Source organism: Mustela lutreola, chromosome 10 (genome assembly GCF_030435805.1).
Source record: "Mustela lutreola isolate mMusLut2 chromosome 10, mMusLut2.pri, whole genome shotgun sequence".
NCBI lineage: Eukaryota > Metazoa > Chordata > Mammalia > Carnivora > Mustelidae > Mustela > Mustela lutreola.
The window spans coordinates 94,426,893-94,496,442 of NC_081299.1; the positions used below are offsets into that span (position 1 = coordinate 94,426,893).

At 53.0% G+C, this 69,550-nt stretch overlaps 3 protein-coding genes across 3 annotated transcripts in view; 2 read left to right on the plus strand and 1 right to left on the minus strand.

Annotated features, from left to right (window-relative positions):
* Positions 1 to 3,267, plus strand: part of PROK1 (prokineticin 1) — a 4,973-nt gene extending 1,706 nt beyond the window's left edge. Inside the window, exons 2-3 of the mRNA XM_059137536.1 lie at positions 543 to 668; positions 2,349 to 3,267. Coding sequence (XP_058993519.1) covers positions 543 to 668; positions 2,349 to 2,468 — 246 coding nt within the window. The 3' untranslated portion in view covers positions 2,469 to 3,267. The remainder of the gene's footprint in view (positions 1 to 542; positions 669 to 2,348) is intronic.
* Positions 3,268 to 22,603: 19,336 nt separating this feature from the next.
* LOC131810026 (chymosin-like) lies at positions 22,604 to 34,061 on the plus strand. Its single transcript, XM_059137587.1, has 9 exons — positions 22,604 to 22,762; positions 25,191 to 25,341; positions 26,202 to 26,319; positions 27,619 to 27,737; positions 29,782 to 29,981; positions 31,493 to 31,606; positions 32,305 to 32,449; positions 32,961 to 33,059; positions 33,795 to 34,061. The coding sequence occupies exons 1-9, from the start codon at positions 22,701 to 22,703 to the stop codon at positions 33,930 to 33,932; spliced, it is 1,146 nt and encodes a 381-aa protein (XP_058993570.1). The 5' UTR covers positions 22,604 to 22,700; the 3' UTR covers positions 33,933 to 34,061.
* Positions 34,062 to 56,343: 22,282 nt separating this feature from the next.
* On the minus strand, positions 56,344 to 57,879 carry KCNA10 (potassium voltage-gated channel subfamily A member 10). The gene has a single exon (XM_059136975.1). It carries the CDS (start codon positions 57,877 to 57,879, stop codon positions 56,344 to 56,346), a length of 1,536 nt encoding a protein of 511 aa, XP_058992958.1.
* Positions 57,880 to 69,550: the final 11,671 nt, after the last annotated feature.

Here is a 69,550-nt window from a genome sequence, read left to right on the forward strand (position 1 = left end):
TCTCTGGGGATTGAGGATGCCAGCAGAGAAGCACTGGGGAGACCCCTGTTCTCTGGGGTGCTGGCATCTCAGTGAGGCTGGACTTCTGGTGAAGACCAAGGGGAGGGCCGAGGTGGGGGCCAGGGGAAGGAAGACACCAACCCTGGGTGTAGGGTCAAGGTTAGATCGTTAGTCCAAGGACTGATCCCCTCGGGACTTGGACCATCAATGTCCCCAACCCCCCCTCTAGGAATTCAGATCAGTTCCATTTCCCCAGCATCCTTGGAGCGTTTACTAGAGCTGAAGAGCCGTGCTCCTGACTCTGGCTTGGTCCGAGGAGGAGCGTTGCCTCCCTACTGGATGGGCTCCGAGGAGCTTGGAGGGGTCCTTGGACGCAGTTGGATGCCTCGCTGAGCCCCGGCATCCTGTTGTGAGTGAAGCAGAAGCACGGATGTGCTGTCTGGGGTGCCAGGCAGCCGTGAGGGATTCGGATGTACCTTTCCCTTCTGGTTTCTCTTGGGTGGCACTAACGGGCTCCGAATGGCTGCTTTGTCTCCCTGCAGGCCTGTGAGAGGGATGTCCAGTGTGGGGCGGGCTCCTGCTGTGCAATCAGCCTGTGGCTGCGTGGGATTCGGATGTGCACCCCGCTGGGGCGGGAAGGAGAAGAGTGTCACCCCAGCAGCCATAAGGTACAGCACAGACGTGCTCAGGGCCCTGAGCCAGACAGCTGGGACTAGACCCTGATTTTCTGACTCTGACCTCAGAAGCAGCTCACCCGGGCTGGGCCCGGCTTCTTGCTTCTTGGGGGCAACCTGGGGTGGAGCGGGGGCTACTGACCACACAGTCTGTTATCTGCGGGCCAGAACCCCAGCTGCTCCTCAGCTGGGTGCTCTTGGGCAATTAGCATGACTTCTCTGGGCCTTAATCACCTCATGAATATGAGGGGAAGAGACTGGTTACCCCAGAAGTCTCTTTCAGATCTGATGAACTCAGATTCTCAAGGGGACCTGAATGTCTTCTGCCCCTAGGAACCATCCCTCAAGAACCTGAAATAAGACTCACAAAATGGCCTCCCGCCCAAGGGATGAGTCTGGTTAGGGCGCCGCAAGCCCCAGGCCCAGGGCATATGCTTTAAGGAGGCACTTGTACCCTTTTGGGCCCTACGTGCCTAGTTCCCCTCCCCTGGTAGGCTGCTCCCAGCCCCAGCGGCATAGAAGGGCCACTAGGCCTTTGCTTCTGAACAGCCGGGACAGGAGCAACCCCAGGTGTGCACGGGGACCCCGTGGGCCAGCCCCTGCCCTGGGTTCCCTGTGGTTCTGGAGTACCCCCTGCTGCTCAGGGGAGCATGTCTGCACCTAGGAGCCCTGGGTTCTTCTGGGCGTCCTCCTGTGGTCATGCTCCAGATCGGGACAGGTAGGGGCCTGGGGAGGCGGGCCCGAGTCAAGATGGGACAGTGGGACAGTCCTCGCTGCCTTGGGGTGTGTGATAGTTTGGCTGCAGATCTGCATTCCCGCAAGGGGACACCGGGGGCAGTAAAAGCTAAAGCTGAGTGCTTACTATGGGCCACTTTTCAGACTAAGAGCTTTTGCAGTTATATAGCTTAAACCTCTTTCTGCCATACATGGGAGGTGCTATTTTTTTTTAATTTAAAGATTTTTAAAAAATTTATTTGACAGAGAGAGATCACAAGTAGGCAGAGAGGCAGGCAGAGAGAGAGAGGAGGAAGCAGGCTCCCCGCCGAGCAGAGAGCCCGACGCAGGACTCGATCCCAGGACCCTGAGATCATGACCCGAGCCGAAGGCAGTGGCCCAACCTACTGAGCCACCCAGGCACCCGGGAGGTGCTATTTTTGACCCATTTTGCAGATAATCAGGTTGAGACCCACAGACTAAAGAACCTGCCAGTTGTCACGCAGCTGGGAAGGGGCAGACCTGGGAAATGAACCCGGGCAGTCTGACCCTACCTATGATCATTCCTGTTCACCCTCCTTGGAGGAAATATCAATAGTTTAGTCTCCGGGTGAGTCACAGGGCAGAGACAGGGTCTGTCCGGTCCACTGCTGCATCGTCAGCACCCCCTAGCGTTGAGTTAGGTTAGGCTGGTTACCTTGTCCCGGGGGCCGGGGGGGGGGGGGCGGTGGGGACAGATTGCCTGGGTCTGTCTATATTCCAGCTCCTCCACAAACCAGCTGCGTGAGCTTGGCAAGTCGCTCAGCCATCATGCCTCAATTTCCCCCCTCTGTGATAACTGTTACTGTTGTGCTGGTTGGAGGGGAGACACCGGCCAGGGCTGGGCCGGCCAGAAGCTCCTGCCAGAAGGCCCACCTCCCTCATGGTGAAGTTGTCCTCCTTCTTTTCCTCTTTCCCCAGGTCCCCTTCTTCAGGAAACGCCAGCACCACACCTGTCCCTGCCTGCCCAACCTGCTGTGCTCCAGGTGCCCGGATGGCAGGTACCGCTGCTCCACGGACCTGAAGAACATCAGCTTCTAGGAGCTCATCTGTTGTCGGGACACACACGGGGCCTCTGCCTGAGTCCCGCCTGGGCTCGCCTCAGAGGGTGTTTCATTTCTGCTACATGGCCCAGCCCATCGCTGCCCCGTCCCCCCGCCCCAGACGGTCCTCCTCGGTCCCTCTTCCCTACACACCTACGTGCGTGCAGCACACGGGGTCCCAGCTCTGGGCTGTGGTCTGAGAGGCGCCCCGACTGGTTCTCTTCCCCTTCTAGCTGCCTGAGGGCTTGTAAGTACCAGGAAGCGGAATTCTTTCCCTTGACCCCCGCCTCACTCACTGACGTGACTGGTCTTCCTCCCTGGGCCCGTCTCTTCCCCTTCCTGCATGTGCTCTTCTGCCCAAATCCCACATTCCCCAGACCCTGCCCACACTTGGCCCCGTCTACTGGGTGTATGTATTGGGTGTACTGCTCCGAGGGACAGGTCCTGGGCTGAGCCTTTCCATGAGGTCGGTGAGGGGCAACCGGGCAGTTGCTTGTCTTCCTTTGATTGACTAAGTCCTCAGTTTTAGGCCATGGGCCCCAGGTCAGCCCTTCAGGGTGGGGTGCGGAGGTGCAGCAGGCAGTGACCTCATGGCAGGTGGGGGGAGCCCACCCACTAGGCCAGAACTGCATTGCCTCCGAGGCCCCTCCCCGCACACTTTACTCGTTAACCAATGAAGCCCCCGGTTCCCACGACCTCCCTGTAGAATGCAAGTGAGGGCAGCTTAATCTAATCGGCCACGAAAGTTTAGGAAGCAGCTCCTTTCTGAGGTCCTGGGAGCAAGTCTGTGACCTTGAGGACACAGGGCTTCTGCCCAGCTGGGGGAGGGTGGGAGGGGGGAGGGGGGGCAGCAGGCAGGCACATTGACTTGGGAGGCAACTGTCCCCTAAGGACCAGGCTGCACAGGCCTCACACCCAGAGAAGTCAGCTTCTCTAGACATCAAGGGCTTTTCCAAGTTCAGAGCCATCTGTCTGGGAGCTGTGTCACGGGCCTCCACTGTCTGCTAAAACACCAGCCCCATCAAGCTCCTCCCATTTGGACTCTGCCCTGCATTCACCCAGGACAGCAGGGGACACCCAAAGCTGAGCTTGCTGACCTGACCCTGCAGAATAAAGGGATGAACAAGGGCGAGTGGCTTTGCTGTTCCCACTCCGCCTGTGTGGGGACTTGGGGGCTGTGAGTGGGAGGGCAGAACAGGGTCTTTTCCAGGTGGAGGAAGGATGTCGTCCCGTCTGCTCTGTTTTGGGCAGTTGTTTTGCAAAAGTGGATTCAGGGTTTCTTTGAATGGAGTGTGATAGGCCTTGGGCTCTGGGCCCAGCAGGTGCTGCTCAGGTGTGTTGGCGGGTTGGAGACAGGAAGGGAGCCCTGAACTGGCAGCCAAGTGGGGACTCCAATGGCAAGATCTGGATGGGTTGCAACTCCCATTTCTGCAACTCAGTCCTTTCTGCTTAGTGTCCAGGACCTGAGACCCCCAGACCACCATGTGTGGGGTGAGGAAGTTCCATATCAGGACGGCCGTGAGCCTATGTCCGAACCCAGGGGCTGGGAGCATTCCCTGTCAGGTTACTGTCCCCACAGCCCCTCCTCACCCCAATTCCTGGCCTAGAAAAATGCAAAATGTAAAATAAAAAGACATTGTATCCTGTGTTTCTCAGAAGCCTCCAAGCTCATCGTGGTTAAGGAGGCCTGGGGGCTCCTGCCTCCCCCGTTTGCCCTGGATCTGCTGGAGCTTTGCTCAGGGGGTACTCAGCACAGGCTTTACTGTAGGACCCACTTGAGTCAGACCTGAGCTCCACTCAGGGCTCCTTCTCTGTTTTTGTCTCCTCTGATGGACCTCCTTGCCTGCTCTGCTGGCTCTTGCCCCTTCTTGCAGCCCTTGGATCTCTCCCCCCCTGCACTCAGGCTCAGGTGCTGGACATAGAGCTATTGTCCATGTCTAGGATTCCAATCTGCCCACCCTTATCCTTTGGGTCTCCAGGTACCACTGATAGCTACCACAAGTCATTGCTGGTGTGTGGGGCCCTCCCCAGGCAGGCTGTGCCCTCTGCAGGCAGAGCCCTCCTGGATGAGACATGGCCATGTGCCTCAGCACAGCAGAGACACACGGTGATGGCTGGAGGCACAGGAGTGCCCCTGACGAGGCACACACTGACTCGCCACCTGCAGCCCCCATCTCCATCCCCATCTGGAGCTGGCCAGTCTGTAGACCCCTTTTAGTCTAACTGGAACAGTTCTCATATTTTATACAAGAATGCCAAGGAATGTATAACTGACCTCTGCCCCAGAGGTCTGAAGCCCTGAGAGCAGAGATGGGGAGGTTGGAGGGACAGGGAGGTAAGAAAAGTGTATTTGCGAGAAGTTTTTATACTCAGGAGTATATTCTTCATCAATATAATTATAAAAAGAATCTACTTATAGGAATAACATATATTAAGATAAGAATGTATTCCCAAAGAGCTCAATTAAATCGGGGTTAGATAAAATGGACATCCTTCCCGGATGCTGCCCTTTCAGAGACAGCCCTACCTCCCCTTGGACCTAACCCCTTCCTGTTCGACAGGTGGAGTCTGGTGCCATCTAGTGACCAGTCTGGGGATGGCATGGAGGAGTCAAAGATGTCCCCTTCTCAAAGCAGATGGGGACCATTCCCCAGATGTCCCCAAAGGCTAGATTCAACCAGAGGGTTAGAGGGACAGTGCTTCCACCCGTGGAAAGAAATCTGTCATCCTAAGAAGTACAGGAGAAATACTTAGTTGTGGAGTCTTTTGGGTCCGGTCCCACCTACACACCTCTTTCCTAGAAGCTGCTGTCATCTTCTGGTGAGACATCGTCCAGCTTCTCCAGGAGTGGGACGGTGGAGGTGGGTGAGCCAGGTGACGATGATGGGATGCCCCTCCCCCCACTTGTGTCCCCGAGTCCCCATATTCTTGGCTAGTCATCTGGATCAGGGCTACCATCACCCCCAGGATCCAAGTCGGAAGCTCAAGAGCAGCCTACATGTCTTCTCTCTTCTACTGTCTTTTCCCACAGCAGCCCTGGCCAGATTTAAGCAGTCATCCTGTCGAGCATGGCCTGTGGCAACTGCTTCTGACCTATTCTCTCTGCCTCCAGTTTTCCCCTTAAAAATCCACCCTGGCATGTCTACCAGCATCTTTCTAGGCAGCACATTTACCTGGTTTGTGGCCCCTGATGGCCCTTCTCAGCTCCAAAGGAGAAAACCCAGCCTGTAGCGGGGCACGGCAAGCCCCTGCCCATCCTCTCTCTGCCTCTCCCATGCTCCCCACCAGGCTTCTCGGCCTCAGGACTGCCTATGGTCCTTGGGAGATGCCATGTGTGTCTGTGCCGGGGCTGTTCCTCCATGGGGAATGTTCTGTGTCTCTTCTGTGGTCTGGTGATCTCAACGCCTCCTTTAAGAGCCCCTCAGATGTGTCCCCCTGCCCCATCCGCATCCATCCACATGGAAACACCTGAGATAGGCCTCAAGCACGAGTTGGCACCTGCTCTTAGAGAACATCCGTGCCCATGTCGGCCTTCACCCATGAGAGAAGGAAGGGCAATGTCTGCATCCTGCCTGTGTCCCCAGGTTGAATAATGGGGGCTGGGAGGAGCAGCTGCACAGCCAGAGGATGGAAGCCTCCCCAGGGAGCAGCCCCACCCCCAGCCTCTCTTCCCAGGAACTGGGATCCCCTCCCAGGCCCAGTACACAGCAGAGTGCATCCCTAGGGGCAAGCTGCCAAGGGACTGAGAACACCCAGGCCTGTGGTAAAGGTGGGGGATGGGGAGGGTAGCAGGAGGGGCTTCTGGACCCAGCTCCCTGCAAGTGCCTGCACCACCCTGTCGGCCTCAGATCCCTTCATTTACTGAGGCCAGAGTCTGCCAGAGTCTGCCCTCTGCCGGGGCTGGCTTCAGGGCCTGGGGTCATCACAGACCAAGCCCAGCAATAGCCATACCAAGCCCAAGAACCAGGTGTACTGAGTACTTGACAGAGGGTGTTGGTGGGCAGCCCCTCTTCAGACCCCAAGCTACGCAGGGTCGTGCCCTCCTGCTCTCTGCACTGTGGTCTGTCACTGCTGGCAGAAGGGAGGTGGGGGGAGGGGGCAGGGGTTCCTGGACTGGCCTGCCTAGCCCAGACCCCTCCCTCCAGTGTTTGGGGTAGAGACACGGGACTTGGTGGGATGCTGGCTTTCAGCACCTGGGTCACACCATGGATGGGGAGGGTGATGGGATACTTTGGCCGATCTGAAGGGAGGGCCCACAGAGGACTGAAAAGTTTCTGGTCATCTGAAGTTGAATCCAGTTAATTCATGTATTAACTAATTAGTTTATTACTCGTTTATGAGCTAAGGGGTCCCTTTCTTGCACAGTAAGCAGAGGACCTGCTGGAGACCATGGTTTTCTCCCGTGTCTGGTGCCTGGCATGGAGCTGTGCTCAGGACATTTATGGAATGAACAAACGAAAGAATGAAAGAGCAGTAGCATCCTAAGAGGAGACAGACTGGCAAGGGTCTCCGGGGCCTCTGGGATGCGGGGTTTGTAGCTGCCGCCCGTCACAGACCTTCTGCTTCCAGAGTCCCCACATCTCCGTGTTCACTTCCTGGCCCCCTTGCAGTTTCTCACTCACCAGAGGGAGGCCCTCTGAGATCCTGGCTATAGAGAGAGCCATACCCAAAGCCTACAGTAGTCCTGAGAGACCAGGATGGGTCCTGGGGGGCAGGTCGGGAGTGGGAAAGTACAGGATTGCTCTGTGAGAGAGAACATCTTAAATTATAAAAGTTCCATTTACTTTTGTTGGATGGACTTAGTCGTCTCGGAAACAAAGACAAAAAAGGACCCTCCCCTCGAAGAGAAGGGTAGGAGAAGGTAGGGCAGAAGCCGCTGGCACCAGGGAGGGGAGATGTCACCAGTAGGGGGCCGAGAAAGGGTAGGGCCTGAGGGAAGCTGGGTGTTGGAGGTGCTCCTCATGGAGGACTAAGGGCTAGACACAGGCAGAGCGGAGGGCAGAGGCCAGAGCTGAGCGTCTGCCTGGAGCTCTCCCAAAGGCCTAAAATTCTAGAGCATTCAGTGGAAGTCTGCCGCTAAGCCCTGCTCCCCCTGAATATTTGAGGACGAACTCGAGGTGGTGTATGGGAAAGGATTCCAACTGACCGGCACCAAGCAGGCACACGAGTGCTTTTTGGTCAGTGTTTCTCCTTGGCTTTTCTCCCATCTCACAGACTCTGGCTGTAAGGCTCCAGAGGGGCAAGGAGCAGAGGGAAGACCCAAGGAGGAAGCAGGAAGACCCCCTCAGCCAAAGAAAAGTTTGGGCTTTTGAAAGAGGCCCCCAGGAGTGGGGGCTTGCCTCGGAGCTGAGTCTGCACAGCAAACATACTGTTTTACTTTGACTGCGTGTTTACCCAGGTTGGCTGTGGTTGGGGGTGGGTTGAGGTGGGGCCAAGGCCTCAGACCCCCAAGGGCAACACTTGGCATTCTTACTTTTTCAGAGCTTTGACAGCTGTAAGCAAGGGGATTGAGGAATTGCTATTTGAAAATTTGGCCGGTGTCTGATCTGAGACCAGCCTAAGAGTCCACCTGGAGAATTCTCCTAGAGTGTACCAAAAACTCAGATCCCACCAGATGGGGAGGGAAGCATAAGGCAGTCCGGGGCCTGCTTTCCATCGGAACACTTTTCCAGGGGGTAGTCAGAAAGAAAAGCAAAGGGCCCTCTAGACACAAACAGCTTGCTTCCATCAACGGCACAACGAACAAAGGAGGTTGTGCCCTACCATGGAATGTCACTGAGTCCTAAACTGGAACAAAATGCTGCTCGTGCCACAGCAGGGGCGGACCTCGAGAATGCTGTGTGGAATGAAAGAAGCCAGGGATGCCCAGCAAAAGAAGCCAGGGGCACCTGCGCGGTGCCATCGGGTTCAGCCTGGGATCTCAGGGTCATGAGATGAAGCCCCGTGTCGGGCTCTGCGCTCAGTGCTTGGGGTTCCCCTCTTCTCCCCCACCCCCACCAACTCTTGCGCTATCTCTAAAATAAATAAATAAATCTTAAAAAAAAAAGAAAGAAAGAAAGAAAAAGAAACTTGAAAGAAAGAAGCCAGACCCAAAAGACCATGTTTCATATGATTCTCTTTATGCGAAATGCCCAAAGTAGGTAGATCTCCAGAGACAGACAGCAGCTCGGTCATTGCCTGGAGCCGAGTGTAGGAAAATAGAGAGTGACTGTTGGTGGGTACAAGGTTTCCTTTCCGGGTGGCAAGAATGTTCTAAAATTAGGTTGTACCTACCGATGGTTGCCTAACTCTGTGAATATCTGAGGAATATGAAATTAAATGTGTTAAATGGATGAATTCTCTTGGGTTGTGAACTATGTCACAATGAAGCTGTTTAAAAAAAAATCATTATTAAAATCTATAAAGTAAAAAAAAAAAAAAAGCTTTCCAGCTTCAGTCGGCAGGAGGTTGGTCTGGCCCATGTGTCCAGGCTGAAGAGAACGAGGCCAGGGCCTGTTTCAGCGCCGCTCACGGCTGCAGGAAATGGCCCACGTTTCGTGGAACCAGGCTTCAGCTTCTGAGGTTTGAGGCCTGTGGGCACCTGGGAGGTCCTCAGGGTCTCAAGCACAGGAGGACTGGAACATTCCAGGCTGGTGAGTGATTTGGCCTCCCTTAATGTTCATTTGACATTTATTTTGTGGGCGGGGGAGAAAGATGCCCTCAGTAAGGGTTTTGTCATGAGTGGTTTTTGGTACCAGACGGCTCCTCAAATGCTATTCTCAACTGTTTGCAATGTGGGTAACACGGCACCTGGGTGGCTCAGTGGGTTGAGCCTCTGCCTTTGGCTCAGGTCATGATCTCAGGGTCCTGGGAGTGAGCCCCACATGGGCTCCCTGCTGGGCGGGGAGCCTGCTCCCTCCCGCCCCCCTGCGGCTCACCTAACTTGTGATCTCTCTCTCTCTCTCTCTCTCTCTGTCAAATAAATAAATACGATTTAAAAAAAAAAACCCAGTTTGGATAATAAAGGAAATCCCTTATTAGCAGGACAAAAGCGCTATATGGTGCAAGGTGCAAGTTTGGGCTCTCAGTTCCTCCTCATGCCTGCATCTTAAAATGAATGGCAGTGACCACACCTGGAGCTTGCAGAGCCCAGAGTGACACTGGCCTAGAGCTGCCCTTCTGGCCTCCACATGCCTGCTGCAAAGAGGTTCCCTGGAGGCAGGATGTCTCCTGCAAAGGATTTTTTTTTTTGTTGTTGTTGTTTTTGTTTTACCACCATTGGGCACTGCCCACCTTGGCTGGAGCAGACAAGTCCCTGTGTAGCCACTGAGTTTACTGGTACCGAGTCCTTCTTGCAGGGATGTTTGTGCCTCTTTAAGAACAGTACCCTGGGGTGCCTGGGTGGCGGCTGCCTTTAGCTCAGGTCAGGATCTCAGGGTCCTGGGATGGAGCCCCGCATCATGCTCTCTGCTCAGCAGGGAGTCAGCTTCTCCCTCTCACTCTCCCTCTGTGCACCAAATAAATAAATAAAATCTTAAAAAAAAAAAAAAAAAAAAAAGAAGCTTACCCTGAACAGCTGACCCTGGGTGGGAATAAGGTGCAAATATGGCCCGTTCCCTGTTCCAGTCATGGTCGGGGCCATACCTAGCCCCGGAAGCCCAAAGCCGTAGAGTCACCCTGAAAACAACTTTTAGGTGGTGACTGCCTTAAAAATGAAATAACCCGGGGGTGGGTGGGTGGCTCAGTGGGTTAAAGCCTCTGCCTTTGGCTCAGGTCATGATCCCAGGGTCCTGGGATTGAGCCCCACATCAGAATCTCTGCTCAGCAGGGATCCTGTTTCCTCCTCTCTCTCTCTGCCTGCCTCTGCCTACTTGTGATCTCTCTGTCAAATAAATAAATAAAATCTTAAAAAAAAAAGAAAAAAAAAAAAAAGAAACAGCCCAAGTTACCCTGCAGCAAATGAGTATATTCAGGACCAGCAGAGGAATTGCAATTCAGGATAAGCCAACTTAGAAAAAGCTGAGGCAAGCCTGGAGGACACAGCGGGAGAGCCTCCTTTTATAGAAGAAAGGGGGGAAGTGGGGAGCGACGTGTGGCGGCTTCTCACTGGCTGCAGGCAGGGCCAGTGCTGTTGGCTGGCTGAGGACCTCTTCCTTCTTCCTGCTGGTACAGAAGAGCTTCCATGACGTTCCTGACACCTCTCCTTGCCTAGCTTCCCGACTTCATTTTGAATGAGCTTTCTTTTATTCATTTTCATGGTTTCTCCCTCAGCTCCCCTGAGGCCCCTTTTGACTGCCACAGAGGCTTTCCTCTAAGTTTATGAAGGGCCTCGTGGAGCCTGCAGCTGGCTACAGGCCTGAGAGCCCAGGACCTGGGCCTCAAGGAGATCACAGGGCCCAGGCCATGGGAGGGGCAGTTTATGGCCCTCTGTCCAGAACATTCTTTCTTATCTTCGCCTCTGCCCTATTGGAAGTCCCTACCCACGGGTTCTAGGGACATTTGTTTCATTTAAATATGGGTGTGCCTTGGAAGAAAAACCTGGGTGTTGCCCTCAGAAGGGATCAGAGCCACCCCCCCAGCCCCTCCCCCTGGCCTACTGAGGACAGGGGAACCTTTACTTGGGGGCCGAAGATTCGCGAAAGGATGAAGTGGGTCTACACAGAGAGAAAGGCTGACGAGTAAGAAGCCGTGGGCACAGCTCTGACAGAGACAGGCGGAGAGGATCCTGTGAAATCCTGTCACAAAACTAAGCTCCGAACACTAAGTAAACAAATATGTCGAATGACAGCTTGACATTTTCTCGTCATTTTGCATTTCACTCTGTTGGCGTTGCTTGGCAAATGTGCAGCAAATTATCCTAATTCTGCTTCCCAACAGGGGGTGCGGCATGATGGTGGATGGTGCCAACTGCGTGGGTCTAAGCCCTGGTCAAGTCACTTCCTGACTGGGGACTTTGGGCAAGTTGCCGAACTTCTCTGCCTCAGTGTCCCCATCTGTAAAATGGCACAAACGATTGTAGTACCCGCCTCTGACCCTTACCCTGCCGGGCAAGGGTGTGCAAAGTGCTTAGGACAGGCTGTGCATGAGGGAGCACATTAGGCATGCTTTATGCTTTTTTGTTTCTTTATGAACACATCTTGGAAAGTCCCTGCTGGGAGCCTTCTGCCCAGGGCCTGGTCCTCCAGGAACTGCCTTACCAAGCCCATGTTACCTGGAAGCATCTCCTAGACATGCTTCTGCTCCCCAGGGCTGGAGTGTGGTAGGAAGAAATTACAGTTTGTCCAGACCTGGTTCTGTTGATATTATGACGTTTAGAAGCACAGGTTTAGATAGGCAAAGCTCAATAACAACCTGTTTAGGAATATAGATACGCAAATCTTATCTAAGGGGCTTTTAATCCCTTGCTTAAACATATGAGTCACTATTTTAAAGTAATGTTTGCTCAATATGGGCCGTGATCTTAATACTGCGCTATGCATTTTTTTTTTTTTTCTAGAAAAAGCACAAGGAGAGTGGGCTCTGAATCCTATCCTGAATCTTCTCAAACTGGGTTAAATTAAACCAGCTGAAGCATGTATGACCCCTGAAACAGGTGTCACTTCTGGTGGCTGTCCCCCAGGAGCCAGTGGTCCTAGGAAATGTCATTTGCCCCATAAACCTGCAGCTCCCAATCTTCAGGGTTCATAGCCCACCAAAGGGAAATGTCAAAATGCTGAGTCCTGGAGACTTGGATTCGAGGGGCCTCTAACAAGCTCTTCTCCAGTGCGGGGGCTGCGGGTCCTCCCCAGGCCTCCGCCCCCAGGGAGACACTGTCCTACCTGGGCACCCTAACCTTTGGAGGAAATCAGTTAGGCCTATAGTGAAAATTCTAATTATCTTTGCAGGGGGGCAGAGAGGCTAGTTTCCATTAGGAAAACTCCATTCAGCTAGAACTGATCTTCATGTTAAAACAAGGACTAAGAAGACAGGAAGTGGGGAGGGAATTGGGTGTGCGTGTGTGACTATGCCTGGGTCTACAACCGTCCAGAATTAGGTTTCAAAGGGGGCATAATTGTCTCCGAGGACACCTCCATCCTCAGAGTGGTGAAGCAGGCAGAGGAGTACAGAGAGGGGTGACACTGGGGCCGAGAGAGGAGGCCCCTCTAAGGGGCTGTAATTTCCATTCGCTTCAAGGCCAGCAGCTGGGCCCACACCTGGATGCTGCAAAGCGCAGGTGAGGAGGCGCAGGTGCTGGATGGCCCAAGGCCCCAACCAGGAGGCAACCACGCATCCTGCATATGTCCTGCATGTGCTCCCCAGTCTTCAGCTGGGAGTCAGCTGGGAGCGGGAGCTACAGGGATTTGACCAGCTCAATGGGATACTCCATGTCTGGAGGGAGCGTTAGGGAGTCAGGCAACAGAAAAATGGGTCCAAGACCTCAGGTAGGGGTTCCCTGCTCTGGAGCCTGCTGGGGGCAGGTATCTCAGTAAGAAGCCCCCTTGGGTGGGCAGCCACACTTGGTCCCAGGTGAGGGGAAGGGATCACAGACTTCCTTTGCCAGGTGTGCATACCTGGTCATGTCAGCCTAGGAGGAGGGTCACTGAGAAGAGGCCCAGGGGCAGGCCCAGTGAGGTGGGGTCGGAGGGAAGACCTGGGAGTGATCTCACGGGGACTAAGCACTGGAGAGGATGGGGTGGCAGCTGGAGAAAGATGGGAGAGAAGGTTCTTGCTCCCTGCTGCAGCTTTGTTGGTTAAGATGGTCCCCCAGGGCCTAAACTGGCAAGGGACAGCTGTGAAATGACTAAGTGGTGTAGTATAAGGGGTCTGCTTTCAGGATAGCTATTTCCTCCCTCCCCTTAGGCTCCGTGGGTGCCTGGGATCATGGGAAAGCCAGCCAATGGCCACCACATCCGTGGACAGCATGCACCCTCCCAGGGCTCTGGCCTGGGGCAGCAGAGTCCTGTGGAGGCAGCCTCATCGCAAAGCTTGTGGGCCAAGAGGGGCTTTGCTGCCTGGCCCCAGAGATGTCCTGAGCCATTGGGGAGCTGGAGACAATCAGAAATGGGCCCCCCCGCATCTCCTGCCCTCCTTCCCAGACACTGCCCTCCCCATCTCCCACCTGTGTTCTCCCCTCCATGAGGTGCTCTGTCCCTCCCTGTCCTCTGTCTGGTGGTCCCATTCTTCCTGGTGGCACTGGAACCAAAGCTTCAGATTCTCCGCTCAGTTGTCTGAGGGGTCAGGCAGCTCCCAGGGTCCTCTGCCACATCTGATGCATGGAGAGAGTAATTCCTGCTGCTCCCAGAGTTGTCACGAAGAGATGTGAAATGCTGGAGAGGGGGCCTGGGAAGAGGGAGCTTTTGCAGCTCAAGAGACCCTGGAAAGGGAGAGTAAGCAAGGAGACCCCCTGGGACCTACCTTTCCTCATTTGAATCCTGACTCTGCCCACCACTTGCTAGCTGGATGACCTCAGGAAAGCAACTTCTCCAGCCTCAATCTTCTCCTGGGTGAAGCCGCATTCCCACTAGGACTTAATTCACAGGCTTGCTGCAGGGACTGGGTGAGATGGAGCCAGCCCGGGCCTGGCACATAGTGAAGGCACGGGAAGTGTGAACTTTGGCTACTATACCAGCCTGCCGATGGAGAGTGCTCTGTTTGCACCAAGTGGGTGCTGCCCTCTTCAGTAGAAGATGGTGTCTGCACCGATCAATCCCCACAGGGCGAGTGTGGAAACTGGATGGAGAGTGGAAAGAAACAGCTGTCCCCATGCCTGCCCCCACACCTGCCTCTGACCATCATGAAATGGGCTGGTGGGGAGTTGGAGGGGTCGGGGAGTGAAGCCAGCCCTGCCCAAGGGCAAGGAAGCAGCCCAGAGCCCCACCTTGTCCATGCCCCTCCATCACGCTGCCTCCCACTTCATGACTGCCGGCTTTAAAAAACAATTTTAAACACCACCCCAAACAGACCCACCCAAGACTTCGCAGTGCCCTGCAGCCAGCTTCAACCACCCCATGGAGCCCGTCTGTTTGGTTCAAGGTGAAGATTTTAACTCAGGCTATTTATAATTCCCGCGATGGAGCAGGTGTCAGTTTCAAAGCAGTCAGGCCAGATGTCGCCGTGGAAGTTGAGAGGGAGACAAGCATTATTATAAATTAATGTTGCCAGTGATTAACATTTGATATTTTTAACACGCATTCACCTCAGAGGAAAGAAATCCTCTTTAATTAATGTGGCCGGATGGTGTGCGCCTTCCCATCTGGAGCAGGGGTTGCAGAAAATCTCTGGGTGTAGCTTCAGGCAAAGATCTGATGGAAGAAAATTAGTGAACCCTGAAAATAAGTGAACCCTACAAAGATTAGTTTGTTGTCCTGCCTCGGTAGGCTGAGACTGTCAGGTTTGGGCATCCTGCTCTTCCTTGTCTCTGTCCATCTTCTCTGTGCTTCCTGCTCCAGCTCCCAGTCTCAACTAGAAAAACCATTGGAGGGCTTTATGGGAAGCTGCGAGTCCCAGGCTTCTCTTTTTGTCAGAGCTCTGCTTATAAAATACGCGACTTCCTATCGGAGCCCGCCGCTGAAGGGCTTGTCTGCACACTTGACTTATTTTGTCTGCATGGTATCAGAATAAAGGGTCACCTTTATTTGAAAGTCTGTACATTTCCCCCAGAGGTAGCATTTTCTGCATCTCTCGGAAAATGGAAAGTTCTGGCATCCCTGCATTGGGTTCCCACAGTGGCATGGATGAACTGGTGGTTAGGGTAGGCAGTCATTGGCAGGAATGCAGACATTCCCTGAACCCGCCACTCGTGGGGGCCTCTGCTACACCTGCTCCTGGGTTTGCCTCGGATCTGCAGATAATGTGTTGGGTTTACAGAGTGTTGGCATGCATTGTACTGAACATTTTTTTTTTTTGGAAGAGAATGAAATTAATGGAAAATTTCTATTTTTTGAAGTTTATTTAAAAAATTAGAATCTGAAACACAATCATCAGAATCATGGAGGCTCCTATTATGTTATGTCCTTTTCCCTCATTTGTAGAATATGGGTAATAATGCCGACTCTGAATACTTTTGGTGATGATTGGAGAAGAGCATAATAAAAGGAGCTGGTGATTTTTGAGTGCCTGCTATCTACCAGGCCCTTTACAGGGCCTCATTGATCATCACAAAAACCCCACGAGGTGGAAGATGCTTGTGGTTGAGCATCATGAGGCTGGCCGATCCCCTAACAAAGGGCCAAGCTGGGGTTTCTGTCACACAGTAGGGCACAGGGTCTGAAGGCCATGGAGTAGACATGGCCAAGTTCTCCAGTTCTGAAAACGCTGTGACTCAGGCCCGGGTCCTTCCCTTTCTACAGTGATGCAGGTCCTTCGGGGAAGCATGCTAGGAAGGGGCAAGTTTTCCTGACGTTCAAAGAGAGGCTGTGACATGCGAAGTCATCCATCTCTCAGAGGGTGAGTTGCAAAGAGATGCATATTACATTTTCTATTTGGTTCACCTGAGGGCATTTCTTTTTGTTTATAAGTAAACTTTAATGTTTTCATGGTCAAACAGACGCAACAGAAGAGTTACCTTTTGAAGCCATTTCCCCCCTGTTAAACAGGAAGTCTCCATTTCCCACTCCTTGCCAGCCCCTGGCGACCGTCACTCTGCTTTGGGTCTCCTTGAGTGTGATGACTCTGAGGACTCCATAGAATGGGAAATCATATAGGATTTGTGCTTTTGAGATGGGCCTCTTTCACTTGGTATAATGTTCTTTAAAAAATAATAATTATTATTATTTATTTTAGAGAGTGCGTGCACGAGCTGGGAGAGGGGCAGAGGGAGCCAGAGAATCTCCAGCAGACTCCCAGCTGAGCGACCGGGGAAGGGGGTGGTGCCAGGTCCCAGGATCCTGAGAGCACAACCTGGGCCAAAGTCAAGAGCTGGACACTCAACTGACTGAGCCACCCAGGCACCCCTCACTTGGTATAATTCTTAAGGTTCATCTGGATCATAGCATGTGTCAGAATCTATTTCCTTTTTCTGGCTGAATGATACTCCATTGCATGTGTATGCCGCAGACTCTTTATCCAGCTGTTCAACTGTGGGCAGAGGCTCGGGGTGCTTGCACCTTTTGGCTAGTGTAGAACGATGCCATCAACATGGGTGTACAAGTATCTTTTTTGAGATTTTGCTTTCAGTGCTTCTGGGTATACATCCAGAAGGAGAACTGCTGCATCATATGGTAATTCCGTTTAATTTTTTTGAGGAACTGCCACACTGTTTTGCATCATGGCTGCAAGCAGCAATTACAATATTGTATATATGTATATACAATATACATTGTATTAAATATTATATATGTGTGTATATGTATATACAATGTATATACAATATTCATTCTCAGCAACAATATACAATAGTTGCAATTTCTCCATTGTTGCCAACATTTGTTATTTTCTGGATTTTTTGATAGCAGCCATCCTAATGAGTGTGAGCTGATAACTCCTCATGGTTTGCACCTCATTTCCCTAGTGATGAGTGACATTGGGCATCTTCTCACGTGCTTGTTGGCCATTGGTACATCTCTTGGAAGAAATGTCTACTGAAGTCCTTTGCCCCTTTTGTAATTGAGTTACTTGTTTTTTTGTGTCTGTTGTTCAGTTGTAGGAACTCTTGATATATTCTGGCTACTAACCCCTTCTCAGATATTTGATTTGCAAATATTTTCTCCCATCCCATCACTGCCGGAAGTGTCCTTTGATGCACAAGTCTTTAGTTTTGGTATAGTCTAATATATCTATTTTCTTTATTTTGTTGCCTATGCTTTTGGTATCATATATAAGCAATCATAGCTGAATCCCATGTCATGAAGCTTTTTTTTTTTTTTAAAGATTTTACTTATTTATTTGACAGACAGAGATCACAAGTAGGCAGAGAGGCAGGCAGAGAGAGAGGAGAAAGCAGGCTCCCCGCTGAGCAGAGAGCCCGATGCGGGGCTCGATCCCAGGACCCTGGGATCATGACCTGAGCCGAAGGCAGAGGCTTTAACCCACTGAGCCACCCAGGCGCCACCGTCATGAAGCTTTTGAAGCTGAAATTTTGGATCAGGTCCTCTTCTCCCAATGTTTAATGATTTTTTAAAACTGTATTTATAAAGCAAAACATTCATGATCTCAAGATGCGTGACACTGGCTTCGTTTCATTGTCCTGCAGGGACGCTAGTTCCCCAAGTCCACCTTTAGCGTCCCATTTGGGCACTGCCTTGCTTGGTCATGAAGCATAGGCATGATGGGGGAGCGGGGGACGGTGTATAGGCTCCATTGGGAGAGGACTGATTTCTACCAGAGCACCTTCCCACCCCATTCTTCCTCCCCCTCATTCTACTTTCTTCCTCTTTTCATGCCCCCACCTGAAAAACTGTCCGGAATGGGATTTAGGGCTGGCTGCATGCCCCCTTCTCTGCGGCCTCTGCTGAAGGTCTTTTCCTGGGCTGCTCTGATGTGGTTGGGTTTGTATCTTCCTCCTTCTGGAAGTGCCAGACCCCAAGTGTCAGACAGATAAACATGGAGTTTCTCTGGAGACGTGTTTGAGTGATCTCAGTTTTAAAAATTCTTCTATTTAACAATAGTTCCCAATACAGAAGCAGTACAAAGGATTCCTGCATACCTTCCCCAGACCCAGAAATGTTGGCACCTCACCACATTGGCTTTATTCTCTTTTCTCTCCCTGTCCATTTTCTGATCTATGAGAAATGCTGCTAGAACTTACAGACATGATATTCCTTTACTTTGGTATGTCCCCCAAATCAAGGACATTTTCTTATAATTATTAAAATAAGAGCCAGTACAAATATCAAAGCTGGGAAATTGACATCAATACAATACTATTACTTACAATTTTGGCCAAGTCCTCCTCCCCAGCTATCTCGTGATTCCTTAAAACTGTGTTTATAAAGCAAAACGTAGTCTCAAGATGTGTGACACTGTGATGTAGAGACCGGATTTGGCCGAGGGACCACAGTCCTGCGTCCTCGCTGTGGGGACTGCCTTGACTCTTTTCCTCCCTCTTCCCATTCCTTTCGGGAAGCTGGATGGGCTTCTCCACTGCTGTTTCCCATAACTAATAATGTGATTTCCTGTGTGTAGGGTGGGATCCCCACCTTACCCATCTCTCAAGAGGTCCGGGCAGTTCCATGATGCATTGGAGTGAGGTTTCCAGGGCTCAAGGTGCTTACTGTTGAACAAATAGAAGTGCATTTTTGGAGGCTGGGAGCTATCCTCTCCCCAAAGTTCTGCTGACCATGGATGGCGGACAGGCCAGTATATCCTCAGAGATCACTGGGGTGCAGGAAGGGAGAAGGGTGGTGTGCAGGTCAGACCTCTGATTCATTTTCCAGGTCTCTACCCTCCCCAGGTCTTTTGCAGTTGAGCCTCTGTTGTTCCTGGGTCCTGCATTAAAGACCCCAGATCCCCTTCACCTTCAACCTGAGACTCATCAAGTGTGGACACAGTGTGGCCCTCTTTGCCAACATGCAGAACTTGGATGCTGTGAGCATCCCATGGTGTAGATGAGAGGATGGGCGGTCAAGGATCAAACAGACCCAACTTTGCATCCAGATCCATTTGCCATTAGCTGAGTGACTCGGAAGATCCGTCAAGCTATCCAAGCTCCTGTTCGCTTGTCTGTGGCATGGTATTTCAAAGGGCCGGTGCACGGGCACTAGGTAAGCACATGAGACATGTTATAGTTGTATAACTGGGCAATATTTAGAGATACTGATTTATGCTTTTTATGTATTTTATTTTATTTATTTGTCAGAGAGAGAGAGAGCACAGACAGGTAGAGTGACAGGCAGAGGCAGAGGGAGAAGCAGCTCCCTGCTGAGCAAGGAGCCCGATGTGGGACTCGATCCCAGGATGCTGGGATCATGACCCGAGCAGAAGGCAGATGCTTAACCAACTGAGCCACCCAGGTGTCCCTGATTTATGCTTTAAAAACAAAACAAAACAAAACAAAACAAAACAAAACAAAACAAAACACCCTCTCATTTTCTCCTTTCTTTTTTCCTCAGGAAAGGAAAAGACAATGCTGCCAGACGATGTCAGCAGGGCAGAAAGCAGAGGTGACGGACGTGCAGGACTTCTGACTGGGATGTTGTGGTCTGGCCCTAGGGGAACTCAGGACTCCTCAGAGTGTGTAGAAGGAAGAGGTGGGGGGGAGGGCAGGGACACAGGCGTGTCCTAAGTGGCAGGGACCTGGAGTCTGCTTCCTGGTGGTGGCCCAGAGGGGTGGCAAGACCAGAGAGGAGGGAATATGTGGCCTGTCCCCGGGAGTATGACCAAGGCATCTTCCAGAAGGCTGGGTTGGTCCGGGCGAGGCATGGAGGCAACAGGGGCTGAGGCAAGGGTGAAGAAAAACTACTGAGGACACCCTTCCCCTGCAACCAAAATTTGGCACATTGGAGAGTCACGGGTGCCAAAGCTCATCTGTGGGGCACTGTGCAAAAATGGCTAAGATTAATTTGTGTCCAACCTGCAGGGACAATACAGAAATTCAGTTGATTTCTAGAACAGGAAAAGAACTGATGCTTTGAACATACCTGAGATTTAGACTAGCTCCATGCGTTTGGGAATCCCACATTTCGAGGCTGGGAACTGACATGGAACATTCAAGGTCACACAAGGACAGCCATTTATGACTCAGATTTGTAGAAGTCCTAACCCAGAGCAGCACTGGACTGTCCTTTCTTTGATCGTCCCATGAGCATGTCAGGGTCAGAAAAGGAAATTGAGACTCCAGTATGTAAAGGGACTTGCTCAAGGCCACATCCCATGGGGCCGACCCAGGATTGAAACCCAAGACAGTCACACGTGCACATTCCAGAAACCATGCTCCCCTGTCAGCTGGCTCCTTGCCATGGAAGATGTTTGTTCCTTTGGATTTCCCCCCATAATGCTTGTCACAGCAGTGTCACACAAATGGGATTGGAGCTGTCCCTCCCCTGACTGCAGCCTTCCCAGGCATGGAGTGGTGAGCGCATAGAAGATGCTCAAGGAGCTGCATTGAAGCGGCTTTGTAGCTGCTTATGCCTGAGTGGAGATCATGGGCACTGGGGGACACAAGGGGGGGGGAGAATGTGCCCAGGATAGGTCGTCCCCAGATCCTGATTGTTCTTTAGCCACTTTTGTGGGCCATCCTCCAGGCACAAAGAATCTAGACCAAGGGAAGTCGTCCCCACCTGGTGCGGGGTAGCCGGTGATAAAATCTTATCGTGGTTTTCCTAAAAGCTTTTTGCAGTTCTTGCCCTGCCCCTGTGGATAAGCAGTTCTGATGTTCTGTGTAGTCTGGGCAGCATTCCTGATAGGGCACACTTGAATGCTATTAGAATGATCTCAATCTCATGAGTAAACACAGAACAACCAGTGCTACGGGATCTTTAGTTTTTGGCTTCAAGGCTCCCCTTCCAATGGGAGGGATGGCCAAGCCTGGCTTACCAGGCTCACTGTTAGGAGTGTTTGCCACTGGGTCAGGCTGGGCCCCTGGGGAAGCGAAGCAGAGTGCTCCCATGTGCTAGTGTTGACCCCGGAGGGGCCCGGCCCCAGGTGCTGCATGCGGGCAAGCCTGTCCCAAGGGGAACCTGGAGCTCAGCAGGGGTGAGCTAGAAGCCCCTCAGGGCCCAGCCGGCTATAGGAATCTCATGAGTTTGCAATTTCAAGTCAGCTAGAAGCAAAACCGCCCCAGACATGAAATTGCAAACTCATGAGATTCCTATAGCCGGCTGGGCCCCGAGGAGCAGTGTGGGGTATCAGACCAGCGCTCTGTGACAGTTCAAGGTCTTTTTCCTCAAGGGCAAGTCCCTCAACCTCTCTGAGTCTCTGTTTCCTCACCTGCAGCTCGTCATAAAGACAGGGCCCCGCTGGGCCTCCAGAGCAAGACTGTTCATTCACTCATTTGCTTAACCAAACGTTTAGTGAGCGTCTACTATGTGGCGTGCTCCATGCTGGCAAGAACAACATTTCGATTCCAGCTGTTCCGATGCAGGGTTGCTGGTATGGGACACACAGGCCTTCTGAGGAGGGACAAGGATCGCTGGGCAGGGCGTTGCCAAGGGAGGGAAACCCGTCTGGTGGTCTTCCTAGCTCTTGCCACAAAATTCTCAGTTCCCCTGTTGCTGGATCTCATCAAATACAGGAAGCTTCTGGGTCTGTCCCTCTCTGTGTGCCCCTATGTCCAGGGCCCACGGCACGTTTGCCTCTTTAGCTACCCAGCCTGCCCTCTCTGTTCCACGTCCTAGTTACCCAGATGTCTGTCCCGCAGGGTGCTGGTGGCTGGCACCACTCTTGGCCATCACACCTGTGGCCCCAAAGCCCCTGCCTGAATCCTGATTTGATCCTGACTTTCCAGTTTATGGCCTCCCCTCACCCTGGGATGTGGTTTTCTCTACCCCATCTGCGGCTGAGCCTTTGCTTCCCTTTCTGGCCTGTCTCTCTCTCGGGGGGCTGCCTACTTATCAAAAGCCCTGCATATATGCTTCTGAGAGGCTCAGACCAGGGCACTGACTCGTGGTCACACCTGTTGCCGAAATCTGACCATCGCGCCCTATCTTCCTCCTTCCCCTCTGTGTGTGGCACACGTCCGCCTTCCCTGTTCACTTCCGCCAGGCCCCCCTCCCCTCCAGTGCTCATGCGGATGTCATATCCACCCCTCACCTTCCCAACACCCATCTAACATGGAACCGGGGGACACAGCCCAGACAGTGCAGGGGTCTTGGGCCTGGTGTCGTCTTAGCCGGGGTGACAGGTTGAAGCAGCACTCTCTGCCGCAGGGGTAGACGGAGCGCTCCCTGGAAGGTGAGTCCGGGAGCACCGAGCTGGAGATGCCTGGATAGGACAGGCTGCAGGCTCCCTGTGAAGTCAGGCCCAAGGCGGAGAGGCACTGAGGGCAGGAGAGGGGTCTGCTGCCAAGGTGGAACATGAGACGGGATTCTGGTGGTAGCCCCACCTGTGTTAGCTCAAGAAGTCCCATCTGGAAGGGGAAATCAGGTCATGGAGGCTGCTGGGACCCTTCCCAGACTAAAGATCAAGCATGTGTGTCCTTTGGCTTTGAAGTCCCGTGGGGGTGGAGTCTCGGGCCCTTATCAAAGTGGGTATTGGGTACTTAATGTGTTTGTGGAGCAGCCTGAAGTCAAGGGGTCATCTCTGCAGCCCAGGCTTGCAGCCAGAGCGGACCCAGGACCCTCTATAAAGGCTGTGGGAAGGAGGACTGGCTCCAGCAGTGGCCAGCCCACGGTCCAAGATGAGGTGCCTCGTGGTGCTCCTTGCAGTTCTCGCCCTTTCCCAGGGCAGTGGGATCTCCAGGTGGGTATCAGGCACCCAGGGAGGGGAAGGGGGTCACATGCACCTGCTCTGGGTGGGTGTCTCCTGGTGTTACACCTGTGCCCACGGCCATGCTGTGGGTTCCCAGGAGAGTCTTGCCTTTGCGTTTGGGACCTTTCCCTCCCTCAAAGTCTGCCCACTGCAGGGGTGATGAGCAGCAACGCAGGGTCAGACGGCAGCCTGGGAAATGAAGGGCGTGGCTTCTGGGGTCAAACTGCCTGTGTTCTGATCCCTAGCTCCATCACTAACCTGACTCCCTGTGCCTTGTTTCCTCTTCCATTGTAAAATCAGGAACAGAAAGCATCTCTGTCTCAGGGTTGTGAAGAGTATATGAGTTGGTATTTGTCAAATGCTTTGAGCAGTGCCTGGCATATGATAAAAAAGCTACGTATGCATTTCTTAGACAAAATAAAGTTCTCTCTATGGGCGAAATTCCCAAGTTCTCCTCCAAAACTAATAACCGATAATTTTTTATTTGATACTTTTTTGGGAAATAATTAAAAAAAATAATCTCTCCACCCAACCTGGGGCTCGAACTCATGACGCCAAGATCAAGAGTCACCTGCTCTACGGACTGAGCCAGCCAGGTGCCCCATAACTAATATTTCTTGAGCTGTTTTTTGCTGGGTGCACTATTCTTCCTGGATTTGGTAGATATTATTATTTGTATTTTACAGATGAGACAGCTGTTGTTTGAGGAGGGTCCCAGAGCTACCCAAGGCCACATGGTTCATAGTGGAGGAGCTAGGATTTGGTCCCAAGTGATCTTACATTTTTGCCACAAAATCACCCTATCTCCAGTTCCTAGCCTGGAGCTCCATCAGGCCATGAGCCTGGGGAGACCTGAATTCACCCCTGGGAAGCTGGATCCCTGAAAAGGAGCCAGGGGGCCTTTGACAAGTCAGAGCTCCTTGTGTCTTGAAAGGGAAGTTTTTTCTAATCAGGCTTCGGGTGGTTTCAGTGCAGGGAGTGGACAGCATGGAAGTGGAGGTTTCCATGGTGGTTGGAACCTCCCCGTTCTTGGCGTGGGGCAGTGGGCTGCCGGCGTCCCTCTGAGGGAGGTTCCCTGGGGCCTCATGCTGGACACAGCAGCTAGTAGAGAGACAGCTGCCCCTGTGGGAGTCACCAGGCCTTCATGAGTGGATCCTGAGCTGAGTGGGAACAGGAGCTCAGCAAGCAGAACACTTTGGGGACCAGGGCATGGGGACACAGGAAATGGCAACTGTAGGATTGGGCCCAGGAGCCTCTTTCCTTTGGGGCTTATGTCCTTTTTTTTATCATCAGAGACAAACGCTGAGAAATGTCTTAGGGCCTTTTATTTCTGTTGGGTCCTGGCTGAAGTCACACTTGAGGGCTGGGGAAGGGAGGCACCAGAAAGAGAGACCATAAGTCCTGTACAGGGCTGTTCCATCTGGGATCTGTTTGGATTGTGAACGACATGAGAAGACCCATTTTCTCTGAGGATCTTAGATTTCCTGCCATTTTCTTACTCTCCAAGCCCTTTCACAGCTGTGGTCTCCACTTGTCCTCTTGTCCTTAAATCAGCTCCGAAGAGGAGGACTGCATAGCCCTTAGAACTGGAGGGACACCAGGGTCATCAGCCTGTATTACTTCAACCTATAGGAGGGGAAACTAGGAGCCAGAGAGGTGAAAGCCAGAAGAAGTTGGTTAAAGGCGGGGCTGGAAAATGGCTGGAAAGGAAGGAGGTCACCTGTTTTGCAGAGATGGAGGCAAAGCTCAGAGGACCTTGGGGGCCACCGAAGGTGCCACAGACTGCAAAGCAGGGTCTAGAACCCTTCTGCTGTTCTCCCTCTCAATTCTCTTCTACGATTTGCTTCCATCATCCAACACCTAAACTCTATCAGAAGGTCCTCTATGCTGAGGACCACACTCTGTGCTGAAACCCTCTGAAAAATTTCCATACACGTTAGGTTACGCAAAGCGTCAACCACAGGGGTCGCAAAAGAGGGAGCATTTTCAGAGTGTGGGGGACATTGTTTCCTCTCCAGAGAGCGTGCTTCCAGATGGCAGAGGCTGTACCCGTGGGCCCCACGCAATGTCTGGCCCATAGTAGAGAAGCAGCGAGAATTTGGAGACTGAATGAATGACATTATGTCTCTCAAACCTCGGAGTTGGGGAACTCATGAGCAGGCTATAAAATCCATCCACCGGGTCTCCATCATCATTGAGAAAAGAGGAAGGACTAGGGAACACCAGAGTGTATTACGTTTGGTAAGGGTAGGCACAGAATTGTGAACTGATGTAAAATTTAATTTTTCCTTTGAGTTATGATTTTTAAAAAATGTGGGGAAGTAGCTTACAGAACCTAGAGCCTCTGGGCACTTCTCTGAGGCTGGGCAGCCTTGAGGAGATGCCCACTGGCATCACTAATTCTTCCCTGTCTCCTCAGGGTCCCTCTACACAAAGGCAAGTCTCTGAGAAAGGTCCTGAAGGAGCATGGGCTCCTGGAGGATTTTCTGAAGAAGCACCCGTATTCCATCAGCACGAAGTACTCCAGCCTAGCAAAGGTGGCCAGCGAGCCCTTGACCAACTACCTGGACGTGAGTGGCTCTCCCCTCCCCTTCCAATAATGCTTCTTGCTGGATGCCTTCTCCTGGCCCCCACCTCTTTCCCCTTCTAGAAATCAGGAAGTCCTGTGGGCTGCGGAGGCCGTCCCCCTGCCCCTCAGTCAGCTCCACACAGGGCCAGCAGCCCGGGCAAAGGCGAGGCTCTGAAGGCCACTGCCGGAAGGGTCTGAGCTCAGGCGACCTGTAGACATCCCTCGGGGGCATATGATCTGCTCCCAGGTGTACCCCCATGCCTGTCTTGCCCAGCCCCGTGACCCATGTCTTAATCTGGGCTCGGCAGGGATGGTGTTCTGGTGCCCATCTGCAGCCGCCCAGGACATGACAGGAACGCCCCTTGCGCGGTCTTCCTTCCTGGAGCCTGTCCCCCCCTCATCTGTCGCTCTTGGCAGTAAACAGCCAGCCTTGTCTCTCCTGTGAGCTTGTTGCCTTATCTAGGTCATGCTCAGCCCTGTCCCGACCCTAAGTTCTGACACCTGGGGAGCCTGGCCAAGAGGGGTGGCAGGGAGTTTCGGTTGGGACCCGGGGTCTGTACTTCCCATGTCTCTTCTCTATGTCCCTGCCCCTGGCAGGCAGGGCCCAGTCTTCCTACCAGGGAGGGGTGATGTTCTGATCTAACGTCTGCTTCTGGGGCTGATTCCCGCAGGAGTTGTAGGGCTTAAGGGAGGGACAGGCCAGCGCAGCTGTTCGGAGAGGAGCCCAGTGTGGCGGTTGGAGATGAAGAACCCTCCCCAGTAATCCTCACTCCTCTCTCTTCCCTTGTACTTTATGCCAAGCATTGACCCATATCCCTATGCTCTACTCCCCGCCCCTAACTCTGTGCTGTCTGTCCCCAGTGTCAGTATTTTGGGAAGATCTACATCGGGACCCCACCCCAGGAATTCACCGTGGTGTTTGACACTGGCTCCTCTGACCTCTGGGTGCCTTCTGTCTACTGCAAGAGTTATGCCTGCCGTGAGTGACCTCCCTTTCCAACCCGGCCCTCCAGGCTCTGACCCCAGGGCTGCTCTGCCTGCCCTGCATAGTGAGAGGAGAAGGCTGGCTTCCTTTGGAGCCTACTCTGGAAGTCTGTGAATTTCAGTGACATCCACAGATGATTACGGAGGCCTGGCCACTTTGGACAAAAGATGTTAAATGCCCCCAGGCAGAGATGGGGACAAGCTTCATGTTTTAAATGCCAGAAACCAAGGTCAAGTGTTGGTCCTGTGGATTCTGGCTGCATCTAAGGCTACATTGGGGGATTTTGGACAAGAAGTTGGGTCAGCCTGGAAACAAGGTGTGGGCTTACTTGGATTCTGGCCACTGCTTTTGAGTTGCAGGGTTCTGGGAGGGAACGTGGGTGCAGGAGAGCTCGCTTTGACATTCCCAGCCTCCTGGTTGTGCCCCATCTCCTTGCTCAGCCCCTCTAACTGCCCACAGATTGAGAAGGTGTGCAAATCACAGGTCAAATGTGTAAAGCACCAGCTGGAAATTCGGGGAGCTTAAGCTCTTTATTTTTTAAAGAAATTTTATTTATTTGAGAGAGAGCAGAGAGCACAAGCTGGGGGAGCAGCAGGCAGAGAGAGAAGCAGGCTCTCCACTGAGCAGAGAGCCTGATGCGGGGCTCAATCCCAGGACCCTGGGACTATGACCTGAGCCAAAGGCAGACGCTTAACTGACTGAACCACCCAGGTGCCCAGTATTTACTTATGTACTTAGCCTCTGTCAGGAGCCAAGGCAGGCTGCTGACCTTCCTTGGGTTTTTGGTTCTCCTTCCTATAAAATGGGACTGGGATATGCCAGGAGGTTCTGGGAGAATGAAGTCACCGGGCCTATCATTAGTGATGAATAAACGTTTACTATGTGGTACTAACTGATTTCTCCAACAATCCTGGGAAATTGGTGCTCTTGTTACCCCCTTTACCAGGAAGGAAGCAAAGTTCAGAGAATAGAAGAGTCTTGCCTAAGGTTACAAAGCTGGAGAAAGTAACAAGTCTATGGAAACCCCAGGAATGGCTTTTTTCTTTCTTGTTTGGTTTGGAAGCGACATAGGTTGCTCTGGGGTTCCGAGAGGTGGGTCGAGCAGCAAAGGATAATTTTCCTTATTAAACCCTGGGGGAATCAAGAGAGGGGGGCCGCTTATTTCCTGCAGTGAGAATGATTGGTATGTAGACCACATTTCTTACAAGGCCTAGTGAGGTTCTCAGCCCTGGCTGTTACTGTCAAGGGCAAGAAGATTCTACGGGCCTCACTAACCCTGGGTCTGTGTTTCAGAAAAACATCACCGTTTCGACCCGGCCAAGTCCTCCACCTTCCAGAACCTGAACGAGCCTCTGTCTATCCAGTATGGCACTGGCAGCATGCAAGGCTTCCTGGGCCTTGATACCGTCACTGTGAGTGGGGCTTGGGGCCAGTCGGGGCTCACTTTTCTTTCCCCGGTGCCTGCTCTGCCTCCCATCCACCCAGACTCTGGCGGGCTGCACCTCCAGCGGGGGTGGAGAGGCCCTTTGCATCCTGTCCATGCACGCCCCCACTCCGACCCCTGGTGGGGGGCGTGGTGGGTAGGGATTCTGAGAGCCATCTTAACTGGCTGGGACTGTGGCTCATCCGTCCCTCCTCTCCTTTCCAGGCCAGCCCCTGGAGTCCCCCCTGAGAGCTTCTCCGTGCCCAGTTTCCACTTTCCCCATCCTCTTTCATCCGTCCTTGCCACAGTTGGTTCTGAGCCCTGAGCCTGTGCCAGCTCCCCAGTGTCACCTGTGGAGTCTCACTGTAAACTGAGTTCTTAGGAGGGGACTATTATCATGCAGACGAGGAAACTGAAGCTCCCAGGAGCTGGTGACTTACCTGAAGTCGCGCAGCTGGAGGCTGGGAGCTGTACTTAGTACATAGTACTAAGTACTACGTAAATAATACATAGTACTAATTAGTACATAGAAGGGCTCAGAACTAGGTTCTTGCTTTCCTTCCTCCCCCACTATCCGAGGTTCAAAGTCAAGCAACATCCCCGGGGGCTTATTACCTCCATCTTCCTTGAGCTCTTCCTGGGCCTGGCTGAAGGCATTTTTGCTTTAAGCCCAAAAGGACCCAGTTCTTCTCTGCTGACGGCCCTCTCCTCAGGTTTGTCCATTGGCAGGGCAAGTGTCCATGCAGCTCAGGCCTCCCTAGGGGTCGTTGCCAGACAGTGGAGGCCCCAGAACCACTAGCTGAGGTGGTCCCAGCAGACAGGGCCCCGGGGAAGGGGAATCTCCTGCCCGTGTCCTACTTCCTCTGAGGCCCGGAGCCGCTGGTTTTCTTTTCTGCTGTTCTCGGTTCAGGGGGAAATCCCACGTCTTCATGGAGGGGCTGGCCCGAGCCTGCTGGCCTCAGCCGTGGGGCATCGGGTGGCTTTCATTTGTCCCCCTGGGATGGGGGTAGGAGAGAAAACCATGGGAGTCAGGCCCCATGGAAATGAGGACAAGTTGGGGTATTGGAGGAGGAGAAAGAAGATAGGCTTGGGCAGAGAAGTGCGGGTCAAGGGCTCAGAGGTAGGAGATCAGGTGTGAAAAGCAGGGTGAGCACGTGAAGTGGCTCTTAGTCAAAGGCAAACTCCCGAGTGCCACTGGGGGTCTCTGGAGGGTCCTCGCAAGGGGTGACATGACTGGACGTCTGTTTTCAAAGCTCACTTTGGCTGCGTGTGTGGCGGTTGGTTTGACTATAAGGGGACAGAGTGGAAGCTGGAGGCCCTGTGAGCTCAGAATGGGTGGGTGGGCTCAGCAGCCTTCCAGGGAAGTGGGCAGATTAACAGGAGAGCTGGAGAGAGAGATACCCTAGCAGAGCACCATTAATGTCCAAAGGCCAATCACTTCCTAAATGCTCGATACGGGTTCGGCGTTCATATTATACGGGCCTAAGCATTGCCTCAAGATGCAGATGTTATTATTCCATTTAACAGATGAGGGGAGGGAGGCTCGGGGAGGGGCTTGTACAAGGTCACACCGTCAGCATGCAACAGAGCAAGGGTGCACAGCTAGGTCCATTGGATACTAAGGGGGTGCATGTTCTCTCTGCCCTTTGTGCTGTCCCCAGCTGTTCCCTGGCAGATGCCCCAGGTGTCACTGATGGTAGGGCTGCAGGTTGGCAGAGGGCCTTGGAGCATCCCTCACCCCCTCCCCTTTTCTGGGCTCATCCCCCAACTTCTGCACGTGAGCACTGCTGTCTGCATCCTTCACCGTGTCCTTTCTTCCTCTGTCCCTGGCCTTGCCAGGGTCATTCCTTCACGACCACGGTGCAGAGATGGGAAACGAGGGTTTTTCCCTCTTAAGCTCACATGACTGCATTGCCCGTAGGAGGGTAGGTGAGCCCCCTCACTCCAAGACTGATCCTGATACAGGCCTACCCCAGAATCTTCCTGCTTCTGGCCAAAGGCCCCTGGTGGAGGTCTCTCGTCTTCTCTTGCAGGTCTCCAATATCGTGGACCCCCAGCAGACCGTGGGCCTGAGCACCAAGGAGCCTGGCAATGTCTTTACCTACTCCGAGTTTGACGGGATCCTGGGGCTGGCCTACCCCACTCTGGCCTCTGAGTACTCAGTGCCCGTGTTTGACAACATGATGCAGAAGCACCTGGTGGCCCAAGACCTGTTCTCTGTGTATTTGTCCAGGTAGGAGCCGCCCCCAGCCAGGGCCAGCATTCCAGGGCCTGGCAAGGTCTCTTGGCCGAGGAGTGGCTATCCATTTGGGACACTGCAATTCAAGAATGGTGACTAGAATCCAAGCAAGCCCTCTCCTTGTTTCCAGGCTGACCCAACCTCTTGTCCAAAAGCCTCCAATGTAGACTCCGATGCAGCCAGAATCCACAGGACCAACACTTGACCTTGGTTTCTGGCATTTAAAACATGAAGCCTGACCCCATCTCTGCCTGGGGAGCATTTAACATCTTTTGTCCAAAGTGGCCAGGCGTCCGTAATCATCTGTGGATGTCACTGAAATTCATAGACTTCCAGAGTAGGCTCCAAAGGACGCCAGCCTTCTCCTTTTTCTATCCAGGAAACTGAGGTGTGGGAGGGACGGTCATACTGGGAACTGGTGGCTGAGTCACATCTGGAGCCCAGGGCTCCTGACTCCCAGTCTGGTGCTCCCTGCTCTGTCTTCCTGCAGCTCAGCTGGACAGAAGGGTGGGTGGCAGAATGGGGAGAAGAGCGCCCCACTCAGGAGAAGGAGGGTATTGGGCAACTGAGGTCAAGGGCACCCAGGCGAGGGGTACATTGGTATGTTCATTTGCTCAACCAATATTTATAGGCTGCTACTACGTGCAAGTGCTCTGGCAGAAGAAGGGGATACATTAGCAAAACAGACAAACTGGGAGTTAACTTTCTAGCAGGGTGGGGCGGGGGAGAAGCAGACAACACACAATCACACAATTTTGCTTACATTTGTGAGAAGGGCGCTCATTGCAGGCAGATCTGGGTGCCGGGAAAGCTTAGTGATGAGGGAAGCCCTGTCTGGTGGAGGTATGTATGCAGGGCAGGCAGGGGAAGCTTCTCTGAGGCACGCGTGGGAGCTCCCCAGGTGAGACAGAGGATAGCACGCTGCAGGCAGTGGCAACAGCACGTGCTAGGGCTCAGGGGCAAGACAGAGCTTGCTGTGGGGTCTAGGAACTAAAAGCAGCTGGGTGGGAGCAGGTGACACTTGCGTGCCTGTGCTTCCTGGCTTCGAGGAAAGCCCCAGAAGGAACAGAGGGGTAGGGGGTGGCAATTTTAATCCAAAGTCTGTAGGACTTGGTTGAAGACCCTTTGCCCTATTGTAGCTGAAGGGTGGGGCTGGGGGCTGGGCACAGGAAGAGTTATGGGTTGCCCCAGCCAAGCCTAGTGGTCATATGAACTACGTGATGGTTAGTTCCCACCTCCCCTGCACTCTACAAGCTGCAGATGCTGCCTCAGTCTGGGGGCGGAGGAGCTCAGAGAGTGGATGCCCTTATCAGGGAAAAGCCCCAAAGATCAGGGAGGTGGGAGAGCTCACTTAGAGCCTGCAGGGAGGAAGTGGGGGTCAGGGCAGGGAAGATGGTGGGACTGGTCTCAGCTGCCTCTGCCTCCCTCCCACCACGTGGGGCTGCGGCTCCTCCTCTCCAAGCCAGGTTGTCCGAGGGCCACCATATGCCTTTCCTTGGTTTCAGGAATGGCCAGGGGAGCATGCTGACGCTGGGGGCCATTGACCCATCCTACTACACAGGCTCCCTGCACTGGGTGCCCGTGACCGTGCAGGAGTACTGGCAGTTCACCGTGGATAGGTGAGTGAGCAGCAGCCCTGGCTCCAGGGGAGGGGGACGCCAGGGCCTGGGGAGTAGCTTGTGAGGCTCCGAGAAGGACCGCAGCACAGGCGCTTGCAAGCCCGGCCCATCAGATTCTGAGTTGGACCCTTGCAAGGCCAGTGAGCTCAGTCAGCGAGAACGCTGACATTCCCCACGGCGTTATTAGTAAGAGTAAGAGTGCTGCACTTTCTGAGCCCTTATTACCTGTAGATATTGGGCTGAGTGACAACAGGATGGTCTCGTTCACGCCTCGCTGAAACCCTAGGAGGTGGGGGGCCACACCAGTATCCTCATGTTATAATTCACTAACGTGAGCCTCATGACGGTCCATCAGTGAGGTCAGGGAAGGGGTTGTTAATGTACCCATTTTGTGGTGGAGAAGCCCAAGGTCAGGAAGGATGATGATTTGCACAAGGCCTGCAGCAAGTGAATGGCAGGGAGAAAGCTTGACACTGGAGCTTTAGGCATCCAGCGCTGGACTTATTCCACCCTTAGGGCATGTGACTTCCGTGGTTTTGAAAAAAGATTGATTTGTGTATTTGAGGGTTGGGGAGCAGCGGAGAGTCCTAAGCTTGCCCCCCCGCCTCCTGAGGATCCTGGCAGGGAAGGACGGGAGGGACCAGGGACGGGGCTGGATGCTGGACTCACCACGAGGCTGTCCTCTCTGCACTCTGCAGGGTTACTGTCAATGGCGTGGTGGTGGCCTGTGATGGTGGCTGTCAGGCCATCCTGGACACAGGTACCTCCATGCTGGTTGGGCCCAACAGTGACATCCTCAACATCCAGACAGCCATCGGAGCAACACAGGACCAGTATGGTGTGGTAAGGCCAGGCCCATTTCCCCAGAGGGGTGGGGTGTCTCAGGATGTCTTCCCCGTGGGCTTCCAGCCTGGCCCACTGTGGCTGTCGGGACTTTCCTATCTCACACAGAGGCCGACGTCTGGCCTCCTGTCTTCCAGGAGGATCATGCATCCCTGACTCACTGAGCTCTGCCCTACCCCATTTTTCCTCACCCACACACGGGTCTCCTTGCTTCCCTGACTGCTAAGTGCTCCAGGGGTCCTGGAGGAGGCACTGACTGAGCCTGGAGGGAAAGCGCGGAGGCCAGCCCCCCTTTGTCTCAAGCCGGGGCTGTTCCTGCCTTGGCTGACAGAAGGTCCCACTCAGTGTAGCTCTCCTGAGGCCTGAGGGCCTCCCTAGAGTCCTCTGAGTGGGGAGGTCCGTCCGCACCAATGCCAGTGCAGAGGAAGGGATCCTGCCTTGGCCTTTCTCTGCCTCATCGAGCCTGATCAGATCTATTGCCTATCTGAGACGACTTTCCTCTGGCCTTCAGGTTGACATCAACTGCGAGAGCCTGAACAGCATGCCTGATGTGGTCTTTGAGATCAACGGCCGAAAGTACCCTCTGCCCCCCTCCGCCTACACCAGCACGGTAGGAGCTCTTGGGAGAGGAAACCTGGGTTCACCTAGCCCCACCCCCTCCTGGCAAGTCAGTTGGAAAGTGGTGTGCAGGAGGAGCAGTTAGACAAACTGGCCTTTCTGAGTGGGGCCCTGCTGTCCTTGGGCCTCCCCTGTGGCTACTGGAGCCTCATGCTGGGAGAAATGGGTCAGACAGAAAGGACAGAGCCTGAGCAGCCTGTGGGAGGGTTGGGTAGGCTGGACCACAGCCCCTGGGGAACCTCCATCCACTGGTCTTGCTTCTAAGCCCAGGGGCCTGGAGTGTTCTCCAGGACTTTCGTAGGTAGCCTGGGCTTTGTGGGGACCCAGCCCTTATCCCCTCTGACCCACTGGCCTCAGCTTTGACCTAGCCTTGAGCACACACAACTGGCAAGGCCTTGGGTCCCTAGGCCTGGGTTGGCTGGTCAGCAGGGCAGTAGGTGCTGAACGAAGGGGGGGTGCCGGAGAGGACAAGTGAGGGGCGCTGGGGTAAGGGGACCCCACTGAATGAGCTTGCATGGAGTTGCTTGATTTTCTGAATATCAATTTCTTCATCTATCGAGTGGGATGAATCTGATACTCGTCTGCTTCCCTCGGAAGGTGATTTCAAGGTTGAGAGGAAATGCTAGCTGGGAGAGGGACTATGGGGGGTGGGGATGGGGGGCTGGGCCACCCACAGACATGGTGACCCAGGTTGGGCCCAGCTTCATCTCAGCCTTTCCTCTCCTAGGATATGGGCTTCTGCTCTAGCGGCTTCCAAGGTGAAGGTGATTCCCAGCTGTGGATCCTGGGGGATGTGTTCATCCGCGAGTACTACAGCGTCTTTGACAGGGTCAACAACCGCCTGGGGCTGGCCAAGGCCATCTGATGGCACCGCTGAGCCCGGACCAGGGATGTGTGCCCCAAACAGGCATGCGCACGCCCACACACACGCACCTGCACACATACAGATCAGGTTTTCAGGTGCATGTTTCAATAAATACCATATCTCTGCAAAGCGTGGCTTCTGTTGGGCCAAAGCCCTACGCCGCTATGGGATTGGGGACGTGGCATCACGTGGTGTCCGACAGCACTGGGGCTACATGGGTAGGAGAGGGTTGGGGACACTGTTGTTGGGCGGAGACTTTCACAAAGGATTTGGCCACTTCAAGCTTAGGTCAGGTAAAAGCAAGACGTGTCTTGCCTTTGAGTTCTTCCACTCTTGATCTTTCTGGGGAAACGGTGCAGTAGGAGAGAACTTTGTAGGAGGAGGCATGTACCTGGAGAAGGTTTGTACCTGGGAATTAAGGGCTTGGCGTACGGGCCTGGAAAGAGAACGTTGGCCCAAGGACAGAAAAGCTCTACGTCTGTTAAGAAAAGGGCTTCAGGGCATTTCGGAGAACACAGTACACGGTGGAATAGGCAGAAGGTAGCTGGGAAGGTCTAAGGTCCTGAGATTGTCATTAACCTTGAGAATGAGCCACGGTTGAGAGCCCATCCTTAGTCATACACTCTCTGAACCTGACTCACCTGCTTACGGAGACTGGCTCCATCACTGGGGGCAGACCTGCCTATAAGGGCTCTGGGAAGCCGAGCGTCAAAGCCAACACCAGTGCTCCATGATGACTCTGAGGTCTCAGAGAGGACCCCTAGTGCTCAATGAAGACCCTCGAGTGCTCAGCCAGGACTCCAAGCTCTCAGAGAGGATCCTAGTGTTCAGTAAAGACTTCCTAGCGCTCAGTGAGGACCCCCTAGCCCACAGCTGTCAGAGGATAGACCATTCCTGCTCCCAGGTTCCAGCAGCTCCTTTCAGGAGGGGAGACGCCACATAGGAAATGCAGACCAGAGGGTTATAACAGAGGGATCCAGGTGAATTTAAGGGGCTTTCCCAGTTATGCTACCCTGAAACCCCATAGGGGTCAGGCAGACAAGCTTCTTGGGGGACTTGAGCCCCCTTTTAGGCTCCCTGGACAGTGCTCAGCTGAGCTGCACACAATTGCTCCCTTGACCCGCCTTCCTTTTTCTTTGTGCCCCTTCTCTTGGCAGTCTCCCGACAGGCTTCTATTTTCTAAATCACAGCCAGTCTGACGCCCAATTTTGTGACTGGGCTCCAAGTCACACCTTTATAGTGGCTGAACTCTCAGAAGGCTTGGAAAGGGGGCTGGGGCCAGGTTCGCATCTGGTCGTGCCCCACCTTATCCTGACTACACTTGCCCTGCAAACAGCTGGGGAGGGAGGCTGTCCTGCAGGCAGCTGTCTCAGAGATTGAGAGCAAAGCTAAGGACCCAGATCCGTGGCACTTGACAAAGGAGACTGTCCCTTAGGAAGAGGAATGGGGGAGGGGCTTCCAGTGGGAGCTGCTACTGGGGTCCTGTTAATAGTCTGGTCTGGGGGTGGGGTGTGTGTGTGTGTGTGAATCTCTTGGGGTCTTTCTCAGCTGTATCCAAAGACAGACAAGATGAGGGACATATGGCAGTGGAGATACTGTCCTCAGCACCCACCTGTGTCTGTGGCTGAGCACCCAGTGGCCTCTGGCCAGGAAGGATTGGGGGTTGGGCTATGAGGGGTGGGAGGATGTGGGGGGAGGAAGAGCTCAGGCTGTAGTCCCAGGTGACCTGAGGAGCTGCACGTGGGTTGGGGCAGAGACTACAGGAGAATGTTCCAGGACTTTAAGAATAGAGGGTGGGCCTTGGTGCCTGGGTCTTACAGGATTGGGGAGGACAGCATGTGCCAAGGAGTAAGTTCTGGCTTTGGGCAACTTCTCTAAGCCTCACTTCTCTTATCCAAGACCAATACTGCCTGTTTGCCAAGAATGAGACAGAACTGGGCCACTCTCATTATTTTTAGGCTTTTTGTAGATTAAAAAAAATGCCAAACAAGCTCACAAAAATTGTGTCATATTTCAATGGTCTACACTTAGTAAATTGCATTTTAAACATCCAAACTTCCAGAAAGCCCATACAGGATGACTTTCATAAATGGGAAGCTAGGACCTAATGGCCCCCCACTGCAGTACTCCCCCGCCCCAGCCCACCTGACCCCAGTTGTGGTCCCTGTCCTGAGCGAGTAGTGACCGTATGGTGAGACGGCCCCTCCTGGGATTTCTCCTAGCTGAGGAGGATGCCTATCTGCCGTGTTCTCCATACCCAGACCCCTTTGTCCAGCTTCTGTTTGTCCTTTGAACTTCAGTTGGGTGCAAATCTCTCCAGGATGCTTCTGACCAGGCTGGGTTTGGGGCTCCCCAGGACCTCTCTGCCCAGCGCTCCTCTTAGCATAGTGCTCAGCGTTCTAACATTTGTTTCCTGTCTGTCTTCCACACTGACTGTGGGCTCCCTGAGGACACACACTGAAGCTCTCATTTTGATATCTTGAGCCCCTAATTCACAGAATGCCTTCTTCGAGTATGACTGAATGAATGAGTGAGTGAACCAATGATTTGATCAGTGAGGTCTTTAAGAGGGGTGCTGCTTGTGACTGGTTTCCCCTTCCTCTTGGATCATTCCAACCACGCACCCATCCGCCACATTCAGGCCCCCTCTGCATCTTCTCCCTCCTGGTTGGAAGCCCAGAACACTCCCCATTCTTTGCTGTCCCTGGGGAAAGGCACAGCAGGTGTGGGAGGACAATGATAGGGAGAGAAGGTGGGGGTGGGGAGCAGACTCCAGGGATTTAAGGTTCTGGGGGAGGGCACACAGGGCTCTTGCACCGGGCTGGGTTCTCTGGGGGGGGGGGGTCTGCCAGGTGAGGAAGGGGACTTGGAAGGGCTGTCAGCACATCTGCCATTTGCTTGTAAAGAGGGGCAAGCTGGAGGCCAGTGGAGATGCTGGGCACGGGTTCCTGCAGGGCGGGGCGGCTCACCCCTGCTCTCCCACCTGCACTATCTGCCTGTGAGAACTGGGGCAGGGAGCACGTGGCTGAGGAAGCCTCTGTGGCTGCTTCTGGCCCTACCTGACCATGACCATGACCATGACCTTGACTGGCCCCCAGGCCTTTGTGCCTGCTGCTCCTTTCGGTAGTTGTTCTTTCCACTCTCCCTGACCTGTGAATTGCTCCTCATCCTTCAAGATCAGTGTCACCTTGAGGTGACACCCCACTCCACCAGACTTCTCTTCTGGCTTTCCAATTGCTCAGCATGGATCTTTACAACCCACTTCTCCTGTTGTTATTCACTTACACACGGGGGCTCTGCCAGAGTCTCTGATGAACAGGCATCTCACATCTCTGGCTCCTCAGCACCCTGGGGGATTCCTGGCATGCCGTGGAGGCTGAGCAGACACCCAAGGGTGGCTTGTGCTTTGTTACATGAGCGGGCAAATCTATGACTGGGTAGCAGGAATCATGAGTGGCGAGAAACACAAGACACGAGCGTGCGCATGTGCACACACAGGCACGCGTGTCAGTCCTGCACCCCTCCTTGACCCTGTACGCAGGCAGAGGCCTCACCTCTGAGTCCAGCCCTGTTTCCTGTCCCTCTCCCCCGTCCCTGTCACTCAATTGCTTGCCAGATCCTCTCATGTTAATGAGAGGAAGCTTTGGTCAGAGAGAAGCTTGGAAAGGAAGTCTTTGAAATGGAAATGTTATGACAAAATGATGGATTGTTTTCTAAGCTGTGCAGTTGGTTTCTTGCTGGCAGCCTCAGAAGGAAGGATATAACTGAACCCGGAGTGGTAGAGGGTGCCCCTTGTCAGGAAGCCCGAGGCAGCAAGACAGGCAAGCGGGACCCACTCCGAGAGCTGGAAGTGGGCCATGGGAATGTGGGCTGAGGGGACAACAGCGGGGCACACAGAGGGGAAGGGCCTGGCGACCTCTCAGGAGCCCTGGCTATGGCTGCTCCCCCTCACCTGTGCACCGCCCCCTCCCTGCCCTCGCCAGCCCCCTACTCAGGCCCCTGGCATATAGTAGGAGGTCTGACCTTCGTTTGGCCTGGCCATACCTAGCGTCCTGCAGGCCTGGCCTCTGGGCCTCTGCACAGGCCATTCCCTTTGCTGGAAGCCCTGTCCACCGTCTCCAACCTATGAACTGCTCTTCCTCCTTCAAGACCAGCTTAACTGTTACCAGCTCTGAGAAGACGCCAACCGCACACAATGCCCACCTCACCCAGAGCCTCCAAACCTCAACAAGACTGGCTGGCTGACCACTGGCCCCTTGGTTTACTGAGGCCTAATTAGAATTTTCACCTGTCTTATTTATTAAAAAATAGTTTTTGAGTATGTACTGTGTGTGAAGCATTGTCCTCTGCACTGTCTCTCAATAAACATGACAGATAGAACCCTCCATGGTCACGGAGCTCTGCAGGGACATGGATGACAGAGACAACACGTGTGTTCACTGTGGAGATTGTGGGTGATTTTTGGCTACCATGGGATAAAGCAGAGAGGGCTCATGAATGCCAGAGGTTTCACAATGAGGTGGGTGAGACAGGCTCCAAAAGAAGGTGACGTTTGAGCAAAGACATACAAGAGGGGGTAAGGTGTGTGGATATGAACGAGGGACAAGCATTATAGGTAGGAGGAACAGCGTGTGAAAATTAATGCTCAAATGAGTTACCAGTAGATACATAAGGATACATTATTATTTGTTTACACTTCTTACCTTTCTGAGATGACCCTTTGAGCACAGGGGTCACTACTCGAGCCTTCTGAATACTTCACAGCACTTGATATAGTGTAATTGTTCAGTGGATGTGTGTTGAATGAGTAAACAAACTCCCAAGTTTGTCCTTTCTAAACTCCTACGCAGGATAAGGGTTGCCAGACTCAGCTGTTGTCTTGGAGCGCCCTCTAGTGGCCCAATTTTTCAAATGCCCGGTTTGTACATCTTTCTATGTTCTTTCTACCCTAGAAGGGCGGGGTGGGGCAGTTCGGTTGGGGTGGGGCCCGTTGTGGCCAACCAAATCATAGAATTTACTACTAAGTCTGGGGCACAGTGCCAGCTTCTGCAGGAGGCACAGGCACAGGGGGCATGGTCCCTGCGTCCCTGCTCTCAAAACCCCTCACTTGACTTCTCACTGGCTAACCTTTCCCTTCTCTGTTTTCTGGTATCCTCCCTCTCTGATCTTTCTGGATCATCTGTAATCCCAGGATTACATCTGAGCTGGAGCTGGCCAGGCGAGGATGTGGCTGCTGTGTGTACTGTGGGGCTTGGGAATGGCATTGGCCCTTAGGGGTGGTTCTGAGGCCTTCAACCTGAGGAGTTAGATCTCCAGGGAGCCTGGGCAGCAGTTAGACACTCCCTGGAGCCTTGGGGCTGGGGTTAGGGCTAGATGAGATCCAGTCCAAAGTTGTCTCCCTGCTCTGGCTGGTGGAATCATGCCTCCTCTCGGAGGACTGCTCATGCATGGCCCTGGCCCCTCTCTGGGCTGGTGGTCTTGGTCTCCTCTGCATGACTCTGAAGTTCCATCTGTGGGTGCTGAGCTCCGCCACCTTTGTCCTTGCCCTGTCCTCTGGCCCCAGCCATGAAACCTGAGAGTCCCTTTCTTTCCCAGGGCTCTGCTTCGCATTGAGACCGGAATAACTCTGTCTTTAGAACTTTATTTTTAGGACCTCTGAGAAGGAACAAGGAGCCTCCAGAGAGACAAGTCCTGTGTTGGGGAAGGTCTGGGCAGGGATCAGTCATACCTTCCATACCTTCTGCAGCTTTGAACTGTTGCCTGGGAAGTTCTGTAAGCCCACGGGAGCACTGGATCTCAGCCACAGTCCCCGCATCAGCTCCCTGGGGGGCGTTTCTCATCCAAGAGCATCATTCATTTACCATGAAGTGCCCCTGGGACTCCCGGAGTTGCCTTGGGGGCCAATCTCTTGGCCTTGCTCCTGAGACAGTGAAGCAGGCCGCCCCACCCTGAGGGGATGCTGGGGCCAGAGTTCTGGCACCTGGGCCCATGGCCTGTCGGGTTTGGATAACAGCAAAAAGTGGAGAATCCCCAGCCATTTTCCTGAGTCCACACATGCCCAGGGTATGGCCACAGGCCACTCTGGGGAGACATAGGCCAGTCGAGGGAAGCATGAGTTGGAACGCGAGAAACTTGAGAAACCATAGTCTTTGGCCCGAGAGTCAGTAGGATGGAGCGATAAGCAGGGGGGCGCAGGCGCCCCGTGGATGTTCTGGTCACCTGGGGGCAGCTGGGCTAGGGGTTTGGACTGGACCCCAGCACTGATGTGGACCCATGTTGCCCATGGGGGGCTCCCTGGCAAAGGTCACTGGGCACTTGAGCCCACGCCTCCCTAGCCCCTCGCACTCTCTGAGCACTTTGTCACCTCGGGTGGTGTCTTAGAACAGATCACCACCAACCGGGCAGCTTAAACAATGGCCATTTGTTTCTCATGGTTCTGGAGGCTGGATGTCCCGAGGTCAAGGTGCTGGTAGGGCTGGTTTTTCCTGAGGCCTCCTCTCTCCTGGCTTCAGAGAGCTGCCTTCTGTGCACAACCCCTCCCCATGTCTCTTCCTCTTCTCCTAAAGACACCAGTCCTATTGGGTCAGGGCCCCACCCGTATGACCTTACTTTACCTTAATGGTCTCTTTAAAGGCCCATCTCATGGGGATCCGGGCTGGCTCAGTTGGTTAAGCGTCTGCCTTCAGCTCAGGTCATGATCCCAGGGTCTTAGAATCGACCCCCACATTGGGCTCCCTGCTCAGTGGGAAGCCTGCTTCTCCCCCTCCCTGTGCTCTGCCTGCTTGTGCTCTCTCTCTCTTTCTCTCTCAGTGTTAAATAAATAAATAAAATCTTAAAACTTTTAAAAATAATAAAGGCCCATCTTCAAATGCAGTCCCACTGGGGGCCGGGCTTCATCAGCATATCGAGTTTGGAGGGACAGTTCTGTCCATTACAAGTGGCATCCTGGGAGGGTGTCCTCCCCTTCCTTACTGTTCCTGTCACCTCTACGCTGCCCTGCTGCTCCTGCGCCATCTGGCCCCAAAGAAGCCTCTTCCCCAGGGCTGCAGCTGCCTTAGTTGCTCAGAAACCTCCAGCTCCTTCTGGGATTGGCTGGCCCTGAGGGGTATGGTTCCAGTGGGACTCAGCATGCATCCCCAAGCAAGGGCAGAGAGAGGAACCTTGGAGAGTGAGTCACTTGTCCTACTGGAAGAATCTGACCTAGAGGGATGCAAGAGGGTGACATGGGGGACTCCGGTCTTTCCCATACAGCTGGGGTGGTGGTGGTCAGGCCTGAGGTCTGAGACTGATCCCCCAGGCATGGGCCTGTGCCTTGCCCAAGTGCACTCTCTCCTCCCTCCCATCACAGATTTACAAAATGTCTAGCATAAGATCTTTGCAGCCCAGTGGCATCACAGTGGTGAGTTACCACGATCTTTGCCCTCAGGGAGTTTTGCAGGGGTGAGAGCTATCTGGAGCTTCATCATGGTCAGATTTATGGAGAGGAACCATATTTTACATTTTAAATATTTTGTCCTATTGTTCTTTCCATTGATTGCAGTGTCCTAAAAAAGAATGGTAATTCTGAAATCAGACTCCCATCTGCCAGATTGTTTCTTATGCCAATGAGTGTCCCAGTTTCGAGTCTAGAAGGTATGGCCCCCGTTCAGCCTGTGCTTCTGAGCCCCTGATGTGGGGCAGGGATCTGAGTGGAGGAAAGGGAGGCAGATCTGGCACCTGGAAACCCTCCCCAGTTCGGGGGCCCCCAGGCCTGCTCTGTGTTGGCTCACGGAAGCCTGTCCCTTTCTCAGGCAGCCCTCGGACCCTTCCCCCCTGCTCTGCCTCTCTAGACCAGCCACCTGGACTTTGACAGCTTCTGGACAACCTCCAGAGGGCCCCCAGATGAGATGTGACCTTTATAATCCTGGCAGGGTTTGTCGGAGGGTCTGAGAGCTGAAGCCAGAGGGCAGCCATGAGCTGTGACCTATGGGGACAAGCGAGGAAGGGGAATTGCGGTGGGCTTGGCCAAAGCTGGGCTGGGCAGAGTGGAGAGAAGCAGCCTCCCCACAACTTGCCCTTAAGGCTTTTGGCAACTTGGACGATCTCCTTAGATCTCCTGGTGGGCAGCCCCCTGTGTGTAGAGCCCTGGAGTTGAGGACTCTGGCAGCAGCTTTGCCAGAGGGGATAGGGGGGGTGGAACTGAAAGCTTTCCTAGATGAAATAAGACTGATCCTCCAAGGTGGGCATTTCCAGAGGCTCTCTCACTGGACAGCAGAAGCTGGCCTTCCCAGAGGAGTCACCTCCTCTTCAGGGGGTGGGGAGGGGGGTTGTCTGGTAATCACCGATGCTGTAGCCTCCGACCCCCTGAAGAGATTTCTGGCCCTAGTGTGGGGCACAGCTGTAGCGCATGGGCTCTGGGTGACCCAGAGGGGAGTAAACCAGAGCAACATGTCCTAGACAGCTGGGTTTCAGAGCTGTACTGTGGACTCACTCTGTCTCCTGGCCAATTTCCTCATAATGGATATGAGCTGTATGAGTTTTCTATTGCCATGGCATTGAATTAGCACAAACTTAGTGGATTGAAACAGGGCAAATGTATGATCTCATAGTTCTGGATTTTGGAAGTCAGTGGGCTAGAATTAAAGTGTCAGTAGGACTGCCTTCTTTTGGGGAGTTCTAGGGGGCAATTTATCTTGTTGCCTTTTCCAGCATCCACGGGCTGCCAGCGTTCCTTGGCGGGTGGTCTCATCACTCTGACCTCGGCTTCCATTGGCTCATCTCCTGACCTTGGCCTCTGCCTCCCTCTTGGAAGAGGCTGTGATTACATTGTGATTACACTGGGTCCATCCACATAATCCAGGATCATCTCACCACCTTGTGATCCTTGATCACATCCACAAAGCCCTTTTTGCCATGTGAAGGTAATGTGTTCAAAGATTTCAGGGATGGGGGTGTAGACATCTTTGGGGAGCCAATATTCTGTCTCCCACATCATCCTGTTGCTCTGATTTTGAAATGCATATCGAGTTCCCCTCTGTGAGGCCCAGATCCAAGAGAGGAAGTTTTTAGTAGATGTGGGGGCTCCCCTCTACTGCCCAAGGCCGTCTCCCTTGGGTAACTGATTAAGAGTCCATTTACTTCAGAGTACGCCTTGCCCTTGTCCTCTGGGGATGGTTTTCTCTATGGTTTTCTCAGGACATGCTCACTGAACACAATCCCATCACCCTAATATTGGCACCCCAAACCACAGCAGGATGACCTTCTTACGAAACCTCAGAGAGCTGAGAGCTAAGATGTCACAGCTAGATACTTGTCCCCGCAAATCCCAAATCCTGCTCAGCCTACCAAGCCTCGCTGTCTTCTTGACTGAGAATTGTTTCTTTGAAAGGATTCTGGGGAGAATATAATATTCTGGATATTCAGAATGTAATATTCTGGGGAGAGGGCACCGGTGTAGAGGAAGGGGAGGAAGGAGCCATCTCCAAAACTTGGAACTGCTGATGCCCAGAGGTCCCTTTGAGGTCCCCAAGGCTGGTGCTGGGGCCCCTCTGGGGGTTGGACTTGATTTCAAGTGGTGAGGGAGCATGTGGTCACTGAAGCTGAGTCTGGGGAAGATGACTCTGCCTTGACTTTAAGTTTTAAAGAAATGAGTAGAAGGGCCCTGTTCTCATGGTAGGCTAAAATTGTGTAGAACTTCTTGCACTTAAAGGTGGGACTGTCTTGATACAGAACTAAGTTTTTAAAAGTTGAGATAAACTCAAGGCTGTCAGACAGGGTTCAACTCTGACTCTTCCGTTCATTAGGCTCTATGATCTTGACTTTTGTTGCAAGCCTCAGTTTCTTCAGCTGTAAAATGGGAATACCAGAACTACCTGCCGAGGACAGGAAGAAGGAAAGTGAAGAAATGAACCTGAAAGTGCCTTGTACAAAGGGGTATGCTATATGGGAACATTATTGTATTAAGGGAAGGTGAGCAGGCCGGCAAGCATTCAACAGCGGGCATCCGGAGACCAGGAGCACGGCTGCACCTTGAGACACCCGTACCAGTGGCAGAAAGCTGGCTGGTCACTGACCGTGGTCCAGGAACTGAGCCAACATGGAAGACCTTATATTTTCACGCAGCGGAAAGACTCACAGCGCCCCCCCGCCACCATGTGTTCCCTTCATTTTGACCATCCCCCTCCTCTGGACCAGCTCCACTTTGGCAAATAATGTCCTACGAAATGCTTTTCCCTTTGGGATTGATAGCCTGCCAGAAGGGCTCCCAGTAATCTCAGCCTCCAAGGAGTCTCATGCTTGGATAAACCCTCCCCTTTGGAGTTGTGGGCGGGGCTTAGTCTTGCAAACAATACCCCAAGCGTTGGAGTGTCCCTTGCAAAGTTGTTTTGCAAAGACAAGCAACCCTCTTGCTTGTTCACTAGGAGGAAGCAAGCTGCCCAGTCATGACCTGCCCCACGAGAAGATTCTGAAAGTAAGGAAGGGAAGGTAGCTTCTAGCCAACCGCCAGAGGGGAGCTGCCCCCCTCCCCCACAAAAGGGCTCCTGCTCAGGGTCATGTGAGGGAGCAGGAAGCAGATTCACCCCCTTTTGAGCCTTTAGGTTGTGCAGCCCCAACTGATACCTTATTCAGCTGCACGACCAACTGAAAGCCAGTGGACCCGACCAAGCTAAGCCTGGGTTCTGGACCCACAGAAACCGTGAGACAATCAGTGTGTGTTTGAAACTGCTAACTTTGGTGGAATTTGTTACCCAGCAATGGAGAGCTAATGCTCACTATAAAGCGGCATCACACTTTTAGTTTAGTTACACCAGACACATGGTGTCAGGGTCCTGAGGCTCTGGAGATGAGCCAGACAAGACCCCACCCTCCGGAAGCTCCCAGTTGCGGGTGACAGGTACACATGGGACAGGCAAGGTGAGATCAGAGCAAGCCTCGTGGATGCATGAGTGTTTGGAATGTCTTGAGAGATAGGTAGGATTTGGGTGGCTCAGTTGATTTAAACATCCAACTCTTGGTTCTGCTCAGCTCATGATCTTAGGGTCGTGAGATCGAGCCCCATGTCGAGCCCTTCGCTCCACCTGGAGTCTGCTTGGAGTTCTCCCTTCCCCACTCCTCCTGTCCCTCCCCCTGCTCTCTCTCTGTTTCTAAGATAAATGAACGAAATCTTAAAAAAAAAAAAGGGTAAAGGGGCATCTCACAGGGGAAGGAACAGAGGTGGTTCAAAGTGTTTTCAAGCAGGTGACACTGAGCTGACCAGGGAGGAGAAAAAGCTGGGCTGATTTGGCCCCTCTTTTTCTGGATGGAGTTAGCACGAGGCAAAATTGGAGGGAGGCTGCCTCTTCCCACAGCTTTCTAGCGATGGTGACGGCACAGACCGGTCAGGCTAACGCCGGAGCCGTCCTATATGGGGGGGCGGGGTGATTGTTCTGGCTACCTCCTGGGCTCAGTCATCCTGGCTCTCCTGAGACACGGCTGTGTGGGGAGAGGTGGTTTGGGGGCACAGGAGAAGCCTTGATACCTACCGCCGAGCCCCTGGCTTCCAGTCCTGCTTGGCTACCTGCCAGCTGGAGCATCTCGGGCAAGTGATGTGATTGTTCTGTGACTGATCCTCCTTCGTATATAAGGTGGGTTCGTGACATGTCCTATCTCACAGCATGTCGTGAGCCTTAAGCTGACTCATTTACACGAAGCTTCTTGGAATAGCGTCTGGCATGCAATGAATATAAGTTACTGTTTTTTTTTCAAGGGACATGACCTGCTCTTTGCAACATGGTTCTTTCTTTTTTTTACTCTTTTCCTTCTTTCATTTGCAGAGCATCTGTTGTGCACCAGAGCTGTGTGGGGATGGTAACATTAAAAGGGCACAGCCGTGGCTCTGGAAAGATTTGCAGCTCGCTGGTGAGTTTTCATTCTAGATCTCACCCTTTCTTTCACACGTCCGTTGAGCACGAACCTGTCACCGTCCACCAGTGCACCCTACTTTGCACAGCACCTTTCACTGTTGGCTGAGCACCTTCCTGTGTTATCTAGTGAATTCTTACGAAAACTTGGCTCTTGGATGACTGCCCAGCTGGGCCCTGTGGGGGAGCGCAGAGCATAGGGTCTCCCCATGCTTCAGGGCACAATCCAGACAAAGGAATATAGTGAAGCCTAACAGGACTTGTCTGCTCTCGCAGAGTGTTTCTGGGGAGTTCTGTTGCCTGGGTGAGTGGGGCAGACATAGAGGGGGCAGTCCGCAAAGCGTGGGGTCTCTGTGCTCCCAGGACAGGTGGAACAACAGGTGGATGTCATCTTGCTGGAAAATGCCTTTGATGCTGGGCTGCCTGTTTGGCCTCCCCGCTCTGTCCCATGGCCCTTCTTACAGCCCCCACAGGGCTCTTGCCTCCCTCCTCCCTTCGCACCCCCAGCTCCTCCGTCTTGGGTAAGGACTTCGGGGACAGCATGTGTGAATGAGGGCAGTGGCGTGTAGAGCGGAGTTCATTCTTGACTTCAGGGGTCTTTTCCTGGGACTGCAAGGCAGGAACCAGGCCCTTAAGAAACTGGGAAACAGGACTCAAGCCTCTGAGTAAAAAAATCTTCATATTACAAGTCGCAAGTGGGAGCCGTTTCCAGCACCTGCTCAGGCTCTGCACTGAGAATGTGGCACAGGAGCCAGCCTCGGGGAGCCAGGGAAGGGGGGGTGGGCCCCCAGCCTCTGGGAACTTGCCTGGTACCCCCAGCCCCGCCCCGTGAGCTGGCTGCCTCCCTTCCTCTCCTCCCTTCCCACTCACTCCTTGCTTGTCACCCTTCCCCTCTCCTGTTCACTCCCCCCTGGCCTGAGGAGGCAGCAGCAGGGAGGGAGGGGCCCCCTTCTCCCCTTCCTTTACCTAATCCTCGACCCAACCTCAAGGGGCAACTCTGCAGCCCTGTGCCCTTGGTGCCCACGGCAGGCTGTGGGCTCCACGCTGGTGGCCGTCTCTTTTCCTAGCTCTGTGACTTTGGCCATGGGACTTCACCTCTCCGAACTGGTTTCCTCATTTGCAAAAGGGAGATGATAATTTTTACAGATTGAAAATTGTCTCCCCCGCCCAAAAAAAAGATATGTTGGGGCGGGGGGTCCTAACTCTCAGTATCTCAGAATGTGATCTTATTTGGAGATAGGGTCCTTACAGAGGTAATCAAGTTAAAATGAAGTCATTAGGGGGCACCTCGGTGGCTCAGTTGGTTAAGCGTCTGCCATCTGTCCGGTGGTGATCCCAGGGTTCTGGGATCAAGCCCCACACTGGGATCCTTGCTCAGCAGGGAGCCTGCTTCTTCCTCTCCCTCTGCCCCTCCCCCTGCTTGTGTGCTCATTCTCTCTCTCTCTCTTGCATTCTTTCTTTCTCTCTCTCAAATAAATAAATAAATAAAATCTTTAAAAATAAAATAAAATGAAGTCATTAGGGTGAGGCTACCCCAATATGACTGATGTCCTTATAAAAAGGGGGAAATGTGGACATAGAAACAGACATGAAGGGGAGATGATGGGAAGAAATTAGAAGAAAGGCAACTGTACACCAAGGGACCAACCTGCCGCCCTGTGACCTTGAACTTCCAGGCTCCAGAGCAAGGAGACAATCTGGTTCTGGTTCCATAGTTTGAGCCACAGGGCCCAGCCCTGTGGTCCTTCCTTAGGGCAGCCTAGAATTGTAATGCAAAAACACACACCAGAAGATGCAGAGTAAAACCTCTGACCCCTGGGGAAGGTCAATTCTCCTTGGCCTAGAAGGGAGAGGCCCCATTTTCTCTCAGAGCACATGCTCAGTTACTGGTAAGCTGTGTTGGCCAGACCCACTCATGGGAAACAGCTGTGGTGTCGGGGTGAGGCCTCAGGCTCGGGGCTGCGCTCCACCAGTGACCAGATGGTGAGACTGGGCAAGTCACCGAATTTGTCAGAATCTGTTTTATCACCTCCAAACTGGAATAAATGCCAAAACTCTCCTGAATACCCCACAGGGTTCTCGTGAAGTTCAAATTAGATAAAAACACATGCAGAAAAAAACAAAACAAAAAGAATGGTTTTAGAACCCCATGACATTAATTACTGCTGTAGTTAATCCTGGGATTGGAGGGGTTTCTGAGAACACGAGAAGTGTCCAGGGATGCTTGGAGGTGGACATTCCTACTTTGCGGGAAAAATTTGAGACTATCTTAGGGGCCCACAGTGATTCCTGGTCCTTACTGTCCCATACTGAATTCAGGTATGCTGCAACCAAGTGGCAACAGAGGGCCTTGCTTACATTTACAACAATTTTTTGGAGATCCCACACGAGGGGATACATCTATTTACTTAGTACCTATTCTATGACAGGCAATGTAGAGATGATGTCTTATTTGATTTTCTTGACATCTCTAGCAGATAGGCACAATGAGCCCCAACGTATCCCATTTGAAAGGATTGGGTCTCAGAGAGTTTGAGCAAGTTGGTCACAGTCACACAGCAAAACTGGGATCTGAGCCCAATGCTGTAGAACCAGGGCTCCTTCCACATACGGACTCCCCAGATGCAACCCTGTGGTATCTGCTTGTGTTTCCTTAGCAAGTAATGCGATCCACATCTCATTTCCTTAAAAAAAAAAAAAAAGGCAGCGACCTCTTATTAAAACGTTGAACTTGAGCCTTTCACTTACAGATGATGCTTCAGAGAAAATCATTAATAAGCCTCAAGATATCTGAACGCCTCTTTCCTCTCCAAGTAACTATTTTTAATCTTTAGTCTTTCCCCTCTTTTTCCTCCTTTATCCAGCTTCAAAGGGAAGCGGCAGCCCCTTGCTTTGCTCTTCCTACTCACTTACTGAAGCTTTAAAAAAGAAAAAAAGCTGCTTCTGTTTCCAACATGCTGGACTTCCGCACCCCTCACCTCCCCGCCTCCAGACTCTTAGCTCCCAGGCCACAAACCTTCCCTCTCCGTCTGTGCCCCTCTGTTGTCCATAGAAGAGAGAGAGAGAGAGAGAGAGAGAGAAAGCGAGAGCGCCGCAGGTCTGTCTCCTTCTCTACTCCTTGCAGTGAGATCCTCACTGTCTCCAAGATGAGGCAGAAGGGACAGGGCGCTGCTGTCCCGAGAGATGGAAACCCTGTTTTCCCTTTCCCCACCCAAAGGGAAGCAACACTGTGGTACTCTGTTCTTCAGGACCAGAAGGGACCACCTTCCTCCCTCTGTTCTCTCTAGTCAGAGCCGCCCCCCCACCACAGACATCTCCCCCCCTACCCTGGGCTTCATATTCTCTCCCTGTTGAACGTGGTAACACGCCTCCCAGTGGGGCTGAGCACGGTGCAGAAACTGAGCATAAATGACTCCCTCCCTTCTATGGTCCCAGGACCAGCCAGAGGGTGGGCCACACGGGGCCACTTTCCCTCCAGTGTGAAAGAGCCGGGGAGCAGGAGGGGCCCCTCGCTCCCCATTCATGGGGAAAGCTCTAATTCATAGAGAGGCCATTTCTCCTCCCCAAGGGCACACACCCCTCTCCGTCAGTTCTGTAACCCGAAGGGCCCGTTTCAGCATCTGGCCCACAGTTGGAACTTCATTTTCTTTCTTATCAAGAAAGTAAATCGGATACACGGTGACGACTCCTTACCTTCTGCTGCTTGGGATCTCAGGAAAAAAAAAAAAAAAACACAGAAAAATCAGAAAATTCTGTGCCAGGAATTTACTTCAACCCCGAGTCTCCAGGTACCTGGGTCACAAGTATTAACATTCTGGGGCATGTAGGGGAAGTCAGGGGTCTCCTACTTGGCCCTGCTAGGACCTCGCCTCTGCCTTGTTGTTCCCTTGTTTGTCTTCCTCCTTCTCTCCCTTCATTTGTTGAGCATCTACTATGTCCCAGACACTGTGCTGGGCTCCTCACATTACAAAGGCATAGCCCTGGCCCTTGCAGGAGAGTGTTTTTATCCTCGGCTCTATCTCCATCCAACCATCGGCATCTTAAGGGATTTAATGTATTATCTTATACAATTCTCATAATAACCTTGGGAGCCTGGTATTATTTATTATGTGTGTTATTTGTTTCTGCTCTATTTGTTATTTCTGTTAACGATAGAACAGGAGGGTGGTGGCAGGGAGGAGGGGGCTTGGCCACGGCCCCTCAGGCTCAGAAGAGCAGGAGATCCACCCCAAATTCCGAGTGAGGATCGCTGCTGTTCTCTCCTTGTGCCTCTGACTGGCATCTCCGGGAGGGAGTGAAATAACATTCATTATCCGGTGACATTTCACAGGCAGTTTTTTACCTCTGCTTCCCCTGAGAGGCAATAACAAAAGTTTGTCTGATCTTCCTTTTACTCACCACCCCAGGTCCCTGCCAACCCTGGTGCCTTTTCATCTGCGCTGTTTCTAGGCTGTGGCTGGGCAGACTCTGTGGTCTCTGGGGGAGACCAGGATGCCTTTCTTCCTTTCACTTCAAAGGGCCTTTGGAGGCTCCACTCCACAGGGGAATGCATTTTATTTTTTGGAATCAGCTGTTGAGAGGGGCAAGGGGTACCTTGGGCTCCCCTTCCCTCCTGTCCTTCCCACCGCTGGGACCTAACAGAAAAGGAGCAGGGGGAAAGGGGCCTTGTCACCGGTGTGCAGGCCATGTTTCCTCAGCAGCTGCTGTGAGGTGATCTGAGCAGGACTTCTATGGAGAGGGGCTCCCCTGGTGAGGGCCTGGGCAGGGGGAGGGTGAGGGGAGCAGTTCAAACTGACCTGGGAGGTCGGACTGCCAGGATGCTTGAGAAAGGCAGCCTTCTGGAGGCTCAGGGGTTGCCCTGGAAAGCTGCAAAGGGGTCCGCAACCTTCAGAGCAGGGCCTTCAGAGAGAGAGGCGTCCTGGGTCCCCTTGGCCTCCTCTAATCCTATCTAGGGGTGGGGCTGGGCAGGAAGTGGGGCAGGGAGTTTTCTCGCCACTGGCTGGGAGCATGTTCCAGGCCAGGCTGCCCCTGTGTCCCTTTCTAGCCACCTTCCCAGACCCCAGAGCCCGCACCCCCAATGCTTTAAGGGTCACCCAACAGTCATTCCTCATTAAGGAAGTCTGGCCTCAGCCTGTAGGTCTAAGGTCTGGGAGAGGTTAGGGGTGAAGGAGAACAAAATCTTACCAGGCCGAGAGAGTGTCTTAGTTTGGTCTCTTTAGGGTAATTGAAGGGACCATTTATTAATTCAACAAATATTTACTGAACACCTGCTGTGTGCTGCAATAGGCCCGGGGAATATGGTAGTGGACCGAACAGACCAAAATCTCTACCTTTTGGATCTGACATTTTTGTGAGGAATTATCGATAGTAATGTGACACAAAGGTGACTCTATATATGTATATTTGTTTGTTTTTGGTTGGATGATGATAAGGCCATGACCTGGGGGCTGCCACGCTCCCCGCCCAGCAGAGAACGTCCTTGAGAGCTGTGATGGCGTCCAGCAGAGAGAAGCGGAAAAAGGCAATGGACAGGAGGGACTCGAGTTCTGAGGGTGGTGGTGTTTGAGTCCCCCAGACTCAGCTACAATCTCTTCTTGTCCTGAATTTCTCCATCACAGGAGCTGGTAAAGGTTTCTGTCTTATTTGAGTTTGACTTGGGTTTCTGGCACCTGCCACGGAAAATGGCCTGCTGGAACACATTCCTGCCCCAGCATGTGTGCCCTCGGGAGTGCTGAGCGGGTGGTGGGGAGGTACCGCATCCCCAAGCACAGTAAGGGCTGGACAGGGCCACCAGAGCTGAGAGAGCCTCATGGGTGACCAGGGTCCAGGGTGGCCGCTGCTCTGGGCCACACTGCACTGGGGGTTGTCCCGGGGGTGCTGCAGAGCCTTCCTTCCCCAAGAGTGGCTGAGCTCCTCTGAGTGGGCTCTGCATGGACTGGGCGAGGCCAGCGCAGCGAGTGGTGCTTCCAACCTCAGCCTCCCTGATGTCCCAGAGCCAGAGGGAATGCTGCCGTGTGGGGGTTGGAGTTACCGCCTGTGGTTTGCATGGGGGTGAAGCGAATAGGGTGTTTGGTCAAGAAGGTGAGGGATGGGACAATGCAGTGCCACCTATGTCTGATCACCCTGATTTTGTGCTCTTTGATTGATACCTGTGAAATGATACTACCTGACAGAGGCTGTTTCAGAGGAAATGACACGTGTGCAAATCAGCCTGAACAGCTAGTTGGTTATTGAATGTGATACGATATGGTTCATAACCCTTGTCCTTTCCCAGCTCAGTTAAGTTTGTTTTTAAACTGTCTTTGAAATCAGGGACCTTCCGCTTAGGGTCGATTGAATGCCGATTGCCAAGGCAAGTTCTGTCCTTATTCGGGCAGCGCTAATTCATTGGTCCAAAAGACAGCTTTTAAAGACCAGTCATTCCTTTCGGTAGTGAGTACAAGTATAACAGGCAGAGAAGCAGGGAGTCCCAGGGGCCATCTCTAACAGACGGCAGGTCCTGAGCAGCCACTTGAGTGGCTTGTGGAGGTCCTGAGGCATCCCGTTGGCCAGGTGGGAGGGCTCAGGGCCTGCTCCCTGGGGTTGGGTGGAGAGAAGCCTGCCATGTTTGCTATTGTAGGAGTCTTTTTTGTTTTATTTATTTATTTATTTATTTATTTATTTATTTATTTATTCATTCATTCATTCTCCATCTTCCACATAAGGAAACTGAGGCCCATGGAGGTCCAAGTCCTAACATTAATACAAATTCAGCCAGGTCCTTTGGTTCCAAGTCTAGAGAGATTTCCACTCAAAACACTGATGTTTTTGAGTGGCTTTCTGCTTTGTAAAACACTTTTCAAAGAGAATGAATAGATGGAGCAATGAATCCCAAGCTCTTTGCAAAGATAGCCGACATCATGTGGGAAGGAAGGCTCAAGATTTGGAAGCCTTCTGCACTGAAGATGTTTCTGCTGTTTCCCCTTACATTGTTTGCATATTTTTACTGTGACCCTTACAAGGGGCCTTTCCCTTCTTTCTATGTCTTTACTCAGCGGCTAGAAAATGTCTGCCACATAGTAGGACTCTGTTTATAGGAATTCACTGAAGGAAGCCTCAGGCCTTGCTCTGCTCCTCCCAAAGGCAAGGCCATCTGAGCCTGGCTGCTGACAAGTCCTTCCGTCTGTGACGGTAATGAGAGCGCCTTTCACACTTGACCCCTGGGCCACGCTGTCCCGTCTGCCCTGACTCTCTTCTTTCCCTTTGTCAGTGAGTCACCAGGGGTGCAAGTCCATCGACAGCAGATTTCTCTGCTACAGGAGGCTGGCCAGATGGATGGTGAGAGGGCCCCACAGCCCGTCTCCCTGGCTGGCTCGGGGAGAAACAGATGACTCAGTGCCGAGGACTCAACGTCAGGGACTATGATACCAGCCCCGTTGGCAGCAGTGGTATGGCGAGTCGAAGACTTGCTGCTGCTGCTGCTTTAATATTTTATTTATTTATTTGACACACAGAGAGAGACAGTGAGAGCAGGAACATGAGAAGGGGGAGTGGAGAGAGGAAGCAGGCTTCCCACAGAGCAAGGAGCCCGATGTGGGGCTCCATTCCAGGACCCTGGGCTCATGACCTAAGCCAAAGGCAGATGCTTAAAGAATGAGCCACCCAGGTGCCCCAGAGGGCTTGCTTCTGCGGCCCTGTTCCTGGCACCAGCCTAGAGGTCTGGACCTGCTTTCTGGGCGTCAGAAGTTTATAAGCAGGCCTCCCAACCCTCCAGGGGTAACTGCATTGGCTAGAGAAACCGAGTGGCTCCCTTCTGCTCTGCTAGTCTAAGCCCTTTCTGGCAGGACCCTCAGACGAGAAAGGCTGAGCTGCAGGCTCTGGGACTCTATCTTGGCCTCTAGGGGCACTGGCCCAACCTACCCCTGGGTCTTTCCATCCCACCATGTTTGCAGCATGTCTGGAGGTGGGAGGCCTGCATGTGGCTCTGAATGTAGAGTCAGAGAGAGAAAGAAAGCAGGTCCTCAGGAGAACCAGCCTCCCTGCTCCCAGAAATGTGCCACGACCATCTGTGTGACCCCAGCCCCAGGATCCCTTCTCAGGAGGGAGCTGTTCTGGTTAGCAGGCAGCATGGTGGGATACACTGTGGCATCAAAGAGACCTAGATTTAAATCCCTCTCTACGGCTTCCTGGCTGTGTGCCCACGAACCACTCTGAACCAGTTTCCTCATGTGACAAAATGGGGGGAATAATGTTGACTTCGGGTGGCTGATGGGAAGTGCAAATGGTCTCATCCATCTGTGGAGAGAGGTTTTGCTGTAAAGAATTGTGATCATGTGGCTTCCAGAAGGCAGAATGTGGGCATGTGGACTCTTTTGTCAAAGCCACCCCGAGGATGCTCGGGAGCCTGGAGAAAGAATTTTTGCAAGGACTCAGTGTCTATGGGAGTTTGCATCACCTTAGATCAGAGTGCTGTCACATTTCTGGCACCTAAGCTTATGTGATTCTGTAAAAGAAATGCCACGCCAGCCAGTGGGAGCATTCTGCTCTCCAGACCACCATCCTGGAACTGGAACCCCACATAGGGCTCCAGCATGATCCCACATGTGTGAATCCGGGACTGCCTCGGGACATCTGGTCAACCCCCATGCTTGGGCCTGAGGGATGTAGGGAGTTGGAAGGGGCCTGAAGGAGAGCAATTAGAAGGGAACTTAGAAAACTGTGAGGAAGGCTCTCCAAAGCCCAGAACCCTGAGGCTCAGGCCTGGGACAGGAGTCTTGCTTGCACAGGTTTTAGGGCAGTGATGTCTTCTGTAAAGCCCAGGGTCTCTGTGACTCGTGCAAAGTGATAGCTTGAGGCTAACGCATAAGAAGAAGATTAGGGGTTTTAGAGCAGGAAAGGGCCTTAAAGATACTGAGTCCAGATTCCTAGGGCCTATACTCAGGACAACAAGAGCAGAGAGAAGCAGCTTTCTCTCACACTGGTACCTCTGTTAGGCTGTCATGAGGGGAGGCTGTGTGATGGGATCTGTGGCTGCGGCTCTTTGTCTTACAGGGTTGTGTGGAGCTGGGTGTGTTCCAGGATTGCATGCTGTGGATTGTGTGGTTTGGGCTGTGTGGCTTGGAGCTGAGCAGTGACCTGCAGCCCAGAGGTCCAGAGTTCCGATGCTGACTCACCTTTGAGGTTTGGGTATTGGGCCTGAGGATGGTGCAAGCCTCCTTCCTTGGAAGCATGAATGGGGGTGGAGGGATGGGGGACAGAGTGAAAGCTTCCTTCTCTGATTTTTGGGGAATTCCAACTCCACCCCCTCATTCTGGGAGCGTAGTGAGCTAAGAAGGACCCACTTCCAAGAGGGCAGTTTCTCAGGTAAGCCTGCCACAACCAGGCTCTTTGAGTGGGCCTGGAATCTAGACACATGTCTTAGGGCCCCGCTGCTCCCCACTAAGCTGCCCCAGCAGGCAACTAGTCAATTCCTTATGACTCAGTGGCATCTGAACCAGGAGGCATCTATTTTCCTGGTGCACACCCATCCCACACTCAGGCTCACCAGCCTCTGCCTAAACTCACAGAGATGGGCCAGGTGAAAAGCACCTGGGAGTGTTTCTATAGGCCCACTGCCCAAGGAAGTGACTGAGGATCGAGGGGCCAGGCGGGCTCTATCTTCCCAGCATGTGTGGAGATGCTGGAATCCCTAAGAAAGAGTGTTCCTGCCCAGAGATTTGCTGCCTGGATCCTCTGAAAGACAGAGCCCTCATGCCCCTCTCCCTCTGATTCCAAAGCATCCACAAGCAGAAAGGACCCCAGCCTAGTAGGTAGGTGTGGTTTCCAGCAGGGAGCATGTCACCGTTTCTTCGCTGTCCTTGGGTTTGTTCATCTACAACGTGAGAATAACAACCAAATCTGTCCTACCAGTTATTTTGAGATGCAGTGAGATACTGTTGGTGAAAGTGCTTTGGAAAATTTATGCAACGTGACACAAGTGTAAGATATTATTATTAAACAATCCAGAGCTCTTAGTCATTGCTCACAGCATTCCCCGGCCTTTTAATATGCCTCCTCTTGGGAAGACCAAAACCAGTGCTTCTTCATCTTTATTGTGGAAATGAATCACTTGGGATCTTGTTAAATTGAGAATTTGGATTCAGTAGGTCTGTGGTGGGCTCAGATTCTGCATTTCCCTTGCTCCCACATGTTGTCAATTCAGCTGATCTTGGGTACCATAGGCGAGCAGCAAGGACCAGAAGTACCCCTCTGAGGAAAGGAGAATTAAATCTTCCGATGGTTGGTTGAGAGAAAACAGCTTAGAAAATGCAGCAGAAGTATGGGGTTATTCAAACAGCTTGCAATCCAAGATGGCCTGCTATTCTCAAAAGATAAACTCCCTTTTTCAGAAAAACAGAGAGCAAGAGGCAGAGAGGGGAGGGGGAGCGAGAAGCTGTGGGCGTGGGGACAGAGGCAGAGAGAGAAGGGGAGAGACAGAGAGACACACAGAGAGAAACAGAGAGAGACAAAGAAAAAAAGACAGGGAGACTCAGGGGCAAGGACCCCTGGACAGGTCACTTTGGGGACCTCCCTGTGGAGCAGCCACCATTGGTCTTACTAAGAGAGTCTGTGCTGCCCATTTTTGAGCCCACACTGTTGAGGATCTTGTCAATTTCACTTGGGATGTTTTGCTTCTCTTCATTCTCAGTCTCCCGATGGTAGAAGTAATTAAAGTTGGAGACGATGACAGGCACAGGGAGGGCAACAGTGAGGACCCCCGCGATGGCGCACAGAGTGCCCACAATCTTCCCCCCGGGGGTGATTGGGCACATGTCACCATAGCCCACAGTTGTCATGGTGACTACTGCCCACCAGAAGCCATCAGGAATGCTAGAGAAATGGGACTCAGGCTCATCCACCTCGGCAAAGTAGACCGCGCTGGAGAAGAGGATGACCCCAATGAAGAGGAAGAAGATGAGCAGCCCCAGCTCCCGCATGGAAGCCTTCAGCGTCTGGCCCAGGATCTGCAGCCCCTTGGAGTGCCGGGAGAGCTTGAAGATGCGGAAGACCCGCACCAGCCGGATGATCCTCAGGATGGCCAGGGACATGTTCTGTTGGATGCTGGGCTCTGTCTCCTGGACCAGCTCCGTGATGAGGGTTGCAAAGTAGGGGATGATGGAGATGATATCGATGATGTTCATGATGTTCCTGAAGAAGTCAGTCTTGCTGGGGCAGACCACAAACCGGAGCACCAGCTCCAAGGTGAACCAAACGATGCAGGTAGACTCCACCATGAAGAAAGGGTCAGTGAACATGGTGTGGGAGAGGACTGACTTGCTTGTGTTGACGCCGGGGTCTCTCATGACCTTCAGCTCCCTCTCCTCCCGGAACTCTGGTAGTGTTTCCAGGCAGAAGATGGTGATGGAGATGACCACAACCAGCACGGAGACCACAGCCACGCCCCGGGCGGCACTGGAGCTCTCGGGGTACTCGAAGAGGAGCCAGAACTGCCGGTGGAAGTCATTGGTGGGGAGAAGCGTTTCAGGGTCTTTGATGAAGCCTTCGTCCTCCCGGAACTGGTCCATGGCCTCGCTACCCAGCTCATAGAAGGAGATTTCATCAGCGAAGATGTCGATGGGGACGTTGGCAGGGCGCCGGATCTTCCCACCTGATTGGTAGTAATACAGGATTCCATCAAAACTTGGCCGGTTCCGGTCAAAGAAATACTCGTTTCTCATGGAGTCAAAGAAATACATCCTTTTCTCCCGGTCTCCCAGGAGGGTCTCGGGGAACTGATTGAGGGTTCTGAGCTGGGTCTCAAACCTCAGCCCGGCAATGTTGATGATCACCCGCTGGTTTCCTTCATTCAGGCCCACCGGCTCAGGCCCTGGGGAATCAACATCCTCTCTTGAGAGCTTGGAGAAGGCCGTCTCATGGTTGGTGCCATCACCAATGAGACTCCTCCAGTTGGAGAAGGGGCTGCTCCCAGGACGGCCTTTTGGGCTGGTTGGGTCAAAGTCTGTGGCATAGCCCGGCTCTTCGTGGATTTCATCTGAGTTATCGAAATTGACCAGAGCCACCTCCATTTCCTTCCAGCCACACACATCCATCCTAGGGTGGTTCAGGAAAGCAGCATGAAGACCCTCAGTCTTCCTGGCCTGCCATGACCTGTGGAGATGAGGAAGGTCATCACACACGAGCCAGGATGGGTTACAGTGGGCTCCGGGTCATCGAGGTAAGTTACACCAGTGGGTTAAAAAACGACTTACTTTTAGTGTGGGAAGGAACCTCATGGTTGCCTGGGCACCATTCTTCCCTCGAAAGCCACCTGCACCCCTGAGCTCATGTATACGAATCACTAGAGCAGATTGCAGAGAAGGAGCCTGGCTGGGCGGTCAGCTCTGCCTCTGGCCAAGACGGTGTCCATCCACAACGGGCCGGCCGGCAGCCCAGGGAGGACATAATGAAAGAGGACATTAACATTTCTTAATAATAAAGCAGGCAATTTGGGATGCCTGGGTGGCCCAGTTGATTGATTTCAGCTTAGGTTACAATCCCCAGGGTCCTGGGATCAAGTCCTGCATTGGGCTCCTTGCCCAGCGGGGAACCTGCTTCTCCCTCTGCCTGCAGCTCCCCCCACTTATGCTCTCACTCTCTCTGACAAATACGTAAATAAATAAATAAATCTATCTTTAAAAAAAAAAAAAGGAGCAGGTAATTTTGTATTTGGCCGAAGTCCTCCAGTTTTCCCCACACTTTTCCACACTTCCTCAGCCAGGTTCTTTCTCTCACGCTACGAACACTTCTCATTACCTCCGTCATCCCTCTTGGGCCAAGTGCTGGGGCTGGGGGATGCAGGAACCCAGGCGATTCTGCTGGAGGGAGAACAAGAGAGCCCTCTGAGCCTGGGCCCTCCTCTGTCACTAACTCTCAGGGTTGTTTGGAGGCAACATTAACGAGACAGCATCTGTAAGATGCTCTATCTGGGGGAAGGATCAGTAAATCACAGCTATTGTTTTTGCTGAATTCTTCACCTAATAGGGACTTTAGAAGCCAACAGCCATTGGCATTTTTTTTTTTTTTTTTTTTTTTTTGGTATACGTCTAAGATGTTTATGGGGAATGATTTCATTTTTATCTCTTTATTTACAATCTTTTTAAAGATTTCATTTATTTATTCGATAGAAAGAGAGACAGTGAGAGAGGGAACACAAGCAGGGGGAAGGGCAGAGGGAGAGAGAGAAACAGCCTCTCTGCTCATGAGCCCCTCGCTGGACTGGACTCCAGGACCCTGGGATCATGACCTGATCTGAAAGCAGATGCTTAAGCGACTGAGCCACCCAGGCACCCCTATTTACAATTTTTTGTTTAAAAGATCTATTTATTTATTTGAGAGAGAGGGGAGAGAGAGGTGGGGGAGGGGAGAGAGAGAAGCAGACTCCTGCTGAGTGCGGAGCCTAATGTGGGGCTCAATCCCAGGACCCTGAGATCATGACCTGAGCTGAAATCAAGAGTCAGATGCTTAACAGACTGAGCCATCCAGGCGCCCCAAGAATGATTTCATTTTTAAAAGTCATGTTGGGCAGGTGGGAAATAGGTAAGTGTGTGTGAATTGGGGGCAGGGTTAAGGAGAATGCACCCGGTGGGCTTGCATATCCACAGAAACAGACTAAGATTCCTTCCTCAAGGCCACTCAAGCTTCAGTTTCAAACTAAGAAGGCTGAGGCCAGGAAGGCTGGGGGTGTGGGTGGGAGACAGGGGTAAAATCTGGTGGTCATGACCTTGGAGTTACACGTACAAGGATACCTTGCAGCGTACAGTGTTGTAATCTTTTCGAAGTGATTCCACATTTGCGTGTCTCGCTGAATGACAATGATCATGTGAGACTGGAAAATGTTATTTCCATTTTACAGATAGGGAGACTGAGTCACAGGGACCAAGTGGCCTTCCCAAGACCATACCAGTGGTACCGAGCCCTGAGCTGAGCCTGCTTCCTGGCCCAGGCCTTTCCTGCTTGACCATGGGACTCATGAGTGGAAGCTGAGGCCTTGTGAGGAGCTGTGGGTCTGCATCATGGAAGTGGGGGCCCTCGGAGCCCCATCAGTCCCATGCACTCTTTCCTCAGTTCAGGAGTGGAGTTCAGGTCTGGCTGGTTAGGCCTGCTTGAGCCCTTGCCTCTTGGCCTTTGCAAGCCACCTGGTTTCACTACAATGCTCCTTCTTTGGCTGTGGAGCAGGTAGGGGCAGGGGGAGAGTGGGGAGAATGTGCTCATCACTGAGCATGTCAGATGCTGGGCCTCTGTGACAGGTGCTGGCCTCTGGGGAGCAGCAGGGTGGTTGAAGGCAGGATGGAGCAGTGGTTAGGACCTGTGAGCTGGGAACCAGTCGATGTGAGCTGGAGTCCTGGCTCTGCACACAGGAAGCCCTGGAGAAATATGACCTCTTCCTTCAGTGAGCCATGTGATGAATTAGGGGCTTGTCCTCGGCTTCCCAGTAGATGTGGGGTCGGACTCCAGCTCTGTACCCATCTTGTGATGTCGGAGTTGTATTTTTCCTCTTGGGGTTCTGGCCCCGGGGGGCGCTCCTGCTTATCTCCTCCTTGGTGTGATTTCCATCCCACTTTCTCCAGGCTGAGAGGAAGGGGTGCCATCCAGGGCCTCTGGGGCAAGGGCCTGGGAACCACTTCTGCATGACTACAGTGGGCCCTTATTAGGAACCTTCTCTGGAGCTAGAGGCAGGAGGCATGGGGGGACGAATAACTAACTTCCTGTCCTGGAGGCCAGGCCATTTCCCTTCTACCTCCTCCTGATCTCCTCTTTGCCGTGTCCATCCCCAGCTCCTAGTGGTAGGCAGGAGGGTGGCTGAAGAGGGTCAGGGGGTGTGGGAAGTGGTGGGACAAGCCATGTTTGAACAACGTATTCTGTCGTCTTTAGAAGTACGCTCCCTGGGCCCCGTTTCAATGTTGATAATTATGGACATAGGGAAAAGAGGACTGGTCTTGGGGACAAGAGTCCTGGCTTGAAGCTCTGCCCCAGCACTTAGGAGTTGTTTATTTTTGAGCAAATCCCTGGATTTCATGAGCCTCCATTTTCTGATTTGTAACATGGGAAACATAGTGGTAATTCCCACCTCAAGGATTATACTGAGTAAATAAGATAATAACAGAGCACTTTGTAAATTGTAAATTACTACAAAACTGTAAGTGACTACTCTCCCCACCCCGGCATTATGCATGTTTTTGTGGCCTCCTACTTCCCCAGGAGGAATTCTCAGCTCACTGTCTTCGGGATCAGCTCTTCCCTGGCCCTGCCTCCATGTCTTTCTTTCTGTTTGGCTTCTGCCTGGTACACCTCCCCTTCTGTTTGTCTCTTACTTCTTCCTGCTCATCTGGCAACTGCTCAGGTCCCGCCCAGTCAGAGGAGCCTGCTCTGGCCAGTCCAGCCTGGAGAGCCTCCCACCTCCCCTGAGCCCCTTGCCTTCCTGCCTGGACCACTCACGTTTGCATTCAGCTTGGAATGCCACCTTCTGTGGGATCAGCCTTAGCTCTTAAGCTTTCACAGTACAGGAGAGTATCTTATAGCTTCTCCTGCTCTAGATGCTCCCGGAGGACAGAACTCACCTCTCATGATCTGCACCTGCATTACCCCGCTGTCCAGATCAAAGTGGCAGATAGCAGGATGGCTAATGAGCATCAGGGTGGTGTAGGAGGTGGTGGGGCAGTGCCACGTTCAAACAGAATTTTCTATGGATGTGCCGTGAGTATTTGTTAAATAGGCGAATGAATGAATGAACGAACAAATAAACGAATGAAGTGCAATCTCCTGAGGGCAGGGACTGTGCCTGCCTATGCACTGCTATGGTTCCAACACCTAGCTCCGGGGCTTAGCCCACCCAAGCACCCAATTACTCTCTGGTGAATGAACGAGGGAGTGATGAGTGAAGGAAGTGTTGCTGACAGCATCTTAGGCTCAGAGCCAGGACACCTGCAATGTCTCTGCTGCTCTGTGATTGCTGACTACTTGCGTTTCCTCATCAAGGCTCCATTTTTTCCATCAGTAATAGGAAAACACGCTGAGTCAAAGAAGCCCGAGAAAAAGGGGTACATACAGGATAATTCCATTTATATAAGATTCTAGAAGCTGCTCGCTAACCTTGAGTGTCAGATAGCAGATCGGCAGTTGCCAGGGGCTGGGGGCAGGGAGGGGAAAGGGGGGATGGCCAAGGGCCAAGGAAACTCTTTCAGGGGTGATGTTGATGTTTATCTTTGTTGTGATGTCGGTGTCATGGGTGTACACGTCTGTCTAAACCCATCAAGCTGCACAGTTTTAATCTAGTGTGTATCCATTCATCTCAATATGCATGTTTAAAAAAAAAAGCAAATAAACAAACAAACAAAAAACCCACAAAAAATTCTGAACCAAAATCCTCAGGAAATGAAAATGCACGTTCTGCCAGTGATTGTTCAAGGTTTTGGTAAGGACTAAGGAGATAGAGCGATGCTTTGTAAAAGTGCATGGTTTGCATGAAAGGAGGGATTTCTTCTTCCAAAGTGCTGACTTCCGTGCTGGCCTGTGCCCATGGCAATGCCCTCCCCCGCCCCCACAACATTTAGAAAGAGTGAATGGACTGGAGAGCTAGGGCAGAGTATGGCCCTGAGGCCATCTTCTCTCAGAAGTGCGGGCAGCATCAAGGCAGCCCCTGGACCCAGGAGGCCGGCTCTGCTCAGCTCAATGCAGGTCTTTCTGTCTGTTTGCTGGCAGGAGAGAAGTAGGGGTTGAACTGGGAAATACCCCCTTCTTGGCTGAGGTGTCTCTCTGATTTCAGAAGACCATGTGATGACCGTTTTGTGGGAGCCAAGATGGGAGCTGGTTCTGCCCCCCGGCCTCCTTCCTCTGCCCCACACAGGGCCCCTGGGAGGAGACAGATCTTCCGAGTGGGTGAGGGTCTCAGAGCCTGCTCTGTCTGCGGACTGTGGGGTTCTTGGCGGCTTTCCCAGAGCCTCACATTTTTTCACCAGTCTGGCCATCCTAAGGCTTTGATAGAATGACCAGAACTCAGGGGTGAGCTCTCACTCACAGTTGAAGTGATTGCTGTGTTTGAGATTCTTGTACGATGTCTACTTCCACTCATCATCTCTGAGCTTGTCTGGCATGGAGCCGAGATAGAAGGTTGGGTTAAAGCAACACTTCCCCCTCCCACCCTCCCTGCACCCCCTCACCCCTGCCCGAACATGTGTTTCCTCCTCAGGCCACTCTGCCCAGCTCCTGCCACCTGCATGCCTCACTTCTGCTTTCACGTGACCGTGAAGTCCTCCCTGAGGAGGCCAGGTGGTGGTACCCTTGCCCTCTGGAGAAGTCCCCAGACAAGGTTTTGGCATTCCGTTATTTGATCCACAAGCTTTGTCATCTTTGGGTCCCCCAGCATCTTTGGGCATGGGGGCTGCCTGGCCCAGTGCATCTTACACCTTCCTGTCTTCCAACCTTTGCTTGGTCCCCTTCCCCCAAAGCCAGGCAGGGCCAGGTCTGATCATACCCTGCCCCACTTCCCACCCACCCTGAAGCCTTCCTTAGTCCCTGGGTGTAGACCACAATGACCCCAGCTGCCTCCCGGTGCTTCTCACACCTGGTTGTACCCGGTCTGTACATGTGGTTTGTGGTGCTGATGGGCCCCTCCCTGACCAGACTGGACCCCTCCTATAGGGAGGGCCCCAAGCACTCTCAGTGCTGTGCCTCTACCAGAGCAGATGTCCCGAAGATGTCTGTCAGGGAGCCCGGCTATGGGTCGGGCTCCTCAAGGTCACAGAAGGACGAGAGCAGTCAGTGTCCTAAGCTTCCCTCCACCCATGGCCTTTCCCCATCAGTTCCCCGGGTCGCTTAGCAACCTCAACACCTTCTACACATTCAGGTGAGGCCGCGGCCTTTCTGAGTCAGAGAACGGCTGAAAGAAGTCGTCACATGAAGAAAACTCTGTGTACCACGATGCAGGGCCCAGGGAGCCCTGGGGCAGGGAAGGCAGAGCTGCTCAGAGGCGGGCTCCAATGTCACAGGAGTGGCAGCAAGTGGGGGGATGCGGGGGCAGGCAGTGGGCCTGGCACAAGGGCTCCCACCGTCTGCTGACCAGTGCAGGAGGGGACAGGGAGGAAGGTGGGGTGGAGGACACCAACCTCAGCTCTATTCTTGGCTGGTCGGAAGAGGGCGCTGTTGCCCCACTGGAAGCAGGCCCTGGTCCCTCTGTGTAAGTCTCCGTGTGCCCACCCCTTCTTCCACCTCTGGTGCAGCCTTTCTTCACCGACCAGGCCTGGGTCTCACTGATTTTCCCTCCAGGCAGGCTCTCTCGTCACCCTCTTCCTGGGCTCGGCCCGACCCCCAGTCTGCGCCCCATGACATTGGCTTACCCTCCATCATGGGCCCAGCCTTAGTCAGGGCCCCGAGAAGTTTGGTTTTGTTCCTCTCTGCCTCATCAGTGGTAAGGATGCTGTTGCCCTACCCTTCAAGAGTCTCAGTTTCTCCATCTGAGGCATAGCAAGATGGGGTCTCAGGAAGGACATGGTGGCTCAGCTGCCACCCGAGCCCTCCTGTCTCTGTGGGGAGGTACCCCAGGACCCATCCCTCTCAGCCTTCCTGAATAGAAGGCAGGGGGTTGACATGGCTGCCTTGGAGGCTTCGTCGGGTAGAGCTTGAAGCCAGGAGCAGAGTCCTGTCAGGACACCTGAACTTGGGGAAAGCGAAGGCAGTCAGCAGGCTGGGGGTTGGGGTCTACAGGAGTCAGCCGCCCAGTGAGCCTCAGGCAGACTCTCCATCCTAATGAAGAGCTTGGGCTCTGGGATAGACAGGAGAGCTCTCAATCCTGGCACAGACACTTCCCGTCACACAGACACTTCCTGTCTGTGTAACTGGGACAAGTAGCCTTATTGGTACCTGCCTTATAAGTTCATGAGGTGAGGTGAGGAAGTGCCACCATATTAAAAGCATGCAGCTTGTGTTAGGCGCTTGGCGGATGCTGGTGGCTAGTATCACTGGGGTCAGGGATGGGGGTGGATGGCCCTTTTTCCTTTCCCTCTTCTGGTGCTGGTACAACCTGTATGTCATACTTCTGCTGAGGGTGCAACTAGGCTCTTTCAGAGGCTGAGCCTGCTGGGCCAAGCACGCTGGTCAGGGAGGGGAAGGCCTGGGGACAGACAGAGGCTGCACATGACTCTTAAGAGTCTGAACTCAGCCCCTGTGCCTGTGTTGGAGCTGCGTCCTCCTGTCCACTCTAGTCACCCCTCTTGGCCAGGTATTTCCACATAGGATTTCAGCCTCATCATGGCCCCTTGGGCAGGGAGGGATTTTTTTTTAACAAATGGGGGACCCGAGTTCTAGAAATATGTGTGACTGGCCAAAAGTCCTCTGGCCACTAAATTGTGAAGCTGTGACTCAAACCTAAGTTTTCTAGGTCCAAAACCAACATGCATCCCTCTCTCTCTGATAGCCTCATGCTAGCACACATGCTAGGAACACACACACACACGGATACACACAGGACCACACATGCACAGCTACACATGGCCATCACAGACACACACTTGCTACACATAAATTTACCCCGGTACCCAAACGCACGGATAGACTCAGACTCCTGCGCAGAGATGCATGTGCACATGGGTGGGCTCCCGTGCCCAAACTTGCAGCCCCAGAAACCACCTACATGCACAGATGTTTCTGTTCCAGGTGTGCCCTGAAACCCCTGCTCCCTTCTAGCCTGTCTGCCTCTGGGAATGGGAGGAGGTTCTGTTACATGGAGCAATAGAAGGAAGAAAAGGAGGGCCGGAGGGGGCTTGGGAAGCCGGTCACATGGCGCTCTTCCTTGTGAGAGCGGGTTGGGTGCAGCGTGGGCAGACAGTCTCTCTCCCTGCAGGGATCGCTCAAAGTCAGAGCTGTCTTCCTAAAGAGGCAGAATGATATGAACAGGAGCTCTTTCATTGAAAACCTGAGCAGCAGCAATGTTAAAAAAAAAAAAAATCACAGGATAATTCATTCCAGCAGGAATGAATTACCATTTAACTGCTATGAACCATGGAGACTGGAAGAGCCCCCCATTCTGACATGGGGTGTATAATTTTGCTCTGGAGCTCAGCTCGGAGGCAAGACTCCAGGACCTCTCGATTTTCTGCACTGTCGAGGCCCCACGTTGCCTTCCTGTTGGCCCTGGAGAGAAGGATGCATCTGTCTCTGATGGTAACAGGTGCACTTTCCAGGTAACAGGAAGAGATGGCACAGAAGTCATGGGCCTGGGAGCCTTCCTGAAGGTTCTGCCCGTACATAGTGCTGCTGGGGGGCTGGTTTTGCCAGCGCCCGCACCTTCTGAGATGCTGCTTCTGTTGGAGTTTGCCACTGAAATACCCTTTGGGTTTTGGGAAGTGGAAAGCACATTTGGGCTGGCTCTGTCCAGAGTTTGGGGTGTTGGCGGGGCCTCAGGGAGATGAGCAGTGAGGAAGAAGACTGCAGAGAGCCAAGACCAAGGCCAGACGCTGTCCACACACACACACCCTGCCCTGTTCTCAGATAGGTCCCTGTCCCACCCCACCCCCTGCTGTTTGTCTCAGGGGCTTGGAAGGAGAACCACATTGCATCCCTCTAGGCCAGTTCAACTGCAGGGTGTGAGTGGGCGGGGGCCGAAAAGTGTAACATGCTGGTAAAACTTCTCCTGCTCACCCCTGAAGGTGGGTTTTGTTTTGAGGCCTTCCCAGGCATATAAAATGGGATGGTTTTAGATAGAATTGTAAAATAGAGAACATTTCTATTTATCTCTCTCCTGCCAGCCTTGCCTTCAGCCACCGATCGCCACGAGGCCAGGTTGTTAGCAGAAGGAGCAGAGGATATGGGATCAGAAGACCTGTTCAAGTCTGCCTTCACATCTCATCAGCTGTGTACCCCCCCTTTTTTAAATAAAGATTTTATTTATTCATTTGACAGACAGAGATCACAAGTAGGTAGAGAGGCAGGCAGAGAGAGGAAGGGAAGCAGGGTCCCCGCTGAGCAGAGAGCCCAACGGGGATTGATCGCAGGACCCTGGGATCATGACCTGAGCCGAAGGTAGAGGCTTTAACCCACTGAGCCACCCAGGTGCCCCTCATCTGTGTACCTTTAAGAGAGACATATTAGCTTCCTAAATTTTCCTTCCATTATCTTTGAAGTGACTATTGGACCCTCTGCCCCACCTGCTGACCCCTAGGCCCTCCGTGGCAGGGGCTTGTGTTGAATGAATGTGTGCAAAGCATAGGGGAGATAACTAGGCATCAGAACGCTTGGGAGGACACAAGGGATGGAGACTCCCAGGCCTGGGCCAGAGCTATGCACCTGATGGAGAGGCTTTAGGAAGACCTCTCCCCCCAGATCTTGTGCGACACCTCACTTTTGTACAGTTCCACCCCTCCTGAAGTATGTTTTCATTTGACCCTCACAACAGACCTAGGAGATGGGCAGAACTCTATCAGGGGCTCCCTTTTACAGATGGGGAAACAGACACTTAGAGAGGTGAGGATAGAGAAGGGTAGTGCCGGAACTCAAGCCTCCTCGGTCTGGTTGGAGCTCTAACACTCACACCATGCTGCTGGGCGGCCTCACTCAAGACGAGGGACACGCCCCCAAAGCCTCCTGAATGTTCTCAGTGGCATGCCACAAGTCATCACTGATGGCTCCACCTGAACCCGCCTTGTTCCCGCACCCTCACCTCATCCTCCCGGGAGGCAGTGGAGCACCGTGGTAATAAGCCTGGCGGGCCTGGATTTGTGACTGACCAACTAGCCATTAAACTCGTCATTTCCTCTCCGGGCCTCGGTTTCTTCATATGTAAAATGGGGAGGCTACCTATATCCTAGGGCTCTCAACATGGTTACGGGAGTGAGTGGTTGTCGGATACGTAGAGCAGCACCGGACACCTGGTGGGTGCCACACAGAGGGTGGCTATGCAGCACTTAGGAGCCTGGGCCCGACTGGCCTGGGATTAGCTGCCTTGCCATGGCGTGGTTTTGAGAGCATAACTGGCGCCTTCCTTGGGGTCCCTGTGATTGAGCTCACACTGTCTTCTTTTTCCCCCTGTGTGCCCCAGTCTGGTTCCCTGCTCAGGTAGAGGTGTCCTTCTCTCCACCTTTCACACCCCATTACTTTCCAAATCCTGAAAAACTGTGTTGAATGAATGTGTGCAGTCATGGGGTCCCATCCGCCTGCTCCCGTGTGTGCCTCCTTCCTCTCCTGAGTCCTGCCTGGTTGGGCGTCACCTCTTGCCTGGATGGTTGCATCCCCTGCCCTTCCTGTCTACCCCCTCACCCCACATGGTTACCAGGTGCTCCTCCTCACAGCCAGGCGGGCCCAGTCACCCCTGTATCAGGGCTCCAGGGGATGCCTTCACACCCACCTCTAAAACTCCCCGCTCTGCCCTGGCGGTATGCCTCCCGCTTGTGCCTCTTTTCCTCCCATGCTGTGGTGGGACCCCGGCCTCATCTAGTCTCTGTAGCCAATTCAGGGGTCTGGGGACACATGTAGAATCCTTCAGGGACCAGGAAGGGAGAAGCAGTGTGGGCCCATTTCATCTGACAGCCGGCCGCTTCACTTTCTCCCTTGCCTTCCTTTCCCAGCCCAGGCCGCCTGGAGCTGCAGAGCCGGAGAGCAGGCCCTGGGGCTGAGTATTGACTGAACAACAAAATGCCAAACGCTAACCTCTCCTTTTTGCAAATACCCCCAATCTTGTGCTATTTTCTTGGGATCACTGCCCCCCCCAACAAAGAACCACCCCCAGCCACCTTCTAGGATGTATTAAGCTGTGTGACCCTGGACACGTTGTTGGGCCTCTCTGTGCCTCAATTCCCTGATTTGTAAAGCAGGGATAATAATAACTAACAGAGAGATTTGGGGGGAAGAAGTCATGTCCTTGTATCATTCCAGGACCTAGTATGTTGACTTGCACATAGAAACTCCGTAAATAATTGTTGAATAATTCATTGATTGGTACACAATGGTAACAAAACAAGGTACTTATGGTGGAATGGCAGGCATCTGCCTCTGTGGGCTGGAGTGGACCGTGGAAGCTGCCTGTGTTCCTGACAAAGTATCACAGATGCCATTGTCTATGCTCCTGGCCAAAGTGGGGAATTGAGCAGTGGGGCTCTGGGGCCTCCTTATACCTCAAGGTGGCTCTGGAATTTCTGGAGCAGAAATAGGGACATAGTGGGTGGAAATCTGTGCACAGCTAGGCCTTCTTCTGTACCTACCGATAGAAGGCCCAAGCTTAAGTAGGGGATTGAAATTGGTGTTCTTGGAAGGCTCTGAGCAAATTGAGCTAGGGATGCAGATCGTAAGATCAAGTCTCCGTAAGAGCATGTGGGAAACAAGCCAGACTGGGGAGCTCACACTGGTTGCCATGAATGCAATTGAATTTCCCCAGAATGCTTCTGGAATTCTAGGAGAAAGACGCTTGGGGCCCTTTGATATGGCAGTTAAGATCTAGTTGCAGAGATTGAAGTGTGGGCAAGAGGGGGAAACAGGGCCAAGAACTCACCAGCAGGAGCCACGGAGAAAGTGCTTCTTGGTCGGCTGGGGGGAGCCTTGTGCCCTCTGGCTAGGTCAGCTCTTCATGGCTGAGGGCATCTGCTGGTCTCAGGGCAGACAGGAGGAGGACTGGCAGGAAGGAGCCTGCCCGATTGATGCCCGGGATGCAGAAATCCTATCCTTCTGTGAAACAGGATCACCCTTGCTGTGTCTGTGCCTGCGGGAAGTTTGAGAGACAGGATCCAGCCAGGGTCGGTG

Excerpts from the sequence above, each read along its gene's own strand:
- LOC131810026 (XM_059137587.1), top strand. The coding sequence starts at position 22,701 with ATGAGGTGCCTCGTGGTGCTCCTTGCAGTTCTCGCCCTTTCCCAGGGC. Across the intron at positions 25,342-26,201 it reads CCTTGACCAACTACCTGGAC|TGTCAGTATTTTGGGAAGAT; the intron begins GTGAGTGGCTCT and ends GTCTGTCCCCAG. Across the intron at positions 26,320-27,618 it reads CTGCAAGAGTTATGCCTGCC|AAAAACATCACCGTTTCGAC; the intron begins GTGAGTGACCTC and ends TCTGTGTTTCAG.
- KCNA10 (XM_059136975.1), bottom strand. The coding sequence starts at position 57,879 with ATGGATGTGTGTGGCTGGAAGGAAATGGAGGTGGCTCTGGTCAATTTC.